Source organism: Pinus tabuliformis, chromosome Q (genome assembly GCF_031772625.1).
Source record: "Pinus tabuliformis cultivar Carrire ecotype Pingquan chromosome Q, CPIR1, whole genome shotgun sequence".
Classification (NCBI taxonomy): Eukaryota; Viridiplantae; Streptophyta; class Pinopsida; order Pinales; family Pinaceae; genus Pinus; species Pinus tabuliformis.
The window spans coordinates 1,104,103,991-1,104,176,079 of record NC_142296.1 but is presented as its reverse complement, the minus strand read 5'-3'; positions in this window follow the sequence as shown (position 1 = coordinate 1,104,176,079).

The following is a 72,089-nucleotide window of genomic DNA, read 5'->3' as shown; positions in this document are numbered from 1 at the left end:
AATTTTCGGATTTGATCAACAGGACATTATATTTTCTATTCATCATGCAAAGGAAGGACAAAACTAGAAGGATGAAGATGAGGTTAAGTATTTATCTTTATTAGCCCTCGCTCTTATGGTTTTAATCTTGTTCTAGGCTCCCGCATATGTAACAAGGAAGGAAGAATATTTGACGTATTATAGATCACAGGCCCAAATTTATGGAAGGTCAAATTTCTATGATATAGCAATGTTGCAGACCAAACTTATGGTTAAAGAAGAGAAGACGAAGTTCTACCCTAGGAAAGCAAACCAAACTTAATTTATTGGGAATACCTATGACTTGACTAGCATGATGCACCTGGTTTGACCTAGTGATTGACTAAGATGTATTTCTATTGAATTGAAGGATTTCTCTATTGAAAATGTTGTTAGGTTTTTCCCCATGTGGGTTTTCCTAGGGTAAACTCTTGCATTCTTTTGTGTCTATCTCTTTATAATCGTACTAGTATATTGATTTCTTATTGAAGTTCTCTATGTAATTATTTTATGATGAACGAAAAATGTAAGAAAAGATCAATTTAAGAAAGAATCATAAGAAACAATTATCAACTTATAGAACTCTTGAAAAATCAACATGGTATCAGAGTTATGGTGAAAGAGAAGACCTAAAAATGAAACCATATAAGTCATCATCTAGGGCTCAATCCATCAACTAGCCATATATCTACTAGCTTAAGAAATTCTCACTCCATTCTATAATCATTAGGCTGAATTTTTTTGTAATTCGTCCCCTTTCAAGGTTTGTCTACGAAATGAAAAGAAACAGAAGTTGTATCTTAAGTATGACCTTGTGCCAAGTACAAGAAGAGGATGATTCTAATCTCAAATGGATAAATATATGTTTTTTTAGAAACCCTAGTCTGTGTCACAAAAATCAAATTCTTTGTAAAAGGTTTGAAGCCCTAGTTCAAGATTGAAATTTATTTTTCTTACATGAAAAGGTCAAGTCCAAAAGCTTGTATTGAAGATGGGTTGGATGGCCTCAAGACATGAATAAGACAATATTGACTTCAATATGTTTGATCTAAATTTTTAAAGGACATCACAACATGTCAAGCCTTAGTCATGGTCTCAAAGGTCAGAAAAATCTCAGAGGAAAAATACAATTGTAGGAGGTCAAACATCTTTACAAGTGAGTAAGAAATTTTAGCATCAAAATTCATCTTATGAATCTCACAACATATTTCAAGAGAACCAAGTAGCATCAAGGATTAAGCTACAGATCAAAAAGGTAATCTTGAAGTCTCTCAAATGAGAATCTAAAGATATTGAGATAATGGATGAGACTGCCTACAATTTTGTTTTGGTTCATAATTTGTTCTTATCTACAATATTAGTGGAAGATTATCTTGTTATAAAATTTATCATGCTAAAGATCCAATTCCCTGTAAATCTAAATCCATTTTAGGACTCAGAATATTAGACTCTACTACACTAAGGCTGAAATAGATACCTTTGTTTGAAGATCTAAAGTCCTCAAGACCAAATCTCAGAAGGTTGAGAATACCTCAATCAAAGTTGAAGGTTGATAGGTCTCATAGTTAATCTCAAAAAATTCAAAGCTTTTCTACACTTTTGTTTTCATTCAAGATCTGTCTTTGTCCTAAGAAGGAAGAATCACTTATAGGGATAAATATTTAAATATTTACTAAGCCAACATTGCCATCAGATCTACTCCCTTTAACCTTTGAATTATGGAAGGAATTGTTCTCAAAAGTAGAGTTTGATCTAATGACAAGTGTGATAATAAGAGTCAGAAATTTGAAGTATAATTCTAAACATGCTACAATGATGAATAAATATAAGGATTGGAAATAGAACACCATTAAGAGATCAACAAAATTCTGAAATTTGACATGTGAGGTATGTATTGTCATGATTATAAAGTCCCAGTGATATTTTAGGAGCTCTCTCAAGGTCAAGTAGACGTTTAACATGACTTGTGTGAAAGTTTGGATCTCTGTCTCTTGAAGATTGAAAGAACTCATCAATGCATGAAATCATATCGTTATGGTTACTACATTGTTTTGAAGAAGCTGAGTTATTTGGTTTGAACAAGGATGATTTTTTACAATAATGGATTTATTCACATGTGAAAATCTATTGTAGGGTTTTGGATATTTGGATATATAGGGCTTGTAAAACCTAAAAAACTAAGAGAGCTTAAATAATAAAACCCTAGGCTTTATGGACAAAACTCTAGGATTTGATTTAGATCAACATTTCCGCTGAAAGAATAAACCCTAGCACAGTGCAAGGAAGGAATGACATCATAATAGTGTGGACGAAGCTGACATAGTTGCAGATGGAAGCAAGAAGACCAAAGATCGAGAGGGAGTTGACATCCTTCTCAAAAGATAAGTATTTTATATATCTCTTCTTTGACTACTACTATTATTATTTTACTATTAGTTAGTCTCTTATCTTTGAATCCTTTTCTTGATTGTGATTTTTCTTCCTTAGCAACTTAGTAAGGATTGCAGGTACATAATGAAGGCTTCCAAGGATTTGGTAGCAGGTGGAATAACAAAGAAAAGTTATGACAAGAGGACTATCCCAGAAATAGGGATTTGTGTTGAGAGATATTTTACTAGATCTGAGCTTAAGAGGGAGAAGTCAAATCAACAAAATTGGAGTTTGTTTTGATATATGATGAAAAGAAGTCAGTGGTGACTTCCAAGATGAAGTATACAATAAATGGTGACTTGAGAGAAGTACAAAGCAAAGGATTACCTCAATAATAGGTAGAAGACTATAAAGGGACATCTTGTTAGGTACACTTCTATTAAAAGTGCATTATCTTTATGATTTCTATTGAAAATTGCATAAAATGGATGCATATATTATCTTCCTCAATGAAAGAATAAGTGTACATAAGAGTTACCTCAAGCTTGTGAGGTACATGAAAAAGTCTTATACCTACAAATAGAAGAAGGCTTTGTACAAGCTCCTCAGATTGATACACTTGGATTGATGGATCAAGGTTGATCCTATATGATTTGTTTTCTAACAAAAGAAGAAGTAACCATGTGTCAAAGGGATTTTCATAACCAAAATATTTTCTTTAGAGGGACCAATCATGACTTCCTCATGAACCATTGTTTTAGCTTAAAAGGGAGTTTACCTATGAATTCAAAGTGAAGGATTTTGACCAGATAGTTGATGCACTTTAATAACATTTGCGGCAGAAGGAGCAACCTACTTTGCCACAATAGAATCTTCTTTAGAAAGATCACCTAGGTAAGGTAAACTGAAAGTAGCCAAGATGATGAATTGAGTAAAGGAAGAAAATCATTTTATGGTTGAGCCAAGGAATATAACTCAAAATTTGTTGAAGTACCAACATGGCACAATTAGTTATGGTTTGAGATATGACTCAAATAGTGATCTACAACTGTTGGGAGTGCAAATTACATGAAGAGTACTTTAGGAGGATGCTTCAGTTTGGGCTCCATTGTGATCTTTTGGATGAGCATGAAGCAGATATTTGTTGCACTCAGAGGCTAAGTATGTTTTAGCTTGAATAAAAAGTTGTGAAGCAATATGGCTTCAACTTTCAGGATTATTTGATTAGGTGCAGATGATAGAATGATGACAGGTCTAGGCACCTTGAGGAGAGAAGTATGACTCTAGTATTATCAAAAAGATTGTCCCAAGGAAAGTTTGGAAGTGATTGAACATGCCTCTCTCATCAAGATGGAGTGATGAGACAACAACATCAAGGATATTCATTCTTATGAAGAATGGTCCTATACCTCTCTCAAAGAGAGTGTTGATATGATAGCATCATGGACACTTGTTCTCCCTATGTCAAAGATTTTGACCAGTTAGGGAGAATTTTCTAGTAGAGGACAATCATTTTCCTTCTGTCAAAGATGTTAACCAATTGGAGACAATGGTCCTATAAACCCATGATCACTTAGTTGAGTGTGTGGCTTTCATCATCAAGCTTAGTCTCTCTAGATAGGATGAGAAGCTCATTTAGCATCGAACCCAATTGCTCATATAGAGTGTGGCCTTTTGAGTTTCACCACTATTGAAAATGTAACTAGGATTTGTCATTATAATTATCATTGTATTTGTATCAATATGTATTTCATGTAAAAGTAAAAAGAAGAAAAAGAATTTTTTTATTATTGTTGTTATTTTCTAGCTAAAGCATGTTCTTCATGCTTCCAAGGTTTATTGAGTCAATAATAATTTTAGTCATGATTCGAAGTCTCAATTGGATTATTTATAAGAAAAGAAAAAAATGAGTCAAAAGAGTCAATTTTGTCACCACAAGACCAATTCATCCCTCCAAATGGACAAGTCGTCCATCCCATAAGTTGTGTCTCTTCATATGGTTGAACAACTATATATTGGCAACTGTGCTCCACATTTTGGCAACCAATTCGATTTTTGTACAAGTAAGAAGAAAATAACTAGTGAAGTCAAAGAACAAAGGGAGATAAGTCAGAGGAGAGAGATATATATGTTTTATACCATAGTTTTCTATTCACACATGCGATTTTTCTGAAATTTCATGGCTTAAGATTTTAAGGAGGCCGAAATTTCAGGGATGGAACCAGAATTCAAATATTTTACCAAGAATGACTTTTGTTGACTATGTTTTGTTGAAGATGGCTTGATGGAGGGCTGACTTGGGTCTATGTGGTGGTCTTGGTCTTCGGTCTTGGACATCTCACTTTGATATGATTCTATAAGAAGAGGAGTTGTTTGGATTTTCCCCCTTATGGGGTTTTTCCCTGGATTGGAGCCTACATATTTATGTTCTTTGTATTTTTTGATCTTCATGTTTTACATTTTGGTAATTGCTTGATGAAAAAAAATATAAATTAATAAGAAGCCAACAAATATTCACAAGTAATTATCATGACAAAGAAATTAACCCTAATCTACAAGCATCTTACTTTCTCAACATAGTATCATAGCTAAGGTGGAAGGAAGGAAGATTGAATATCACATCTTGTTGGCTTATATGAAGATATACATCCCTCTAAAAGAATACTTAAATACAATAGCATTGTTGGTGAAGCCCTAAGAAGTCAAAAAGGATCAGAGACATCAAGAAACAATAATCAAGGATTGATACATCCAAAATTCTCTTTGTGTTATACATTTGAATTCAGTCAAGCCGTAATCAATGTTTGTAGTATTCATTCAAGGAGGTTCGGAACTTATATTATGTGATCAAAATTACTATCATTATATTTTTGTTTCAAATTTCAGCTTAAGAAAAGGAGTGTTCAGTCTTGTTTCTTATGGTTTCGTAAGAAGATTAGTTTTATAAGAAACATGTAGAGAAGCACCTATTGGAGCACATCAACAACACATTTTCTCTAAGGTAATACATGTATGTAGCAAAATATCTTCTATGACATAAAATTTACTATGACAACATGCTTCTGTGGAATTAAACCACCGTGGAATTCAAGCTTTCTGTGGAAATATATTTTGGGCATATGAGTTTAATATGGAACTATAGAGATGTGAGAACCATAAGAGAATTCCATGACATTTAGCTACTAACCCTGAGCATAAGTATAAAAACATCTCTATGAACTTATTTCATGATGAATCTATGAAAGACTATGAAAAATATAAAAGTTCGTATCTCCGAGAAATATTTGTATACAAAGGACCGAAGTATACTCCTCAAAATACTATATCTCTATGGAATCTTGTGAACAAATAAAATAAAATACTTGGAGAAAGCTACAAAAAAGTGAGCCACAAGAAATGATGCAAGCTACAAGAGGACAATTTTTCTATAACAAGAGGTTTGGACCATTCTTGATATTCAAATCCTCTACGTAACAAGTATTACTGAGAATACTACAAATAATGAAGTCTAGGCATATGAATCCAAGAAGAACTAAGTAGAAACGCTTGAACCCTATTACCTATGCAATTGAAATATGAATCATTTACTTCTTTGATAAAGGTCAAGACTACAACTCTATGAAGTTTTGAAAATTCCACAAGTTTGAAGATTATAGTATTGTCCCTTACTTAAGATTCTAGTTGTTGAAGAAAGGTCCTATATAAAGATGACATCCACAAATCTACAACGTACTAAAGCAAGATAGGAAGGCAATCTGAAATCTGAACTTCTACATGGCATTATAATTCTATGGCATTTGACATAATTGTGACTCTACATATCTGAAGTATTCAAGCCATTTGTGACACGATATATCCAAGGCATTTGAAGCTTACACATTTGAGACTACAAAATTTTGAGAAGAAATTCTGAGGTATAAAGAAAGGACTCGAGAAGCGTTAAAATGTTCAAAATAAATGGACAAAGTTTATATATGTGAAGGACAATAGTTTGAGATGACCTCCATACAGATTTTTGATAGACCAATGAAGGACAAGAATAGAACAATTATGAATAGATATCTAAAGGTTTATAAAACTTATCTTTGTAAATATATTGTGTGAAATAGTCACATCGTCAAGACCCCCTTCCTATACGTTGAAGAAGGACTAACTACATCAATAAATATGACCTGTTTGAAAGGAACCAAGACAAAGCAAAGTAGCTCAATGAAATTTCTATGGTTAAAGGAGTTAAGACACCTTTTTTGAAGAAAGTTGGAATGTGACAATTGAAGATAAGACAAAGGATCAGATATTTGAAGAGATAAGGTAAGATTGTAGAGTTATGTATAATTTGTGTATGCATTCCATGATCTATGTTGTTTATACTAAGTTCACTAGGTCAAATAGTGATATATAAGAGATTGTTGATATGTTAGCACACCAAGTAGTTCATTGCATGTGAAGACTAGGTCTTGTGATCAAGAAATGAAATGAATGAAAGGCATGCTAATGGTATCATTAGGGTTTTTCAACTAACAACATCCCTGAAGAGTTTTTCAATTCTTGAATGACAAGTCTTCATGACTATGGAGTATCTAGGGTTTGTAAACCCTAGAAAAAGTTTGAATTAGAAAACCCTAGGAATAGAAAACCTAAATAATTGTTTCCACTATAAAAAGAAAAACTTAGCTTTTGAGTTTGACAGGAATAACATCATGGTGATATGGATACAAGGTTGGTGAACAAGTGTAATATTAATAGGAATATAACCATATTTAAAAATATAAGTACCCTATATTTCCTTGATTATTACTATTGCTATTTTATCTTTGAACGTTTCCCTTTTGTTCTTTCATAGTTTTCTAATAAAGGTTGCAAGTCAAGTCAAGATCTATCTAATCTTGATCAAAAAATGAAAGAATCGAGAGAATGTCACAAAACATCACGATTAAGGAGGAGGAAGGATTAGTCGATTATATGGAAAGAAGTTCACCTACCTTAGCTAGAAAGAGGGAAATCTGATTGGTTCAGTTGACAAATTAGCAGAAAAACCAAAGAAGCTTATGATCAATAAGAGAAAATGACTAAACTAGAACTATATCCTTGAGCAAGAAGATGAAGAGATTTGATAGTGTTGTACCTATAGTTTATTGATTCATTCTAGGAACACATTGATTGACATATTAATAATTGGAAACTGTGAAAGAAGAATTTTGTTACAAAAAAAGAATATGTAAAGATGTGTAATAAAATGTAAAGAAGTTTGGCTCGATAAGATGTTTGATGAACTACTTGATGGCCCATTGAAGCTACCAGGAAGGTTGGTGAGTTGATCTATGGCTACACTCCTACCTTTATGAGGAAAGGTGACCATACAGAAGTAAGTTAAAACGACAGCGGCCTTGGCGTAAACCCTCATACATCCTAATAGAAGATTATAATCGAGATGTCCATCAATAAATTCAACTTCTATGGAAATGGTTTTTCCCTGAGTTATAATTGAAGGGAATTCAGAGTCCCACAAGGGTTGTATGTTCTTCCATTGAAGTATTTCAACGTAGTGGTCAATTGACTCATTTGAGGTGAACTAAACACCTTCCAGCAAGACATGGACACAATGCAGGTTGAGGCTTCCTCATCTACAATAGAGCGATGAATGTTCTTACCATGGATGACGACTTGGATTATACTAACTTACTAGGATGGAAGCTGAAGGGTATAGTTTTAATGAGAGAAAACCACTAGGATGGAATCCGATAGATCCACACATCTGATAGCTGATGAAAAGGCCTTGTTTTGGGTGAGGTAGTTCTACAATACTTCAAGAGTTGACACAGCTGATAGAGACTAAACCAAGTCTTCACTACATTATAGTTTTGGGAAGCTCTTGAATGACGGTTAAAAGAAGACTTATGAATAGTTCCCTTCAGAGGCTTGATAGTCAATTCTGCAGGAATCAGAGGTGGAGTAGGATCAAATGAAGGTGATGTCAAACTGGCAGGTTGATCAGTAACCTGACTGTTGGGTGGATTCAAATTACCATATTCCTTATTCCGAGTGGCCACCATAACATCAGATCTCTACTTCGAGGAGAAAAGCATCAAAACTATGCTAGAGGAAGAAGAATATCAGGAAACCATATGAGTCTCCTGATTGGGAAATGGGTTGGTAAACACAGAGGGAGAAGTGTAATATTTAAGAAATTGATTCACTTCAGTGCGGTGCAGACAATCACATGTAAAGTGATCCTCGTTGCAAATCAAGCATGGGTATCGAGGATTTCGTTTCTCATCGAAGGACTGATTTGTTTGTTTATCTTGCGGTGAGGGATATTTCTCTTTCTTACCTTTTAATTTCTTCTCACTTCCAAGTTGCTCTTGAGACTTGACTTTATTACATGAGACAACATTTATCTCAGAAGCGGAAGCTGCAAGAGAATGGGATTAAGGGTTTTGAGAAAGTGTAGTAAGAGCAATACTAGATAGTTTACTCACCGACTACGAACTAATAGAACCAATCATGCCATCAGTGGCATGATATTCTTTACCAGGTGGAGGAGGAACAATATTCGAAGGTGTCAAAGCATTTGTTATCTTATCATGGAGTGTGCCCAATTGGGTATAAACAAGGTCCAAATATTTTGCATGAGTTATAACTTGCTCTTCAATCACGACTCCAACTTTAGCCACATCTTTTGTTATACGGGCTAATAGATATTTGACAAACCATTCCACTAACAATTGATCAGGAATATATGTATTAACCAACCAACGATGGCGTCTCCACTCAAGAATGTGATCTAATATGTGAGTGGAATCCGATTGTTTGAAGTTGGTCAAGGATTTCATTCCAGTTTCGTATCTGATGGGCAACTGGAAATGTGTAAGGAAAGTGGTGGATAAAGTACTGAAATCATGAAATTAAGCTCTAGGTAATTCAATATACCATTTAGCTGCGGTACCTGTAAGCATTCGTTGGAAAATATGAATTCAAATAGAATCATCATTAAGGGAGTTCGAAGAACACCATAAATGATATGTCATAACGTGCGTCACCGAGTCTTCTCCTGGATTCTCATTGAATTTTTGGATATTAGAGGGAAATTTAGTGGGAATAATTGGCCACCATGGAGAATGAGTAATGGGGTCATTAGTAAGTTGAGTTAAGTGTGGAAATTCAAGAGTAGCCACAAAAGGAAACTGTCGATTAAAGTTTTTAGAAGGATGACCTAAATATGAAGGAATATCTTGAGCAATAGGTACTTGTATCACTGGATAAGGAGGGTTCTAACAATAAGGAATCTAGGTACCAGAATAGGGAGGATTCTGATAACCAGTATACAATTGACCTTGTTTTCCAGCCCCAGGATGACAATAAAGTTGTTGGAATGGTTGGTTTTGGGCTTCCTGGCCTTGAAAAGGTGCTTGAGGAATATCTTGATATGACCCATATTGTTTCTCAATGGGGGTTTGCATTGCCCCATGGTAAGGTGGGGTCAATTGGGACTGCGCCATACTATGAATAATTTGACCTATCAAAACTTGGGGAGTACCTTGTCCAAGCGGTTGAGAATGTAAGGTACCTTATATAGGTTGGGTAAGCGGAACTTGGCAAGTGCCAAATACTGAGGGAAAAGTTTGTGATGGAAAAACAACCTGTAAAGTTTCGCTCACACGTATTTGATCTCGTTGGGACACTGATACATGGATAAGATTTTGAGATGAAGATGGTGCAGGTTGAGGATTCAACAATCAATCCCAAAATGAACTAGGTTGAATGGGTAAAGTAGGTTGCCAAGCACTGGCATCAATTCTAGGATAAGGAGGACTATAATAAGGTTTCTTACCAATTTGAGGTATATCAACAACAAGTTCCCCCCTTCCACAGGGGATGGGATGATGGAGGTAAGTACGATCCAGATGGAGGGTACCCAAGATAAGAAGAGTTAGGTTGTTGAAGGTAGCCTTTCCCACGAGCCAGCCTGCTGCTCCATCGTGGGTGTAGAGGGAGGAAAATAAGTAGGTTGTGAGGCACTCATAGGATAAGTACCAGATATTATTCTTGAATTAGATGACATGGGAGAGGTCCAAGGACTAGAAGATGCACCAGAAAAGGTTCTAGATAAAGATGGATAACCAGGTGGAACAGACGAGCCACCATAATGATGTGTTTCTGCTGATGTCTAAAACATATATGAGGAAGCAACATTCAATGTCTCAACCATAGTAGCAGACACAGGCTCAGAGGTCGTATCAATTCTAGTCATGGTTAACAATCCCAATGAGGATTGTCGCAAGAGATCTGCAAGTAAGTCCAAATAATCAGGCAAAGGAGTTTGTGTTAGAGTTTGAAAAGGCAAAAGAGGATCAATATAATAAAAATGAAGTCCTTCCTAATGAACAAGAGTAGAAGGATGAGGCTCTTCTTGTGGGATCTCTTCAATACTTGCAATTTCGAGTGGAAGAGATTCATCGTCGGGTCCAAGATATATAGGTTCTATCTAAGACAAGGGAAGAGAGTAGGAAGGTCTTGAAGTAACAGGTGAAGATGGCTGAGGCTCCTCAGGTTCAATAACCTCAGGAATCAAAGTGTTTGACTTAGGAAGGTCATGTTCAATGACCCCAAGCAACAAGGTTTCAATGACTTCTATTTTGATTGTGTCAGTGTCACCATCAAGAGTAGATGTAATCTTGAGCTCAGAACTCAAAGGGATAGATGATTCTAGCAGATCAATATCACGAGGAGGGCCAAAAGTAGTTCTTGATTCAGTAGTTTTCATATTCTTATGCTTTTGACAATGACCAAGAGTAGCCTCTGGTGGAAGAGAAGGCTTATTTTGTATTCTACACGAACGACAGGTTGGGGGATTTCATTCTTCCACATTGGATAATATATTTTATTAACTCAAAAATAAATAAATCAAAAGGAGGGTAATCTAGGCATAAAGGATTACCAAGAAACCATGAACTGCAATATACACCTTGGTGAACCAAGGACTTAACGTATGACATCCAATATCCATGAATGTTGTGTTCGGTGTATCACGGTATACAAGGTGATAGACTCAGTTACCTATGGCTAGATATCAACATATAGGGGACTCCCAAAATATACTTGATGGTACGTGGGAGTGCAGTCCATAGTAGTGTTGTCTAATGCATAACCATTTGATGGGAGCATTCCCATATACTTTACGTGCATGGAGCATCATCCAATATACCCAAAGGTATATGGAGAATGATCCTATACACTCACATACGTGGAACGATATTTCACCCATGGGATGCAATGCTGGAAAACAATGAAAACTCCTACATTTAACGACACTAGAACATGTCTCTAACCGAGACCTCTAAGTGTTTAATTAATGTTACAAATGTTCCTTAGGTTGATTCAATAAATTTTACTATTTATCTTTGATTAAGTTTCAATTTTGATCTCACCACGAATGTCACTAAAATATCATAAAATGCAAATCTAGCATGAGAAAATAGAAATATTTCTCTTTCAATGAAAATATGGCTAAGGAAGGGAAGAAACAATCAATATGCAGCACACAACATGCAGCAAACAAGATGCAAGATGAAATTTCCCTTTCAATGCAACTGTTCCTATATCAATGCACATACAAAACCCTAAATGGCAATGCAAAAATTTTATTTTCAACACACTTAATTTTAAAAATGAAGAAAACTAAGATGCAAATGTTTAATCATTGATTCAAATGCACTTTTCAGAATGAGGATTGAAACAAAAATTCATCCAAGTGACCAATGACCAAAAAAATTCAGTTTGCAAGCGACCAAATGATAAGAACAAAGAAAAATCAAAACCAACTCTTACTAAATGAAATCAAACACAAACGCAAACCAAATGGAGGCTTTAGAGAGACCACAAGATGCTCAAGACTCAGGCAAGGTCGGCTAGAAGTAGGTTGATCAAAAAGAGACTCGAAACAAAGGGATTTTTTTGTGCAAAATAGGTACCAATGTTGGTGTAGAAGAGGCACTAGTTCTTTGCAATGCTAGTACAAAGTGGGCTTAGGTGAGGTGAAATGCTCTTTCAGAGGCACTGGGGGTTCGTTGGTCCAAGAATAGAGGATTCTGACACAAAAAATGCAAAAGAGACTCAATGAAACACTTCCTATGTTTTTTCTTGGTTGGGTAAAGCATCAAAGGTCTATCAAGTAGGTAATAAAACATAATGGACAAAGAAACCACCAAGGGAATACACCATTCCCTAGTATGGTCGCCAATTTGTTATACAAGATTTACGATTGCGAACAAAAGTATCTTCCCTAAGTCAGGTGACTAACCTAGAACATCAAAGAAACAAGGAACCCAATGTTTTCCTTAAAGTAAATAGATGATGGTATGAAGCCTATCTAGAAACCATCGGAGGCTTCGCTCCTTCTTTAGCTTGAATAATCCAATTCTAGCTCCGATTGCCAAAATTAGAACCTGCAGAGTCAGATAACACAAGCCAAGAAACTATGAGATCTATGTAATATCATCTATACACTTTATTCAATATATCAACTTGGTATTGAAATATATGAAATAACAACATCACATATAGGAAATCAAATAACTATTTGCATTAATATAAATGGAAGGAGTTTACAACCATAAATAGGTGTTGATCTTGTAGAAGAACTCCTCCAAGGCTGACTTGTCCTTTCCTTGTCACAATGTGAACCTCCAATCACCCTAAATTCATGAAATGAAACCTCTCACCACAACAACATAAGGGTAAAATCACTCTCCAAAATCCAACCCCTTGCATATGGAAGGTTGTAAATATATATAGGATTGGGGTAAGTTGGGAGTTCTTAAGCAATTACCAATCTAAGGTCTTAGATCCACCTTTTATGGGAGGATGGGATCAAAGGATAAGGGATGGAAACTCCAAAGTAGGGTAGGATAAGATTCGGATGTTTTATCTGAGGTAAATGGTTGTAACAAATTATAGAAGCTTCTGGAAGAGGAGGCTTCTGAAATTTATCTCTTTTTCCCAAATTTCTAGAACCAACACAGGTAAAAAGGGGAGAAACTTGTTGCTGATCAACATAGGCCACAGTGGAGCAACCTGTAGGTAAACATTGTCCATCAATAGGCTAGAGTGTGTTGGTCCTAAAATGCAATTTAAGGAAGAAAATTTGGGGAATGAAAGAGGCACACTTAGGGCTTAGTGCAAGATGATGACAAAGGGGAAATATGATTTTGATTGATCCCATTAGGAGGCCTATTGATCGAATATGACAAAATATCCTATAACACCAAGGATTAGTTTGAAACTATGCAGGGTAGTTACTGAAATATTGTGAAGAGTTGTATCCCATACCTTGTTAATAAGGTCTTGGTGTTTCTAGCCTCTTTTGGTTGATGAAGCATACTAAATCCATGCTCCTTTCAGTTCCTTGGTATATAACCTTCAAACTTGGTAAAGAAGGACATTTTTCACTAGGATGTTGTTCCTCACAAAGTGCACATATCTCTATGTTGTTAAGTGGAAACTCATTTCAAGGATGTGTTTTAGTGCACTTGGGATAAAATATAGTGAATTCCCTTTTTGCCTCTTCTTACTTCTTTTTATCCTACAATGTGTTCATTTACAAGACTAGTGAGTGCAAGATTTCTATCTTCATATCCTCTAACATTCCTCCTATTTAAAATATTTTAACTACAGAGGAGGAAGAAGAAGGACATACCATACTTCTACTAGATTTACCTTTCGTTTTCTTTGCTTTGAAATGATTTTTGAATTTTTTCTTGATAGTTTCATAGTATAGCTAGTAGACATCACCATTGGCTAAGAGATTATCTACATCAAATTCTCCAATACTCCTCTCAAGAAGACAAGTTTCATAGAATCTTCATCTACACTACAATTGTGTTCCCTTTTGTAATTTAATTAGAATCACTCTTCAAATTACTCCAAGTATTCATTGTCTCCTTGGATCATCCTAAAGTATCATCCTTTTTATCTTGAGCCTTTCGATAATATGCATACTTGATGTCGAAGGTTTGCTTCATCTAATCCCAACTAGTAATGGTGTTCCCTTTTAGACTCATGAAACGCCTTAAGGTTGTATATTTCAACATAGAATGGAAAATTTTGAGTTTCTACTCATTTATGATATAGTCACGAGTCCTACACACTCCAACAAAATCAAGCAAAAAAGTGTTGAGACATTAAATAGTTATTCAATAAAAGTGAGGAAATACAAATGGATGGATATTATTCATCTTAGCTTTCCCATTGGTTTCTTGGATAGGAAACTCAAAGAGTTCATGTTGATCTCCATCTTCAACCATTATATAGTGAGATCAAAATATACCTCCTTCTTAGAGGGTCTCAAATGCTCTATATTGCTTTTCTAGATAGTCCTCAAAACCTCTTGCTATTGAAGAAAGTGTCTCCAATCAGTTGATTGTTTCTTATTGCTACTTGTAGGTTCAAAGGTGGGGATTTTTTCTAGAAATTTCCCTATCTTATTTCTATGTCTAGGAGGCATCATGCATGATTTATTTTAAGAGGTGATTTCTTTTTTGTTTTTCTCTCTTCCTTTTTATTTTTATTTTCAAATGAAGTTAATGTATGAGAAGAAAGAAAACTTTGCATACTTCTAACACCTCCTCAATAATGGTGCCAAAAAATGATGGCCATTAGTGTTCCAACAAGTTACAATGTAGTGTCCCTAAAGGTCTCAACTTTATTATGTCAACTCGGGGTCCATAAAACTTAAGAGGTATCATGTATTGTATAGGGAAGCCACATTTCTTCTTAATACTCAATACATACTAACTGATGAAATCAAATGTCTTCTTGATCGGGTTAAGGGGGGAATCATACAATGAAGCAATCACTCAATTGATTTAATCTTATCATAAATAGAACTAATTACATAAAATAAAATTGCAGAAAGTAAATGTTATGCTACTTTGCGGGGAATGGAAACTAACTTGCATTTGCAAAGAAATAAATGTTTTGGAAATGAATATCATATTCTATTCTTGAATAAATGTAAATCTAGTCCTATTCATATTGTGAAAAACATAAAAGCAACAAAAAAAGGAACCTACAATGTTGTAATAACAAAAGTGATACTGTATAGATTTTTCCCTCTCCTTAATCTCCCTTATTCACTAGATCATGTCAACAATTGCTATTTAAGGTGCTTTTAGATGAAATATGTATAACCATGAGAAATAATTCTAACTATAAGCTATTGGGATTGTTCCTATAGGAAGTTCTATAATGCTACAAGAAAGTCCTATAGTCCTACATGAACTTCCAAATTTGAACTTAATGTAACAAATCAATGAAAGGAAATCTAAATCTTGTAAAGAAAGTTATTTCTAACATATATGATTCACAAGAACAACCAACAAATGGAAAATATCAAGTTCCTAAGTTTCTACAAGAAAGTACAAAGCGCATCATTCACTAAACTCGTTGCAGTAAAAATGAAAGACATGAACAACAAGAGAAGTAACCATAGAATGAAAAAGAGAAGAGTATGCAGGGGTCTCTAGAGATCCTATGGGTGGGCCTTCCCTAAGGTGCTCATAGACCTAATAAAAATCCAACATTAACTACTCAGTAAGAAAGATTGTTTTTCCATTAACTTAAATCAACAACATATAAGTCTAAATAAAGAAAGTTATAAATATACAATGTAGTAAAAAACAATTTTATTTTCTCTCCCCTAGGTTTAGTCTCAAGTTTCATTCTTATACAAAATGTTCAAGAAATAGCCTCCTCAATAAGAGGGAAATTTTCCCTCCAAAAATCCCTAAATTATTGGTAATTTGTCTCCTTGGATCTACTATGTATACACATCTATCCCTCATTGCTAATAAGGCCTAGATTTAAGTAGTATTGGAGTTCCATACTGGTAGTTGAGGGAACAAGGTCCCTATCTTTATGGTTGGATGGTTGAAAAGGGCTTGCTTCTACCAAAAACCTATCAAATTAATGTGCTAAGGCTGCCAAAGGTAATTAAAATTATTAGTATGATTAAGGCACTTAAGCATTCGCTCAACATAAGGAGTAACATATAAATCATCAAAATGTACATTGAAAAATGTCAAAAATGCATGTTTTAAGGTGGGTAGAGGTTGTAGATGGGATTTAAGAATCCATTTGACGAGCCCATCATTCCTCTAGGCATTTCCATGAAAATTAGATCCTTGATCTAGGCATCTCAAACTAGGAAATAATCTAGAGACACCTATTCTAACAATTTTGATAGATGGTTAATAACTCCAAATCTCCGTTTTGGTGAAAAGGTGGAGGTGCTCTAGGATCCACATTTATTAATTTGTACATGAAGAGAACCCACTCGAAGAAGCACTGGTCAATGTCCCTAATAAAGAGACTGAGACTCAAACATTGGTCACGTCACTATAGTAGAAGAAGAAGAATAAGTTGGCTCTAGTGTTGACCAATAAGATAACAAATTTGTTATTGTTGCTTAAGACATAAGTGAAAAGAAAGCTCAAAATATGATCATTTCTCTAGGTAAAATATTGGCGATGGTTCCATTGGTCAATATTTTTTATAGGATCAAGATCACAAAAGAATATATGTGAAACCAAACTACTAAATTACAAGAGCATATTATTATAGGTATACTTGCAAGGAAAACAATACAACAACTTTTTCTAGTGGGTGTATTCAAGCCATTGGCCACATTGCAAGCTACAGGGTAAGAATTCGAATTTAGATATGGGTCAAGAAAAAAGAATCTATGAAATATTTTGGGATCCCTTGTGAAGGGGAAAAACCTAGATCACTTGAAACACCTTAGTCTCCTTAGTTAACAATAGACTACAAATAAAAATACCAAGTTTAAGTAGAGTATGTAGTGGATCTAACAAAATTTTAATGGCATACATTTGAATCATTAGCGATCTTCATAGGAACATAAATGTATTCATGATTATATATCAAATATTGATACATATAGACCTTTGGGCATAGAATATGCAATTAAAGGACTACGCAAAGAAAGGTCAAATGCTAACCTCATCTATTGTTTGCAATTTTCATCATAATTATCATGAATCTCATCTACAAAAGTATTTATGGTAGCTCCTAACTAATAGTCAATTAAACCCAAATTGCTAATCTACATTCTCATAAGATTTTGACCAAAGCTACCCACATGCTATGGTTTTTCCTCTTCTTTACTATTGAGTAGTGAGGGAAATTGTAATATGAACTAAGGTTCTATGTGCATGGGAAGTGTTTCTTTTGATGTGCTAATATATGTAGAATATAAATGCACTACTTTTGGATGATGACTACCTCCTCATGTGTTTCATGCTTGGCAAGTATGTCTTCCTCAATTATTCTATTATTATTGGAAAGGTCTAAATTCCCAAGCATGAAACTCTTATATCCTTCATATCCAACCAACTGACCACTAATATTAATGGACATTACCTATCACAAATATTAATCCCTAGATTGAGGTTTCCAACAATGGATATTCCCTCTTAGTGAGATATGGATTTGAAAGTTCAACCTTCTCTCCTTCTTGAGAAAAGCATTGATCCTCCCTCTTCCATTTCAAGTGATAGATAGGGTTACATGATGGATAGAAATGAATTTTATGTATTATTTACATGATATTTATGACTTTCCATAATTTCCCCCTTCTTAGTCCCAACAATTTAGCCCAATAGAATGATCAACTTATTGGTGTTGATATTATTTAATCACATCAAGGGAAGGGTGAGGAAATTCATGCGCCATCATAGGTCTTCCATTCTCCTCAACTTATTCTTCATTGTGGAATTTAAGAGTGGTATTATATCACATGATAAAATCAATTAACACAATCATGTTGGTTGTCATTGAAATATGGAACATCATATTTTCTCCTTTATATGGGGAGCATAATGTCTAGGAATTAACTCCTATATCTATTGAACTATATTAGCTAAAGTGTAGTTCACAACATTCCTTAGTTGAGAAGAGTTCTTAGCCAGAGAATTTATGTTCTTTCCAATAAGAGTTTTTTCACCATTAATAAGGTGATAGGCTAGAACTAGAAGTCTCTAATGCTAAAAATGTGCTTCCTATATATGATGTTTTATTGGGATAAATATCTAGTATGATGAGTTACATTTTCTATCCAACATTGATTATTTTCACCTTTTTTCAATTCTTTTACTAAATTTTCCATTGGATTTATACGAGAAGAAGAAGGAAGATAAATACCAAATAAAGTAGGCTTACATAGCACCTATGATTTGACAAGTGGGTGAGACCTTGACAACCTTCACATATATTGTTGTACAATAACTTCATCAAAGTCAAAATTTTTCTTTTGGAAATATGATTTTTATAAAATAGCATCATGAAAGTCATCAAGAAATCAATCTTCTTCAACATCAACACCATCAAACTCAACAATACAATTTTGAAAAAATTATTTTCCATATTCATAATAGGAAACAACTTCATACTAAATATTTTCTTCATTATGACTAGCATTTTCATTGTAAATAAACATTGAAGTATCATCCTACATCCTCTTATAGTCTTTTAGGTATAGATTAAACCAATATGTAGCCTCTATTAGTGCTCTTAACCTCCATGCACTTCTAAACTCTTTGATCTGAGTGCTCATTGAATGAATCTATGGAATGGTCACTTTCACTGAGATTTCTTTCTTTGAAGGACAAAGAGAGGAAGAGTCCACATCATTTGCCATTTTAAGAACCAAACTAATGTGGAGTTTACATGTGACATTTTTTTCCTTAATAGCCACTACTTTCTCACCACAAGTGGTATACAATTAGTAGCAATGGGAAAAGGTTTTTATTCCATATTGGATTCACCAAAAACTTTTCAATGTTCAATAATAAAATATGTTGGCTATCATTATTCACTAGTTAAAAACCTAACAAAAAATGAACAATAGATTTTTTATGTTTGTCATTGTATTCCCAAGCAGAACCCTCCCTCCATCAATGACAACAATTCTTATGTTGTCCCCTAGTTCACCCCCACTCTCACAATAGATAATATCAAGGAGCAATCTACACAAGAAGCTTCCTACACTACTTTAGACCTTTGAGCCAACTCTTGGCCAAAGTTGGGATAACCTTAGAATGTCCTATAGATGTGTATCTACACTCTATTAAAAACAAAATTAAATATTTGAGTTGTAGTTTTGGGAGTGACTAGGAAGACAAAAAACACAAGGATTCAATAGATTTCATTTATGGAGATGATATTTTGATCCAAAAGCATCATATTTTGACTTTGCATGACAATCAACTTGAGGAAAAAACATTTTATGTTGAGAGGGTTATTACAAATTTTTTCCCATGGTTGAAAACTCCAGACAATAGACATATTGGGCATTTAAACTAGATCCATATTTAAATGGATATAGATGAAGTAATTTGACATAATAAATGTAAAAGCAATGGCTTAAATTTTTAATTTCATCAACTAAACATAGTTAGGACCTATCTATTAGAGCTGCAACGTTGACCTATCGATGATAATCATCAACTAAACATAGTTAGGACCTATCTATTAGAGCTGCAACGTTGACCTATCGATGATAAATTTCTCAGCTCTTGCATGTCCCAAATTCAATCACCGTTTTGTTTTTTCTTTGAAATCAGTAAAGTGATGAAGTGAATGTGGAGTTCAAAGCTCAATAGAATCCATCACTCTTGTGCTCAAGAGAATCATTGATTACTTGCAATCTCCTTAAAATTCAAGGATGACGTTAGGCCATGGATGGTTACGTGCCCTCTCACTTTTGCCCTATAATGCATTCGTTGATCCAATGTTAGCCAAGCACTTTCTTATTTGATAAGTTTTAACTAAGCACAAGTATATAGTTTAAAGTTTTTGAAACATATTTTATTAATTTTTCATAAAAGCAATAAAATATCTTATATTCATTGGTGATGTGTAAAGGTGCTTTTGGAAATTCCTATTTCAAACATAAAAGGCTTTATGAGAAAAGGGGAGATATAAGAGTAAATGTAAAAAGGGAGGTATAATGGTGAAGTCTAGAAGTAATTTGAACTTGTTATTTATTCATTAATTTGGGTGTATTTTCAGTATTAGTTGACATTTTAAATTTGTTAAATTGAGTGAGTGAAGTAAAACAAAGTATAACTTTAAGATCAAGTGAGCGCGAAATTCAAGAAAGAAAGTTTAAGAAAACAAGTTCAAGCGAGCGAATTCGACAAATCAAGCAAGTGTTAAAAGCAAACAAGCGTGAATTCAAGCAAGTGAGTTCAAATGGAGTAAAGCATTCAATTGTTAGAATTTCTAAACAATCTGATACTATCCACTGTTGAAGACATGGTGAAAATCAGTAAAGTTATTCTTTCTGATATTAAAAGGCAACTACATTATGCACATGAGACCGTTGAGTTTCTCCAACTTGAATCACAACTACAACATGATGAGCTGCGGCATAAGAGTCATGTTTCTGTGTCATTCAACAATACAACTTCACATGTTGATTCCAAGCCACTCAATGATACAATTTCAAGTGTCGAAGTTGTACATAATCAAGTTCAACTTTCTTGACTGTGGGAGGAAATCTAATGTAACCAAAATCGACGTGGTGTAGGATATGACAAAGATGACAACAATTTGCATATTCCTGATTATTCAAAACTAATCAATTTTATCAGTGGAGGATTTCTTTATCAAGTAACATGAGAAAGCAATGGGAAAGCTAACAAAAAGCCAAAATGCCAACATTGTCAAAGATTAGGCCATATGGAAGATCATAGTTTTGATCTCCATCCCTATCACCATTGTGGAAAGAAAAATCGTTCATCAGAAAGATGTTTCAAACAAAACCAACCAGCTAGATTGAAGATCAATTATGCATGGATTGATCCTTGGGAGTGGTCATCTACAGTCAAATGATTATATAAGTTTTACCACAAAATTCAATCTCAGATATTGCAGCCAACAATCAAATGAAGATGGTACTCTCATGTGTTTAGAAAGGGGAGGTCAAAACAAATGCAGCTGGTTATAGTCTCTCCTTTCAGTTGACAAAGGGGGGAATTAATGGTCTTCATACTGAAAGTTTTCGACAACAATTTTTTTTTACAATGGGCATCGAAATTTTCCAGTGGGAAAGCGATTGGGATGCTGATTGAGAGCATTTGTGGACATTCTTATGTTCACTTGGATGGTCAATTATCCTTTTTACCAAATTTTCATTTAAATTTGAAATTAATTTGGTATAAATGTATTTTTGTGATATTTGATTATAACAACTTTCTTGGCCACCCACCACAATAATTGATTCATTGATTACCTAAATTAGCTACAAATTTAACACTTTTGATGCTAAACACAAAATCCCAATGAAAAAGAAACAAAATGATGAAATAATGAGCTAAGGCTCATGCTAAATAGGTGTCAGTGGATTCAGTTATCATTGAACAATATCAAGTGCTAAATAGGTGCTAAATAAGTGTCAGTAGATGCAGTTATCATTGAACCATATCAAGTGCATATTTATGGTTCTTTATCCTTCAAACATGATTATACTAACACCTTATGTTAAATAAAAAAGAAATCCACAACCTCATTTCAACTCTTATAAAACTTAGTGTGCTTTTTCATTATCATTTAAAACTCACACTACCTTTTATAATGTCATGTCAGGTTATAAAGTGCATTACGAGAATTAACATTAATATTTTGAAATCTCTTGAAGGACCCACCACAACTATTGATATTCTTAGAATCTTGGCTCGCACTTATTCCAAAGTCAAATCTACTGTAAAAGTTCACCCCACATTCACATTTGGTGCATGCATCCACTTTATTTCAAATATATAAATTTGAGCAATCGGGTTCCATCCTCGAAAGATTTCATACTTTATGGTCCACATACTCACTAAAGTTCATGCACCATATATGTTTTAAACGTTGGATTATTTATTTTTTTGCTTTAATTTGATTGATTAATTAATTTGTTTTAGTTCGTAAATATCAAAGAAGTTAGGGGTCTTCCTATTGTTGAGACAATGTTAATAGAGCTCAAAATCATATAAGATGATGTAAAAGACATAATTGTAAATTTTATTTGTTCAGAGCTATCATTAATCTCAGATAGTTAAATTTTAGGCATACCCTAGTCTCATGAAGATTATATTTCCTCTAAAGAATTTCTATAATAGTAGAATGAATATAGAATTAGTGGAATGACACGAGAATTGTTCAGTTGAGTTTGCATAGAATAATGCCCAAAAAAAACCATTAAAAACATGTCTTCTTGTCATTTGAGATTCATAGTATTGTATCTCCTACATATAAAATTGAAATGATTAGTCATCAAAGTCAATGTGTAGTAGACGTAGAGGGATTTCCAACAACTTCTTCTATGATGGATTTTTTTTATGCTTTTTAAAATAAAAAATTAACAATGAATAGGAAACTTAACATTTTAGCAAGATTTTTTAATAGTTAAATGTAGCTTGGAATTGAATTTTTTTAGTTGCATGATGATCAAGGAGCTTAATAAACATTTATGAGCCAGTCATTACTTTTAGATAGGTCATTTCACTTATATGCATAAATTGGCCTAGAGTAGATCTCACCATGTTTTTGTACTTTGAAAATTTAGAATTGGAATTTGTTTGCTCCATTATGATTTGTAAATATAAATACACAATCCAAACCAATCTTAACACCCAAATTCCACATTGGCCAATAAGCATAATTTTACCCAAGATAAAGTTTATAAACAAAATCAATTTTCATATTATTAAAACTTGGAATTTGATTTTGTTAACTTTTTTTATCATCGACAATTTAATAAACTAATCCAATCCACTTTCTATACTCAAATATTATTATTTTTTTCCCAAAGAGATATCTAGGTAAATCCACCCAAATGGGTCACTTCCCACTAACTTAGTAAGTAAAAGAGCCCAAATGGGTCACTTCCCACTAACTTAGTAAGTAAAAGAGCCCTTCATGCTAAGTCGAAAGCAATAAACCACAGAGGTCTTAAATCCAGAACCATGGATATTATTAACATGTAAATATGTTTCGTTACAATACCATCAGCCAATATCATTGCTTATCAATACCACATGCCCAAAAACCATAACTCATGTCACAACCAAAAAAAAAAAATGTAAAATATATTAGACCTTACATTTATCATTTATTACACAGAGTGAATTATTGATCATATGGATGGAGTGGGGGAGAAGGAGAAAGGGAGGGAGATAGTGACAGAGCTAGAGAGAGAGGGGGGGAGGGGAGAGGAGGGAGATAAGGAGAGAGGGAGTTGGAGGGGGAGAGATAGGGAGGGAAGAACAAAGACATAGAGAGATAGAGGGAGATGGAAAGGGAGTAACAAGGGGAATATGGAGAGAGAGTGAGGGAGAGAGGAGAGGAGGGAAGAAAAAGAGAAGGAGAGGAGAGAGAGGGAGACAGAGGGAGAGAAGGGGAAGAGAGAGAGGGAGACATAGAGATGGAGGGAGGAGAGAGGGGGGAGAGAGAAGGAAAGAGGGAATGATATACTGACATAGTTGGAGGGTAGAGAAAGAGAGAGAGGGATAGACAAAGTGATTAGGGGGAGTGACATAGGGACATGGAAGAGAAAGGAAGAGAGTTGAAGGAAGAGAGAGAGAGAACTTGAGAGAGAGAAGGAGAGAGGGAGGGAGAGAGATATGGAGTTGGAAGGGAAGAGAGAGAGAGAGAGAGAGAGAGAGAGGAAAGAAAAAAAAACATAGAGAGATAGAGGTGGAGAGTGAGGGAGTGATAAGGGAGAGATGGAGAGAGAGTGAGTGAGAGAGGAGAGAAGTAGGGAAGAGTGAGAGAAGAAGATGAGAGTGAGAGGGAGAGAATGGGAAGAGAGAGAGGGGGGGATACATAAAGATGGAGGGGGAAAGAGGGGGAGAGACAAAAGGAGATAGGGAGGGATATAGTGATAGAGTTGGAGGGAAAAGAGAGAGATAGATGGGGGTGAGAGACAGAGGGAGGTGGAAGAGAAAGGGACATAGAGGAAGGAAAATAGAGAGTACTTGAAAGAGAGAAGGAGAGAGGGGGGAAGAGAGAGGGAATTGGAGGGGGGGAGAGAGGGAGGGAGAGAGAGAGGGAGTTGGAGGGGGGGGGAGAGGGAGTGAGAGAGAGAGGGATTTATAGGAGGAGAGAGATGCAGGGAAGAAGAAATGCATAAAGAGAAAGGTGGAGAGAGAGAGAGAGAGGGAGTGATAAAGGAGAGATGGAGAGAGTGTGAGTGAGAGAGGAGAGAGAGAGAGAAGGGGAAGAGAGAGAGAGGTGGGGAAGAGAGGGAGAGGGAGAGGAAAATGAGGAGAGAGAGATAGATATGGAGAGAGAGTGTGTAAGTTTGGGGATTCAGATAGAAATACAAAGAAGAAGATACAAAGGGAGATAGAATTATAGATGGAGTAGGGAAACAATGTAAACTTTGAAACGGGAACTGATACTGTTACCCGTTTTGTAGAGGTGGCAAAAAAATGACCCGATTTTCAAAAGTGGTGATGCAGAATACACATGTTTTTTTTAGAACATGGTTTTTGGAACTTTAATTTTTTCATGTGCATTAAGTTTTATAATGGTAGTGAATGGTAGTGATTTTCATCCTGATTTTAAAAAGTGAGTATTCTGCATCACACCCTTTTTTTAAAAGACCTATTTTTTGACTTTAAATTTTCTAGTGTGTGAAATGTAAAAAATTATTTTCTAAATTTCATAGTTTTTGAAGTGGTCATTTTATTCATATTTTCTTGTTCTCTATCTTAATTTTTTTTTTTTGTTTAGTGGGGTTTTTATTGTTTTGCGTTTTTAAATTAGAAAGTCGATAGTTTGAATTTTAGATAATCTACATATTTATACATCCTTAATTAATTTTTCAATCCACATGAAATAATTGTTTCTAAAAAACAACATTTTTTAACAATGGACATAAAAATAACCATTTTTAACATAAATATAACAAAAAAAACTAAACGTTTTGATAATTTTTTGCTAGAATTAACATGTCAAAATCACAATTTTTATACAAAAATTTTAACTAAAAATGGTCAAATAATAGTTTTTTTTATGAATTTCATGTCAAAAAAATAATAATAACAACTTTTTTTTTTCAAAAAATAATAATTAACTTAAAAATCAATGCGAAAATCACATTTGTGCTCTCCCCCGCCCACCCCTCCACCGCCACCGCCCCCGCCCACCCCTCCATCGCCACCGCCCCCTCCCCGCCCACCCATCCCCCGCCACCGCCACTGCGCCCTCGCCCACCCTGCCCACACCTTCCCCGCCCCCCCTCCATCGCCACCCCGCCCACCCCAGTCCCCCCGCCCACCCCGCCCACCCCTCCACTGCCACCGCCCCCTCCCCGCCCACCGCCACCGCCCCCTGCCCGCCCACCCCGCCACCGCCCCCTCCCCGGCCCCCCCCCACCCCGCCCACCCCTCCCCTGCCACCCCTCCCCGCCACGGCCCCTCCCCGCCCACCCATCCCGCACCACTGCCCCCTCCCAGCCCCCCTGCCCACCCCTCCACTGTCACCGCCCCCTCCCCGGCCACCCCTCCCCCTCCCCCTCCCCCGCCCCCTCCGCGGCAGCGGCACCCCCAGGCCGCCTCGCCCCGCCCGACCGGCGGCGGGTCGATTCCGGGAATCGACCCGCCACCGGTCGAGCGGGGCGGGGGGGCCCGGGGGTGGCGCTGCGCGGATCTAGAACACATCTACCCAAATCTTCACGTAATTTCGAATCAAACAATGAATACTTTATTTTCCCACCTTCACATGCAATTGTTTTATTTCTAGACGCACGTTAGGAGGGACAATGTTGAAAATGGATCCACCTTTTTTAAGAGTTGATCTAGTCTATATACTCGTCGCACTTCATTTTATCCCATTCTCTTCTCTTAAACTTTTCTTTTCATTCCTTTTTTTCTAGTTTGTTTCCTCCTATTTGGATTCTCTCATGCATCCCCCTAGCAACTTCCCCTGAATCCTTCTTCTTATTCCAAGAATGGAGGTGAGACACCTCTTTAGTCTTCCTAGTCGTCTTCTTTTCCGCAATGCCTAAGGAATTGATGTATTTGTGACCTACTCCTCCACTTGGGAAAAAAAGAAGTTTATTCTTCAATATATCTCCCACTTCATAATCTCCATTAAGAAGATTGTGATGATCACATGGATTTTTATTAGCGTGGGTTGTTGCAATATTCCTCCTTTTGAAGATTCTACCTGCATCGACTACACCGTCATTCAATACCATTGCTACTGCTAAAAACGAATAAGAAGAGAAACCAACTACGTGTCTTCATGCCCTGTCTTTGACAATAATACTTCAATTATTGATGATGGAGCCTCTCACCACTTCAATCAATAAAACTGTAGTGTAATGAAAAGTGAGGATTATTGATAAAAAGTAATCCTCACCTTTATCAATTGAGGCTAAATGAAATACGAAGGCATATATAATATAAAATGTGGGATGATCTATTAATGGTAACACCAAAGGTAGGGCAAAGATAACTATAAGGAGGTGAATAAGCATATTCAGGTCGAATATGTTACCAAACCAACAATTGTTGAGAAATCAAACCACTCAAAAGGCTGAGAACTTTCATCGCAAGGTTTGTTAGACTTGACTAATTGCTTAAGTTCATCGTTTAGTCACTCAATCTAATTCATTGAATTCATTATTGCAAAGGGAGGTGAATAGGCTTATTGCAAAGGGAGGTGAATGGCTAACCAGACCAACAACTTCTGAGATATAAAACCGCGGAAAAGCATGGAATCTTTGTTCCCAAGTTCAATTAGACTTCACCAATTCCTTAAATACATCCATGGTTCACTTGATTCAATTTCTTAAAGTCACTACGGACTCGACTTTTTATTGATTGATTGTTTCAGGTTGAGGAGGATTGCAAAGGGTGGTGTAATCAAATTTGTATACATTGTCAACTTTGCTATATATATAGTGGGAAGAACATGGATTGCTTGGACCGCTTAAAGTGTGTTTTGATAATAATATATAAACTTGACATTCAAACACAATACCAATACTTCAATTTTTTTACTTTAATCCATAGTGACAACGTTGAATGAAGTAATTGACTAACAAAGATTGAATTGCAGTAGTCAATACTTTGACATTCATCGTAGAATAGAACAATTGACTGACAAACATTATAAATTTCATATTGCATAATTCAAACATCCTATCCCAAGGAACGTACATACATTTTATGATTTTAATGATTTGTATGCAATAAATATGTTGTTTATTGTATGTATTAAAATAAGTGGTGTCAAAGAAAATTGATGTAAACCCAGGGGAATAATCAGTTGGAATTTATTGGAGAAGGTTTTCCTAATTTTTAAAATCATTCAAATACATACATACATACGCGTTGTTAAATTACTTTTATAAATCATGTGCTAAACTTGTGACACAACCATGTTTATCTTGCCCGAAAAAACCGTTAAAGAAAACCATGCATGTTCGATGACCTATTCAACCTCACCCACATGCATGTTCGATGACCTATTCAACCTCACCCACATGTAAGTTTGGTATTAATACCTTCCGTTTCTATTCGTTACCTCCAACTCTTCAATTAAGATATTATATATATATATATGTTTTCTCTACATGCTTTTCCAGGGTGGCAGAAGTGTTTTAATACAACCAGGCAAACAACAATGGGTAAAGCTATCTTGTGCACGATATCATTTCAATATATCATCTTGAGTGAATTCGAATTGAAGATTTTGAAATTTCTAAACATACGAAGAAAGTCTACTCTAATGATTTTCAAACTATTCCAAAAATCTACACTCAACACAAATTCTCAATCTAACTCTGACAAATAAGCATGTGAAAACCTAAAGAACCCATATTGATATTCCACGAAACAGGGACGAGCCAAAGCAATGCCGGAGATGTGAACTTATTCTACCAATTGCAGCGTGAAATGAATTTTGGCTATTATAAACAAGAAGCTCCATGTCTTTCATGAGACGAGGAGATATTCTTTTGACAGCAGTAAGTTTTTGTGCATAACAATAAAATTATCAATTCCCAAGTCTGGGCGAATAATCCGTTTGAATATATAAACTAGAGCTCACAATCTCAGAAGCCGGTACGGGTCGATTCCCAGAATCGACCCGCCGCCGGTCGGGCGGGCGCAGCGCCACCCCGCCCCGCCCCCGCCCGACCGCCGGCGGGTCGATTCCGGGAATCGACCCGTACCGGCTTCGGAGCTTGTGAGCTCTAGTTTAAGTCAAGATAGAGGTAAAGATGTATGGAATGCATGAATTAAGTGGCATTATTTTACAAGGTGAAGAAACCGTAACCCAAGTTGATGCACGTTTTTCTGAAAGAATTACCAAATCCGGCACTGCTTTATTTGGAAAATAAAAGTAACTGCAATTTGATGATGCTAAGCGTTTTCCGCTTCATAGTAATATTGATATTTCTGTCCAATTCAATAGTAACTTTATTTTACCATAATGAGACACCTTGTGCATGGTTCGTTGTGGATTGATTTTAATGATTTGTATGCAATAAGACGGCTCATGCAATACCAATGTCACTTGTGATTTGCACCTGGTTTCAACTGCTTGCAATATCCGCTTTGCGTGGCTGAGACGACTCATGCAGGGGAAATGTGTCTTTAGGGGATTTGAATCTTGGTTTGGGTTATGAAACGCCTCTACTTTGCCATGTTTTATTCTGGTAATGGTTTTGTAATTTGCCATCAAACCAAGCCTTAATGATTTCAAATAGTTTTATTCTGGTAATGTTTTTCAAATGGTTATAGGTATGAAATTCATATAGTTTTTGTATACATGGGAACATTTAAGCCTAGAGGAATAATGTGCTCTAAGGAAGTGTTATATATAAATATATATATATATATTTATCCCTTTTAACCTTGAATATTTTAAACAATAAGAGCTTTATATCTGTTATTTATCCCTCTCAGTGCTTAAATGCATCCAGGGCAAGATGGATCTATGCTGTTCTTATAAAGGGCCCTTTTCAACATTTTTCCTATCAATTTAGACATATTGAAAAACCAGTGTTCCACTGGGATACATTCCCCATATTTTCGCTACATTGGCGGTGGGGTGCTTGGGGAAATATTTTTCTACTATGGGGGACCTGTTTTCCCTTTTTCCCCAAAAGGGAGGTGTCTAGGCAGAATTACCTGCTAAAGAGCATTGTGTTTTATCTTTTCGATATAAGTGGGACTGGCAACCCATACAAACAAGCCATTTTTCTTATGCTGGGGAATCGCATGCACTTGATTATATGCTTTGTCCATGCACTTGAGATGTTTCTGTTATTTGCAAAGCTTTTACTTTTGATAGAAATCCCTGATGTGCTCACGTGATTTGCGACCAGTTGATCATGGTTGCTGTGACTGTAAAACATTCGTTCTTGCATGTATATTTGAACTATTTTCAAAGAATCTGATGACTTTACTTTTCCACAATTTTTTCCATAGTTAGTTGCATACTTTCCAGGAGGCTTTGTGTGAAGCTTTCTATTCAATCTTGTTTGTTGTATGATGTGATAATTTCTCTTGTCAATCTTTCTGCTCTAGATGATCACATGTCATATGAAGTGCCTCGCTTTTTTCTTTCCTAGACAGTCAACAAATCTGCAAATCTGCAGCAACCTTTATTTTTCTTAGATAACTGGTTCAAACCAGACATTAGTCATTCTAATATGCTGTAGTACTGCTTTTACAATGATCAGGTATTTGGCTTACTACTCTTATATTTCTACTATTTAATAATTTATGCCTTTTAGTTATTTCCTACTTGCATGGAACCACATCTCCTCTCATTTTTTTTTGAATTTATGTTGCATGGTCACAATCTGTAAATGAAAACTCAATAGATGTTTCTGACACTATTTATGTTTCTCCAGGTTACTGAGAGTGGAAAGCAGGAGCGGCATCTTGTTGCTAGTGTAGGTAATTTTACTGTCATCTGGAACTTCAAACAAGTAAAAACACAGTAATCACGAGCACTACAAGAGCCAAGAGGGACCGAAAAGCTGCCACTGTTACGAGGTTGTTCCAAAAGATGAATCCATTGTAGATGGCAGACTCATGCATGGCAAGTTTGCTATTACAGATAACCCAACGGCTCCACTGGTTGTTGCAACACCCAAGAAAGTGAGCTCTTTCAGCATAGCAACCGGCAATAATACCAATCTTTTCATTCTTATTTTAGGCGCTTTGCTCCGTTATTTTTCCCATGTCTTCTTCACAATGACAAACAACTTCTTTCTTAGAACATTTGCGCATATTTTCTTGTCACAAACATTGTTAACTGCTAGGTCACTGTCGTGTGCCTAAGATATGTTCTTTGGTTCACGATGACTGGTGAACTAATGTAACATTTGTGCTTGACCATGCGTACTATATTTCAATACCTATTCCGTCTTCCATTCCAGGAAGATGTCATAGTATTATGCTTACTACTGTTGCAAATTGTTTTCTGTTTTAAGAGCTGGTTTGATATTTCCAACCACCTCATTCATTTTTGTTAGACATGCTTGTTGTGAGTTTCGGTAGACGGTATTGCAGTTTTCAAAAGGAGTGCCAAGTAGGACCACACAACAATTAATCTATAATTTTTTTTGTGGATTTGTAAGTTACAACTTGAAGCAACAACTAATAGTAAGAGTGTGGATATTGATATTAATTTATGGCATTTTGTAAAATTTACGTTGTGTTAGAACATGTGTTTTTTCTTAAATTGTCAAAAAAATATTTTGTACACAATCAACTTGTTAATGATAGCAGAATTGATAAAATAAAATAATAATTTTGAGTGGAATATTATTAGAATGTTTATAAGAGAAACATGTAAATTTTTGTTTGTTTGTTTAGTCACAAATACTCGCTGTATGTACACACCAACCACCCTATATATATAAGATTATAAGATCCCCTCTCTTCCCCATAATATTGAGATGAGGACGGCTCAACTGCCAATCACAGCAGAGGCTGGTAAGTCACCAGGACTCTAACTTTAACTTTAAATGTTAGAGGTGGACATATTTCCTTAACTTAAATTATAGTTTAATAATCCATCTGAATATATAAACTAGAGCTCACAAGCTCCAAGCCGGTACGGGTCGATTCCCGGAATCGACCCCCCGCCGGTCGGGCGGGGCGGGGCGGCCTGGGGTGGCGCTGCGCCCACCCGACCGGCGGCGGGTCGATTCCGGGAATCGACCCGTACCGGCTTCGGAGCTTGTGAGCTCTAGTTTATATATTCAAACGGATTATTCGCCCAGACTTGGCAATTGATAATTTTATTGTTATGCACAAAAACTTACTGCTGTCAAATGAATATCTCCTCGTCTCATGAAAGACATGGAGCTTCTTGTTTATAATAGCCAAAATTCATTTCACGCTGCAATTGGTAGAATAAGTTCACATCTCCTGCATTGCTTTGGCTCGTCCCTGTTTCGTGGAATATCAATATGGGTTCTTTAGGTTTTCACATGCTTATTTGTCAGAGTTAGATTGAGAATTTATGTTTCTCCCGCATTTGTATGTTGAGTGTAGATTTTTGAAATAGTTTGAAAATCATTAGAGTAGACTTTCTTCGTATGTTTAGAAATTTCAAAATCTTCAATTCGAATTCACTCAATATGATATATTGAAATGATATCGTGCACAAGATAGCTTTACCCATTGTTGTTTTCCTGGTTGTATTAAAACACTTCTGCCACCCTGGAAAAGCATGTAGAGAAACCATATATATATATATAAATATATATATATATAATATCTTAATTGAAGAGTTGGAGCTAACGAATAGAAACGGAAGGTATTAATACCAAACTTACATGTGGGTGAGGTTGAATAGGTCATCGAACATGCATGGTTTTCTTTAACGGTTTTTTCGGGCAAGATAAACATGGTTGTGTCACAAGTTTAGCACATGATTTATAAAAGTAATTTAACAACGCGTATGTATGTATGTATTTGAATGATTTTAAAAATTAGGAAAACCTTCTCCAATAAATTCCCACTGATTATTCCCCTGGGTTTACATCAATTTTCTTTGACACCACTTATTTTAGTACATACAATAAACAACATATTTATTGCATACAAATCATTAAAATCATAAAATGTATGTACTTTCCTTGGGATAGGATGTTTGAATTATGCAATATGAAATTTATAATGTTTGTCAGTCAATTGTTCTATCCTACGATGAATGTCAAAGTATTGACTACTGCAATTCAATCTTTGTCAGTCAATTACTTCATTCAACGTTGTCACTGTGGATTAAAGTAAAAAAATTGAAGTATTGGTATTGTGTTTGAATGTCAAGTTTATATATTATTATCAAAACACACTTTAAGCGGTCCAAGCAATCCATGTTCTTCCCACTATATATATATAGCAAAGTTGACAATGTATACAAATTTGATTACACCACCCTTTGCAATCCTCCTCAACCTGAAACAATCAATCCTCCTCAACCTGAAACAATCAATCAATAAAAAGTCGAGTCCGTAGTGACTTTAAGAAATTGAATCAAGTGAACCATGGATGTATTTAAGGAATTGGTGAAGTCTAATTGAACTTGGGAACAAAGATTCCATGCTTTTCCGCGGTTTTATATCTCAGAAGTTGTTGATCTGGTTAGCCATTCACCTCCCTTTGCAATAATGAATTCAATGAATTAGATTGAGTGACTAAACGATGAACTTAAGCAATTAGTCAAGTCTAACAAACCTTGCGATGAAAGTTCTCAGCCTTTTGAGTGGTTTGATTTCTCAGCAATTGTTGGTTTGGTAATGTATTCGACCTGAATATGCTTATTCACCTCCTTATAGTTCTCTTTGCCCTACCTTTGGTGTTACCATTAATAGATCATCCCACATTTTATATTATATATGCCTTCGTATTTCATTTAGCCTCAATTGATAAAGGTGAGGATTACTTTTTATCAATAATCCTCACTTTTCATTACACTACAGTTTTATTGATTGAAGTGGTGAGAGGCTCCATCATCAATAATTGAAGTATTATTGTCAAAGACAGGGCATGAAGACACGTAGTTGGTTTCTCTTGTTATTCGTTTTTAGCAGTAGCAATGGTATTGAATGACGGTGTAGTCGATGCAGGTAGAATCTTCAAAAGGAGGAATATTGCAACAACCCACGCTAATAAAAATCCATGTGATCATCAGAATCTTCTTAATGGAGATATATTGAAGAATAAACTTCTTTTTTTCCCAAGTGGAGTAGTAGGTCACAAATACATCAATTCCTTAGGCATTGCGGGAATGAAGACGACTAGGAAGACTAAAGAGGTGTCTCACCTCCATTCTTGGAATAAGAAGAAGGATTCAGGGGAAGTTGCTAGGGGGATGCATGAGAGAATTCAAATAGGAGGATTCTCATAGATATGATTGCGCTTAGTTAAAAAACAACCGTGCATATTCATTGAACCCTTATGCTTTGGAACAATACAAATATTAGGATTGGATAAGTTCTTTAGTGATGCATACGCCCTTTGGTTGGAAGTCCTCACATGTATAGTGTATTTCAAGACCATATTACACTTCATGGACTCTTAAAGACTATTGTAATATATTGTATTTTATTATATGATACTGTGAAGGATGCCTCTTAGGTCAGCAATGGTCCAAGTAGCATGTTTTTGAAAAATTAATTGTATATATTAAATTTGTTATTTATTATGTGAATGTTTGAGCAACGATATCTATATTTGGTCGAGCTCTATTATTTTGTCTGTACTCCAATTATATATAGTTAGCATTATAGTTTTGATGAAAATTTTAAGGTGACGTTGGGTTGCCTTCGCATCCCCGACTACAGGTTTCGAGGGTGGACGTCAGCTTCTATGTGCGATACAGCGGACAGAGAGACAGTACGAGAGACTCGGCAAAGTGAAAAGAAGCAGACATTCTCCATTGATGGGCAGCTTGGGTTTTACCAATTCCACGCATCAAATGACGATCCACATTACCAATTCCACGCAGCGGCACCCCCGGGCCGCCTCGCCCCGCCGGATCGGCGGCGGGTCGATTCCAGTATCAACACTTTCGTTCTGAAGCTATATTTTGCAGGAAAATTTCGTAGAAAATTTCGTAGTCACTGCCATTTTTAAAACAGCCGCAAAATTGACACCTAAAAAAATAAATCATTATTCCAGTATCAACACTTTCGTTCTGAAGCTATATTTTGCAGGAAAATTTCGTAGAAAATTTCGTAGTCACTGCCATTTTTAAAACAGCCGCAAAATTAACACCTAAAAAAAAAAAACATCGTTCCAGTATACACACTTTTCGTTTTGAGCACTGTTTTTGTGGTTTTTTTGGGGTTTTTGGGCCAGAGTTCCCGTTTTGAGTTTATAGTTCCCGTTTCAAAGTTTACATTGTATAAGAGAGAGACAAATAAAAGGAGGGAGGGAGAGATAGATATATATGGAGAGAGATACAATGTGTGTTTTGGGTGTGAGATAGAGACAAAGGATAGATGGAGAGAGATATAAATATAGATAAGGGGGAAGAGAGATGGAAGAAAAGAGAGACGGAGAGAGAGAGGGGGGAAGAGAGAGGAGAGAGGGAGGGAGGTAGACACAAAGGCAAATGCAAATATTATATTGTATTATATAATATTGAATAGTATTAACCATAGAGGAAGAGGAGGTAAGGATTTTACAAAAGGTAAAAGAAGTTGGATTAAAAAAGCCATGAATATTTTAGTTTTTCACTAAAATAGATGCATTGATTTTAGTGTAGATGTTGATTCTTGATCCTATTTTATTTATTGCAATAGATGAATTGATTTCATTGTAGTTGATTTCTAATCCTATTTGGTTGTTTACACTATATGCATTGATTTCAGTGTATATGTTGATTTCTAGTCTTATTTGATTACTTACACTAGATGCATTTATTTCAGTGTATATGTTGATTTCTAATCTTATTTCATTTATTATGGCTAGTGGGGAATTGGAAAAGGAAATGGAAAAGGGTTTAAAAAGGAAAAGAGGCATTATTTGGCATTTATTTATGAAAATAGTGGAAAATAGGAGAAAAGGAAAGTGAAAGGTCACAGGTTGCATGTGAGGAGGCAAATGCAGGGAACTAATGGAAATTGAAGAAAATAGAGGCCTCATTGATAAAATTCCTTATGAGGATCAGTTCACAACCTTTTTTCAGTTCAGTTTTGGAGGTCTCTCTATTCTCTCTACTCCCTCATACTCTTGCACACTTAGAGAATTCTTGGAGAAAGGAAAGCAAAGGAAGGACAAGAAATCAAAAGGGAAGAAAATATGAAGCAAGGAAGATTCAAATCAAGCGACTACTATGGGATTACTAGCAGGTATCGAGTTGCATGTATGATTTCCTTGCCAGTTTTGGCATGCATGGTATATGCATCTATGTATTTGGTTATCTTGTTGTCATTGGCATGGGTTTTTCCAGGTGTGATAGTGGTTTCATCCTTGCCTTTCCATTTCTGGATAACCATGGTGTGATGGGGTTCTTTTACCTCGCTGAGCTAGATTACCATATGGCTTCAAAACTGAGTGAGTTGGTCTCAAGAAAATTCCCAAAGGCCTAGAAATCGTTGGACTCGTAAAGGTGGGATATGCGGTAAAGCGTGAGGGTGGAGATGGGAAAATTCCTCACGGTTTAGGTGGAGAGATCTGGAGGCATCCATGATTGTATAGGCCTAGTGATCCTTGATAGTAATGGAAGTATTGCAGTAAATCTTGGTTGTATATTTGAGGGTTTTGAGCCTAAGAATCCTTGACTCGTAATGGAGGGATATATGGTAAAGCCTAAGGAAGCCCTAGTTGGTTTTCTTGTTAGTACCACATTCATGCTTGGAATATGGCACAGCGGTGATTGACTGAAAGAAATATTTGGTTTAACCAAATCTATGGTCGAGTGGTATGTGGAAGTCCCTGACTTGGTTGTCTTTTGCATATTTTAATGAGAGCTATTTTCCTCTTGTATTTCATGAGTACTTATACTTGTTATTATGTGTCTTTAATGGTTATTCTATCATTAATATTTATTTGGTTATATGCTCATTATAAGCATGGTTTTATGATAGACTTTAGTATGGCTCTCATCATGTTTTGATCAGTAAATGAATGGTTAATGAATGTATGACCTAATAGATGATAATGCAGTTATTATGAGAGGGAATCAATCCTTCTTGACGATTATTAGATAAATATGAAACCCCTATGTTTAGATGTGTATATATGACATGTACATTACAGGTTCATGATGTGTTTGATGGAATGTTTTTCATGGCTAGGCCTTGTTAGGTTAGGTTCTTGTCTACGTTTTGTATGTAAGGCAATGTCCCTATGTCATTTATCATTTATCATTTATGAGACTTTCATTAAATTCTGGGCATAGGTCTTGATCCTAGCCCTGAAAAAGTGGCTTAGATCTCACGGTCATTGGCACAGAACTGAGCAAAAAAGACTACAAACACTCCCTTGCATGCTTTTTCATGCGACTAGAGATTTGTAGTCAAAATAACGCAATGTTATGCCAGTGTTCACGGGTCCATATTAGGGAAAAAGAGGCTTAACTTAGGGTTTGGGCACCTAGAAGGGTGGGTTAACCCTTAGGGGTCCTATAGCACCTAAGGAATGTCAGTAAGATTTGGTGGAGTCAATTCCACCTCCTTAAGGTGATATAGGAGGTCAATTCATATCATAGTAACTCTTCATCACATATTTACCTTGGTGAACTGGTAAGCTTGGGTAAGTGTAAGAGGAGGGTGTTACATATTGGTATCAGAGCTTTCTGGTTCAACACTTGGATTGGATGGGGAGAATGTGTTTTTCATGCATGAAAATAGGTTGTATATGTGTTTGTTATGTATACATGGTGGTGGTCATTGCTATAATTGCGTTTTCATGTGGAAGTTGATGTGTTGTTGTTGGAATGTGGTCATCATGAGTGCATGTTGGTTATGCATTTGTTATGCATGTTAGTGTCTATATGTTGTTATGCATGCATTGGCATGGTTATGGTTGTCGTGCATGAGGTCATGGTATGTAGTTAGTATTTTCATGCATGGTAACTAGATAATGGTTGAGATGATGTTGATATATTGTTATGATTGGGATTATACATGTATCATGCTAATCTGGTTGATCTTGCAGATGAGATATCCTCCCTTGAACTATATTGAGGTATGATTATGTTTATATTTTGATTTAGCTGACATGGTATACTTGTAGGAAGAATATCAAAGATCAATAGCAATATGGTGGATTATAGTTCACGAGACTCTCCCTATAGATCAGAAGAGCAGCATGGTGATGAGTAATCCCCTCACATAGCAAACACATTGAGAATTTTGAAGGCAAAAACTAGAAGTTACAAAGTAGAGAATAACAAAATGATTCAGTCATAGGAGAGACTTTCCAGGGCACATGAGAAACAAGTAGAAGTTAATGCAATTCTCCTTCAGAGCTTTTCAGACCTGTAGAGACATGGACATCCACGAGTCATTTATGGATAGGAGGACGCGACTAATGGGGAATATGGCATTAGGTATCATGTTGGGCACGGGTCGGATAGGGATGACACAATCAGAGATGTGAGTTCTTGGATACGTCAGATAGGAGAGGTGATGGGCATAGGTTATATTCTAGTTTTCGGTCCAACAGGTACCATGGTCATCATCATTATCATCCTTATAGGAGGAATGACAGGGGATATTTGTCGGATGAGTTTAATAAATCCATGCCACCTAAATTTGATGGAGAGTTGAAGAAGATGAAATATGCAAAGGCATGGTTGCCTGGGATGAATAATTTCTTTGAGTTGCATGACTATATAGAGAATATGAAGGCCAAAATAGTTGTCTTCAACCTAGAATGGAAAGAAGGCATTTGGTGGGAAGATTTGAAGTGGGTCAGATACATCAAGACAGAGGCGCTGAGTTGGCATGAATTCTGTTAGTGTCAGTATTTCTAGCCTTCCTACAGTGATCAAACATGCTCTTAAAAAGTGATTATAAGGTGTCAAGGTCAAATTTTGTCATTTCAGTGGGTCTTCAAGCAAAAATTTGGTCATAAGGCATTTGGTCTAGGGTTTGATTTTACCCTTGTCAAAGTTGTCCAAATGTCGATCCATGTCACGGTTCAGCTGAGTGTACCATCATTCAGAGATTTGTCATTATCATGTCAAGTCCCACTGGGTCATTCTACACCTTGTTCATGCTTCAGTTGTGCCTAGGTAAGGTCATTTCCCTCTCCTAGGGTTTTGAAGGAAATTTCTCTTGGGCAGTCAAATCATCAGAAAAATTGGTATCGTGATGTTCATACACCTTCCCCTATCCTTAAAGTACCTTATCAAACACTTCCCATCACTGAGATCCCCCAAATTCCTCATTTTCGCACAAACCCTAGTTTCTTGCTACAACTTGGCAATTTTCTAGGTTGGACCTGTGTTTTGCCTTTTTGGACCCCTTCCCCTGACTCAATTTCAGAGATTCCACTTTCCCCTACTTCCCAACATCCCTCCCTACTTCCCAAAATTTCTTCAGGAATTTAGAAGCTCCCTATCCCCTTCATTTCGCTTCATTTCGACAAATCCCTTGTTCCACACATCGGGGTAGGTTTCACTCAAATGATGTTTCTGAGCCATCAAAGATGAATTTATGAAAACTGAGAGAGGTTTTTGTCCACAACAAGCCAAGGAAGAAAAAAATCCTTCACTTTTTACACAGATGCCATGGTTTTAGAGAAATGTAAAAAATACAATTGCCTCAGGAGAATTGATGCACCTCTGAAGTGACCTTGGGAAAATCAATTTTTCGCCTAGATAAGTTGGCCAAATGACTTTCTTGATGAGTCAAATGATAACTAGACACAAACATATTTCCAATGAGCTATCATGAGCTGAATTTGGAGTTGAGGAAGGCATTCAAAAGTTGATTGTAACAGCACTCTGCCTTGAGGCAACCTCACTGGGCACATTTTGACCAGTCTTGGGAGATTTGATATTTGATAGTACAAATGAACACCAAACTGAAAAATTCTAGTTGGGTTACAAAGTAGACTCAAATACCTCTCCAACGAGCTATCTTGCACCCAATTTGGACACAGGGAAGGCCTCAAAAATTCACCTGGAAAAGAGCGCGATGCACAGAGGGAGCGCGGCGCACTGGGAGAGATTTTCTAGTGTAAAATTTGCACTGGCGCGACGCACACAGAGAGCGCGGCGCACAGGGAAAAAGGGCCTGAAATTGTGCCAAATTGCATCAAATTTCTTGTGAATACCATCAAATTTCAAGGTAGGCTCCATAAACTCACTTGTGCATCAAATTTGATAGAGATATGATGGTTTATTGCCTACGATTGAATGCAAAAAGTTTCATAAAGCAAACACAAGAAGACATCAAAGAAACACTGTTCTGCTAGGGTTTTTGCTACAGTGTTGTTGCTGCCAAGGTTATTCTTCCTACCCTACCCCTGCTCCTTATTCCCCTATGCCATTGTCCCCATAATCATTACCCTAACATTACCAAGATCATACTCCCTTTCCCCTCCTCCTATTGCTCAATAAACACAAACCCTAAAACCCTACCTTGCTAAAAACCCAAAACCTACTCTATCGAAATACCCCAAAAACCCCTGTATATCCCTAAACAAAATTCTCCTATAAACCCCTATTCCCATTATATTATCCCCATCCTAATGCTCCCTATTAAATTTTCCTCTTGGTGGCAGATTGTCAAAGTAACTTCTAGCTTCATTTAAATCAAAGGGCAGCCCAAATTCAACTTTTAAAATAGCAGTCATGGCATTTGAGGTTTCATAAGAATATGAGGAGAAGACCCACAGTGACACAACTTCAGGAGAACAGGCCCACAGGATAAATCAATGAAAATAGGGAGTTTTGGCTTGACAAAGTAAATTTCCATTTAAACAATCTTCTTAAGAAGGCCAAAAGAGATAACAAATTTCAAAGATGCATGGCTACTCATTGCTACACAAGGAATCAGGTCTCCAAAGTCAAAATCAAGCAGTTGAAGAAAATACTCCAGGAAACCCTAATCAGGAAAAAACAGAAGGTTAAATTGGATTTGCTTGCTGATGCTCCCCTCAGAGCAATACAAGACAAGGACAAGAAACCTATGCATGATGAGGGGCCATCAGGTGAACAGGAGGCCGATTTCATCCTCATTCAGGATGAGGATGCAGATGTGGAGAGGGGCAAATGGATCATCAAGTATTTGGAGCAGAGAAAGAAGCAGCCTGAGGACTAGCATGAGATCATGGAGCTGCAAAACATCCGTGAAGACCAACAGGCTGCCCAAAGAAGCCTAAATGAGAAGACACCTATTCAGCAGGAGATAGAGGCTGATTGAGTGATTTGGCTCGAGAGGATCCACATCCACTTAGAGAGGCTATCGACGAAAGTAAAAAAGGACAGGGACATGCTCAGGAACATGAAAAATCATTATTGGGCATGGAACAAGGTTTGCAAGGCACGAATAAGGAATTTGAAGGCAAACCTAAGGAAGGCATCAAAAAGGGAAAAACGGGCAAAGGAGCAAGATAGACTTAGAATCTTGGATGAGGCTTCCTTGGCTCAGCATGGCACCCCATAAGGAACCTCTAGCCCAAATTTCAGCAAATTTGGGGAAGTTTTGGTCAAATTTTGATTTTTTGGACAAAAAACAGGAAATTTCTCCCTGTGCGCCGCGCCACTGGCGCGACGCTAAAATTCTAGGGCTCCAATGGAGAAAACGCTTGCATATTTGGATTTAGCATCAAAAATTACGACTACTGGTGTCCGAGCAAGAAATTTTGACAAGTTTTGGGTCTCCTAAAGGTCAAAAAACACCCAAAAATGGCCTCTCTGCCACTTTTTTGACACACAGAAAGCAGTCTTGGGAGAATGAAGATTTGGAGGGGAAAATGAGCACCAAATTGAGAAATTCCAGTGGGGTTAGAAAGTAGATAGGACAATATTTCCAACAAGCCCACTTGGGCACATTTTGGACACCTACAAGTGCCCCAAAACAGGCTCTAAAGTGGCGCGACACACAGAGAATTTGGCGCGGCGCACAGAGGAAAAAACTACCAAATTGCTCCCATTTCGCGAAATTTCGGGTCGCGACTTCTCCAAGTGGGCCCGGTCATCTACTCTTTGGTTTTTTGGCACCAAAGGTAGCTTTTAAAGAGTTTTCTCTCCAAGTGGGCATCTATCCAAGTGGCAAAAGAATGCAAAGAGTCACCCCAGCCAAATGTCATGCTTGAGAGCGCTACACCTGCAGCTGATGGTTGGCTCTCCATCTCCTGTTCGAAATGATTTGAGTAACTTCCCAACCCCTAGGCATTCTATCTCTTCTCTACACTTTCTATATATTGTATGCAAGTTATTTGCAAAGGGTTGGCTGGCTTGTAACTTCTGGGAGACTGTGGGAAAGAAACTCTGTTTCTGCACTGTGTATTTTTGACAGAGGATTAATGAAAGGCAGCGGCTCTGTTTCATGAGATTCTTGTGGTTGTGAGTGTAGCAAATGTGTTCTTTTGTTCCATAGGTATCTTGTTATGTTTCATATTTCATTTCATGCTTCATTTCAATGAAATTTTCTAAGTGAGATTAGGTAGAATTCAATTTATATTGCTCTGCCTGTGGGAAAATTTCATGTGCAGTGTTATTCTTCTGTTGAAAAGGATTCATGCGACCATGCCCTTTTCACTCTCTTCAGCAATCTTTCCATTCCGCATTACCTTAAGCCGAAATTGCTGCGCTTGCTGCCTACCTTGCCTCACAGAATAATCTGTGCCTTCATTTTCAATTCTCTATTCTTTGTTGAGCGCCAGTCCCATATACATCCCAGAAGCTCGGTCACTTCATAAAATCTTTTCCAAAATCCCTTTTCACTTACTAGCCTAAGGTAAATATCACATTTTAAGTCATCTCAGACCATTTTGCCTATCTATTCACTAAGCATGACTCGGAGAGAGCCCTCTCCTATTCTGGTAAGGCTAGCTACCAGACTGAGCGTGGTTTGTGGTTACCCTAATTTTTGCCTTCCTTTAGCCTAAGGCAGATTTAGGTGCTAACATAGTGGCGACTCCACTGGGGACGAAATGGTTTGCTTGAATATTGTCTTGCCCCAAGACATATCTCAAGTTCAGATCTAATGGTTGATGGTGAACAATGATCAGACATAAGAAGACGGATGAAATCATTCACCTGGCGACTCCATTCACTGAAGAATCCATGCAATCAATCGTTCATGGTGACTCCACTGTAGAGGGATCAGTAGCTTTGAGATTTCTTAAGATGGATCGGATTGCAAGAAGATACGCTCCCATGAGCCGAGATCACATCCTAGGTTTTCCAAATAAAATGCCCAAGGTAGATTGGTCAAAGAATTTTCCTGTGTTCAGAAATGTGGAAGGTAATGACGCTACTCTTCATGTGGTGAAATTTCACATTCATGTGCATAAATTAAAGATCGATTTTCCTAAAGACTGTTTGATGAAAATGTTTATGGCTACTCTGGAAGACAAAGCCCAATCTTGGTATGAAAGTTTGCCACCTACTTCCATTTATTTTCTAAAGGATTTTCATTCAATATTCTTTGAGAAGTATAAAGAATCTTATCCATCATTAAATCTAGTTCATGACTGTTGCAAACATGCTTCTACTTTTATTGAAAGCCTTGAAAAATATTATGAAGATGATAATTTCATGGATGATGAGATCATGGAAGCCCTGTATGAAAATCCCTTTCAGCAGCATAAAGACGATCATGAAAATTTGCAGCATGATCAAGATTGTAGTACGGTGGAAGACGAAAGAATTCTACATCTTGACGGTCAACATGAATTATATGAAATAGATCAGCAGGTTGAAGAGTTCCATATGGCTGAAGTTGATGAAAGAAAAAGTGTCGGTTCAGATCTGTCAATAGAAGAAGACGGCATGCAAGTAAGTTTAGTTCTAATTTCAGAATGTGATAATGTCAGGACAGTTATTTCAGTTCCAGATTCAGACTGTGATGACCAAGAATGCCTAGTATGGAATCCTATGAAAGAGAACTCTGCTGCTGAAATCATCTGGGATGAAGAAGACAAAGTTTTGGATCCAAATGTTCTCAGTTCATTAGAATATAGCCTTCATGAGGAGGTAATCCAGTTAGTGTATGAAAAACAAGATCAGACCTTCATTCAATACATTCACACCACAGAAGATCAAAACATTCAAGATTTCCATTCAGATTCCTCTTCATATGTTTCATGTGTTGAAATGTTTTTCCAAGAAGATATCTGCTCATCTACCTGTTCAGAGTTTTTTGAAGCCCGGGAGCATAGTTTTACTGAAGCACATGATGAAGGAAGATCAGAATTTGAAGCAAAGGACACCTTGTTTCTTCAGTAGGAGGAAAATCTTCATGTTTTTCAGGATCCAATGACAAATCTGTTACAGTCAGCAGTGAAGGTCATTATTGCAGTATTCAGTGATGGAGGAGATCATGGTCAATTATGTTTTTGGAGGCCCAGTTACCAATATTTGTTGTTGACCAGAACATCTGATCCGGAGAATCAATCAAGGAGGCATCTACTTGATTGGTTACATTGGAAGACACATTACACATGATTGTACATATTGCATTAGTATGCAGGTGGTTGTCATCATGATTTGAAACCCTCGAATCTTGATGGACTGCTGCCATTGAATAAGTTTTGTCAGTTCTTGTTTTAGTTAAGTCAGTCATGAGTCATTTCCTTTTGCATAGAGTCAAGTTTTTCAGTCATTTCAGTTCGCATTGAGTCAGTTTGAGTCAAGTTTCAGTCAATAAATTGAGTCATGTTGGTTTGTCGGAATAATGGACTCCATAGCCCAATGGACGAAGGCACTGTCTGCTCACCCAAAGATCTGCAGTTCTTGGCACCTCCAAGGAGTTGCCATCCCTAGTGGAGCCAATGTTAGTGTTAGTCTTTCCAGCCTTCCTCCAGTGATCAAACATGCTCTTACAAAGTGATTTTAAGGTGTCAAGGTCAAATTTTGTCATTTCAGTGGGTCTTCAAGCAAAAATTTGGTCATAAGGCATTCGATCTAGGGTTTGATTTTACCCTTTTCAAAGTTGTCCAAATGTCGGTCCATGTCACCGTTCAGCTGAGTGTACCATCATTCAGAGAGTTTTCATTATCATTTCAAGTCCCACTGGGTCATTCTACACCTTGTTCATGCTTCAGTTGCGCCTAGGTAAGGTCATTTCCCTCTCCTAGGGTTTTGAAGGTAATTTCTCTTGGGCGGTCAAATCATCGTCAAAACTAGTATCCTGATGTTCATACACCTTCCCCTATCCTTAAAGTACCTTATCAAACGCTTCCCATCACTGAGATCCCCCAAATTCCTCATTTTCGCACAAACCCTAGTTTCTTGCTACAACCTGACAATTTTCGCGGTTGGACCAGTGTTTTGCCTTTTTGGACCCCTTCCTCTCACTCAATTTCAGAGATTCCAATTTCCCCTACTTCCTAACATCCCTCCCTACTTCCCAAAATTTCCTGAAGAATTTAGAAGCTCCCTATCCCCTTCATTTCGCTTCATTTCGACAAATCCCTTGTTCCACACATCGGGGTAGGTTTCACTCAAATGATGTTTCTGAGCCATCAAAGATGAATTTATGAAAACTGAGAGAGGTTTTTGTCCAAAAAAAGCCAAGGAAGAAAAAAACCCTTCACTTTTTATACAGGTGTCATGGTTTTAGAGAAATGTCAAAAATACAATTGCCTCAGGAGAATTGATGCACCTCTAAAGTGACCTTGGTAAAATCAATTTTTCTCCTAACTAAGTTGGCCAAATGACTTTTTTGATGAGTCAAATGATAACTAGACACAAAGAGATTTCCAATGAGCTATCATGAGCTCAATTTGGAGTTGAGGAAGGCATTCAAAAGTTGACTGTAACAGCACTCTGCCTTGAGGCAGCCTCACTGGCACATTTTGACCAGTCTTGGGAGATTTAATTTTTGATAGGGAAAATGAACTCCAAATTGAAACATTCTAGTTGGATTGGAAATTAGACTCAAAGACTTTTCCAACGAGCTATCTTGCACCCAATTTTGACACCGAGAAGGCCTCCAAAATTCACCTGGAAAAGAGAGCGACGCACAGAGGGAGCGCGGTGCACTGGGAGAGATTTTCCAGTGTAAAATTTACACTGGCGCGACGCACACAGAGAGCGTGGCGCACAGGAAAAAAAGGGCCTGAAATTGTGCCAAATTGCCTCAAATTTCTTGTGAAGCCCATCAAATTGCAAGGTAGGCTCCATAAACTCACTTGTGCATCAAATTTGATAGAGATATGATGGTTTATTGCCTACGATTGAATGCAAAAAGTTTCATAAAGAAAACACAAGAAGACATCAAAGAAAGAATATTATGCTAGGGTTTTTGCTACAGTGTTGTTTCTGCCAAGGTTATTCTTCCTACCCTACCCCTGATCCTTATTCCCCTATACCATTGTCCCCATAATCATTACCCTAACATTACCAAGATCATACTCCCTTTCCCCTCCTCCTATTGCTCAATAAACACAAACCCTACGTTACAAACCCTAAAACCCTACCTTGCTAAAAACCCAAAACCTACCCTATCAAAATACCCCAAAAACCCCTGTATATCCCTAAACAAAATTCTCCTATAAACCCCTATTCCCATTATATTATCCCCATCCTAATGCTCCCTATTAAATTGTCCCCTTGGTGGCAGATTGTCAAAGCAACTTCTAGCTTCATTTAAATCAAAGGGCAGCCCAAATTCAACTTTTAAAACAGTAGTCATGGCGTCTGAGGTTTCATTAGAATATGAGGAGGAGACCCACAGTGACACAGCTTCAGGAGAACAGGCCCACAAGAGAAATCAATGAAAATAGGGAGTTTTGGCTTGACAAAGTAAATTTCCATTTAAACAATCTTCTTAAGAAGGCCAAAAGAGATAACAAATTTCAAAGACTCATTGCTACACAAGGAATCAGGTCTCCAAAGTCAAAATCAAGCAGTTGAAGAAAATACTCCAAGAAACCCTAATCAGGAAAAAAGAGAAGGTTAAATTGGATTTGCTTGCTGATGCTCCCCTCAAAGCAATACAAGACAAGGACAAGAAACCTATGCATGATGAAGGGCCATCAGGTGAACAAGAGGCCGATTTCATCCTCATTCAGGATGAGGATGCAGATGTGGAGAGGGCCAAATGGATCATCAAGTATTTGGAGCAGAGAAAGAAGCAACCTGAGGACTAGCATGAGATCATGGAGCTGCAAAACATCTGTGAAGACCAGCAGGCTGCCCAAAGAAGCCTAAATGAGAAGACACCTATTCAGCAGGAGATAGAGGTTGATTGAGTGATTTGGCTCTAGAGGATCCACATCCACTTAGAGAGGCTATTGACGAAAGCACACAAGGACAGGGACATGCTTAGGAACATGAAAAACCACTATTGGGCATGGAACAGGGTTTGTAAGGCACGAATAAGGAATTTGAAGGCAAACCTAAGGAAGGCATCAAAAAGGGAAAAACGGGCAAAGGATCAGGATAGACATAGAATATTGGCTGAGGCTTCCTTGGCTCAGCATGGCACCCCATAAGGAACCTCTAGCCCAAATTTCAGCAAATTTCGGGAAGTTTTGGTCAAATTTTGATTTTTTGGACAAAAAACAGGAAATTTCTCCCTCTGCGTCGCGCCACTGGCGCAATGCTAAAATTCTAGGGCTCCAATGGAGAAATCGCTTGCATATTTGGATTCAGCATCAAAAATTACGACTACTAGTGTCCGGGAAAGAAATTTTGATAAGTTTTGGGTCTCCTAAAGGTCAAAAAACACCCAAAAATGGCCTCTCTGCCACTTTTTTGACACACAGAAAGCAGTCTTGGGAGAATGAATATTTGGAGGGGAAAATGAGCACCAAATTGAGAAATTCCAGTGGTGTTAGAAAGTAGACAGGACAGGATTTCCAACAAGCCCACTTGGGCACATTTTGGACACTTGAAGGTGCCCCAAAATAGGCTCTGAAGTGGCGCGACGCACAAAGAATTTGGCGCGGTGCACAGAGGAAAAAACTACCAAATTGCTCTCGTTTCGCGAAATTTCGAGTCGCGACTTCTCCAAGTGGGCCCGGTCATCTACTCTTTGGTTTTTTGGCACCAAAGTTGGCTTTTAAAGAGTTTTCTCTCCATGTGGGCATCTATCCAAGTGGCAAAAGAATGCAAAGGGTCACCCTAGCCAAATGTCATGCTTGAGAGCGCTACACCTGTAGCTGATGGTTGGCTCTCCATCTCCTGTTCGAAATGATTTGAGTAACTTCCAAACCCCTAGGCGTTCTATATCTTCTCTACACTTTCTATATATTGTATGCAAGTTATTTGCAAAGGGTTGGCTGGCTTGTAACTTCTGGGAGACTGTGGGAAAGAAACTCTGTTTCTGCACTGTGTATTTTTGACAAAGGATTAATGAAAGGCAGCGACTCTGTTTCATGAGATTCTTGTGTTCGTGAGTGTAGAAAATGTGTTCTTGTGTTCCATATGTATCTTGTTATGTTTCATATTTCATTTCATGCTTCATTTCAATGAAATTTTCTAAGTGAGATTAGGTAGAATTCAATTTATATTGCTCTGTCTGTGGGAAAATTTCATGTGCAGTGTTATTCTTCTGTTGAAAAGGTTTCATGCGACCATGCCCTTTTCACTCTCTTCAGCAATCTTTCCATTCCGCGTTACCTTAAGCCGAAATTTCTGCGCTTGTTGCCTACCTTGCCTCACGGAATAATCTGTGCCTTCATTTTCAATTCTCTGTTCTTTCTTGAGCACCAGTCCCATATACATCCCAGAAGCTTGGTCACTTCATAAAATATTTTCCAAAATCCCTTTTCACTTACTAGCCTAAGGTAAATATCGCATTGTAAGTCATCTATGACCATTTTTCCTATCTATTCACTGAGTGTGACTCGGAGAGATCCCTCTCTTGTTTTGGTAGGGCTAGCTACCAAACTGAGGGTGGTTTGTGGTTACCCTAATTTTTGCCTTCCTTCAGCCTAAGGCAGATTTAGGTGCTAACAAATTCAAGATACTTTTTAGTAATAAGTATTTGTCAAATAGGTACTATGACAATAAAGACAAGGAATTATGTGAGATAAATATGGGATCGATGACAAATGAGGAGTATATGAATAAGTTCCTAGAGTTGTTGAGGTATGTATCATATCTTAAGGATGAGAAGCCAAAGTTCAGAGATTTTTCAGTGGATTACGATCAACATCTAAAGATGATATTGAGTATGATGAGCTTCAGCCACTTGAATAAGTCATTGGGAAGTTGAATCACTGTTATGAGCAATCAAAGCATAAGACAAAATCTCAGCAAGGTTGGAAAGGGAAAGACAAGACTAAAGGTAAATGGCAGCCGAAAAGAACAAGAGCCCAAGATGCAAGTGAGAAAGAGAATGGTGTACCTTGCAATAAGTTTAATGGACCTCAACCTAGACAACAACATAACATAGGTGATGGTAGGAGACAGTTGCAGTGTTGGACATGTGGCAAGGAGCATCTTAAGAAAGATTTTCTGCAAAATCAAGGTGGCAGACCTCATATTTACAGTGCACAAGAAGCGTAGATAGTTGGGAATATTGGACAGAGTGTTCCATGGATCTATGCAGCATTAGATAACATGCAGGATGATGACTAAGAGGATAACCATTTTAAACTAGGAAAATGGTAAATCACCCATTATACTCTATCCAACCACTAGAAATCACTTCTGAGCATCCCATCCTATAGATCTTCTTGTTCTGGTTCTAACAAGCCAATACACTAAGGTGTTCTGTCAAATTTTCCTCTCAGAGTGCCACCTTGAGCATAACTAATTAAGTTATGACCAATAATAACCCCATTTTATGGGAATTATCAGAAATCCATGGAACTAGAAACAAGTTGTGAGGAACTGCTCATGATGATGAATATGCCAAGTGAATGTCGTCGGATCCCATAAAAACTCCTCAAAACTCCACTGGGACCCATACTGACATAATCCTGCTCTTGTGGCATGGCCATCACATACCCGAGAAACCCATCTTGATTGTACTATAGAGGAAAATAAAAATGGGGACATGACAAACCCTCCCACTATAATATTTCTTGCCCTAAAGCAATCTATATATGTCCACTACAAAGGCATCTATAAACTAATACCAGGATCCCATATGGACCACTGTGTTATGCCATGCATCCATGCTAACCAATCATGAATGGATTCCTAAATACCTAGATCCTAAACCCAACTCTCACTCACCCTACCATTAATGGATCTGCTTGGATCCTAAAGTCACCATGGCCAATCATCATTTCCCATACTCCACAGATTTGGTTGTGCTATGTCTCTAGTCATGGATGTTTCTCCACTAATATAATATCAACTCATAACCTCTCTCCAATCCAACCCTTAGCATAATCCAAGGTCAATTACACTATGTTGATGCTATGCTAAAATGTTGATGAGTGTTCGACCTACATCCTGCGGCCAACGAGAGCATGTAGTATCCCTTATCTCTAAGGGCCCCTGTTGTACTACGCTCCTGACTAAGAATGACACTTCGTCAATAGGATACCAACTCATGATCTCTCGCCAATCCAATGCATGGACACAAGTGTATGGAACAAGTCTACTATGTTGATGTTGGTCCATGCTCAACTCATGTTGTTCTTCCCAGTCAATCAACAAGATATGTCTAACAAATCCTACCCCTCTCTCTATAATGGGAAGAAGTGGGAAAGTTGTGTTGCAAGCCTATATATGTACTCCTGGAGAGGGTTACTACATTGAAATAATGCAACTCTATTGACGACCACTGCACCTATCTACACCTCATCAATGGGTTGGCCCAAAGATGGATGCACCACCGAGTCTCCAAACGATCCTCCCACATATGACCAGAAACTCCACACTCCTCTAGTCTACCAATCTCTTGCCAAACCATCATGTCAAGCTCCAAAACCTCTTGACAACACGTGTTTGTAAGTGTTATAACCGTGTTGGTTATTTGTACATTTGTCTGCTCCTCGCCAATGGCTAGCCCAAAGTATGGTTGTTGATCCTCCTCCCCCAATGTGAACCTCTAACTAGCTCTCCACAAATGGCTCATCATGCACGTTGTTCCTATCATCCTCCTCAGTTGAGCCATGTTCCTCTATGTGCTCTCCATGTTGAATCACCAGTCCCTCTAGTATGTTCCCTTATCGTCTTCCCACATGGGAAAAATCTGATGTTCATCATACTCCTCTATCTCACATAGATGCATATCGGGGCTGCTACCAAAATCTCCATATGATTACTCATGCTCCTCTGAGATATCCTTGTAAAAAACCATGGACTCAACTATAGAAGAAGAATCCTCATCCTAAAATTCAAGAGGAGTATCCTCTTAATATACCATTGTCATCTCCTCAGTGTCACATAAACATGAATGGTTAGGCCCCCAAGGTTCCTTGTAGATGAAGCAAAGATCCTTTCTCCTTAGCTCATTATTGGTGCATGATCCACCAAACTTGAGTAGCTCCTCCCTAGTCAATTGTCTTCTGAATCCCAATATTCTTCTCAACCAACTTTTTAGAAATTTCATAAGAAGCAGGTGAGACCAATTGTTCTCTCCTCCAAATGGTCAACAATGTATACTGCAGCATCCTACAAATGGCATCACGACCTCCCATACATGAAGAAAAAATGGACAACATGTTTGTTTTCACCGTGTCAAGATGATTTTTCCTAATGTTGAATAAGCATTGGAACATTTGGAGAATCAAGTCATCACACTCTAAATAAAACATGAGGTCATAAGATCTAACCATGGACATGACTTCTAGAATCTTAGTATTCTTCCCAAAGGTAGGACCCTCACTGTTATCCAAGTTCTGAAAGGTCTCCACTATCAACCTAAAGACTCCCTCCTCATAATGTCATATTTGTGAGGGGGTATAGGTGCAGTCAACGTCATGATACTATTGAGGCAAGGGACAACTGGAAGTTTGACCCCTTCACAAGGGTGCTCCAAATACTTGTGTTGCATTACGGTCAGCATGGCTAGTTTTAGAGCCCAAATCTAGCTCTTCCCATCTAATTGATCCACCTTGGAGAGGAGTGAAGCAATTTCTTCCAACTTGAGAAGGGATTTTACTGTAACTCCCATAAAACTAAAAATTTTCCCAAGTGCATAGATTTTGGGTCCCATATGATGTTCTTTTTGTGCCTACTCTTGTTGTAGTATAGAACATATCCCATTGGAAAAGGATATGTTGATTGCTACCGCCAGTTTATTAAGGGATTTGATGAAGGTCATATCCATGTTTTATTTCAATGATGACAAGGACATCAAATTGGCATATTGTTAGGTGTGTGTTATATTATTTCCATGACTAGCCCCACATGCGAATTTTGGGGATTAGGGGGGGGCGGGTAGCCCCCTTTTGTTGCGTCGGGGTCACAAGGGGGGCCGAAGACCCCCCTGTCGAGGGGTTTGTAAAGGGGTGGTACTCCCCCTGCATGGGGTCTGGGGCAACACTCCGGGAAAAAAACAATTGGGCCCTATATTAGGTGGGAAAACCTACCTATGGTTTTGTGCATGGATTTCTCACATGGTTTTGGGCATGATGGTTTTCTTCCTATGGTATTTTGTAGATCCGGTTAAGGGAACTACAGTAATGTTCTAATCCACGGTTAACGGATTCGAGTTTATATATATATATATATATATATATATATATATATATATATATATATATATATATATATATATATATATATATATATATATATATATATATATATATATATATATATATATATATATATATATATATATATATATATATATATATATATATATATATATATATATATAGATACATATATACATATATACATATATATATATATATATATAGATATATATATATATATATATATATATATATATATATATATATATATATCTATATATATATATATATATATATATATATATATATATATATATATATATATCTGTGTGTGTGTGTATTGAAACATTGAAAGGAATATAATTGAAAATCAATCTGGTAGTATTGGTTTTGGGATCCAGGGGAAAATTTTTGTGTATATCTATTTTATGTTTTATGCTCTCACCATTGTATATTTTCTATTTTTAAACATTTGTTTGCAGGTAATTCCTGTATAGGATTAAAACCTACCCATACCTTGTTCACTCAATGGGACAACAATAAACTTTTGATTACATGGCCAACTATAACACCCTCCTCCAACACTTACCCAAGCTTACCGATCCACTAGTGTAAATACGTAACGAAGAGTTACTATGATATGACTCAACCTCCTAGATCACCTTAAGGAAGTGGAATCAAAAAATCTAAACCTTACTAACCTCCCTTAGGTGTTACAGGACCCCCAAAGGCTAAACCACCCTTTGAGGTTCCCACCCCCTGAGTTAAGCCTCTTTTTCACTGATATGGACCCCTAGATGTTGGCATAACACTGCCTGATTTGCATTGTTTCCCTCCAGTCACATGCACAATCCTGCAAGGGAGAGATTTCAGTGTTTTTTTCTTAGTTATGTGCTTGTGAATGGGATATCTAAGCCACTTTTTTAGGAATAGGGTTCATACCTCTACTCGGAACTTAATGAAACTCTCAAAAATGATAAATGACATAGGGACAAGGCCTTCCATACAAAACTTAGACAATAACGTAACCTAACAAGGACTAGCCATGACTGACATTTTGTCAAACACATCATGAACATGTAATGTACAAGTTATAAATACACATTTGAACATAGGGGTTTCATACTTATCTGAGAATTTTCAAGAAGGTATGATGCACTCTCATAATAGTTGCATTATCATCTATTAGGACATGCATTCATTATTCATTGATTTACTGATCAAAACATGATGAGAGTTATAAATAAGGTTTGTCATAAAACCATGCTTATAACTAGCATATAACCAGAGACATGTCAATGATATAACAATCATTAAATCCACATAATAACAAGTATAAATACTCATGAAATACAAGAGGAAAATAGCTCTTATTAACATATGCAAAATCCAACCAAGTTAGGGACTTCCACGTACCACTTAACCATAGATTGGGTTGAACCAAATCTTTCTTTCAGCCAATCACCCCCATGCCATGTTCCAAGCATGAATGTGGGACTCACAATAAAACCAATAAGGGCTTCATCAAGTTTTACATGTATCCCGCCATTACCAATCAAGGGATTCCAAGGCCAAACAATAAACACACACTACCAGGCTTTACCAAAATCTTTCCATATACCGGTCAAGGTATCACTGGGCCTTAAAAAAGCATGGATGCCTTGAGATCTCTCCACCTAAACCATGAGGAATTTTCCCGTCTCCACCCTTAGGTTTTTCCCGTCTCCATCTCCTCATCTATTGTTTGGAATTTTCATCATAATTATCATGAATCTCATCTACAAAAGTATTTATGGTAGCTCCTAACTAATAGTCAATTAAACCCAAATTGCTAATCTACATTCTCATAAGATTTTGACCAAAGCTACCCACATGCTATGGTTTTTCCTCTTCTTTACTATTGAGTAGTGAGGGAAATTGTAATCTGAACTAAGGTTCTATGTGCATGGGAAGTGTTTCTTTTGATGTGCTAATATATGTAGAATATAAATGCACTACTTTTGTATGATGACTACCTCCTCATGTGTTTCATGCTTGGCAAATATGTCTTCCTCAATTATTCTATTATTATTGGAAAGGTCTAAATTCCCAAGCATGAAACTCTTCTATTTTTCATATCCAACCAACTGACCACTAATATTAATGGACATTACCTATCACAAATATTAATCCCTAGATTGAGGTTTCCAACAATGGATATTCCCTCTTAGTGAGATATGGATTTGAAAGTTCAACCTTCTCTCCTTCTTGAGAAAAGCATTGATCCTCCCTCTCACATTTCAAGTGATAGATAGGGTTACATGATGGATAGAAATGAATTTTATGTATTATTTACATGATATTTATGACTTTTCATAGTTTCCCCCTTCTTAGTCCCAACAATTTAGCCCAATAGAATGATCAACTTATTGGTGTTGATATTATTTAATCACATCAAGGGAAGGGTGAGGAAATTCATGCGCCATCATAGGTCTTCCATTCTCCTCAACTTATTCTTCATTGTGTAATTTAAGAGTGGTATTATATCACATGATAAAATCAATTAACACAATCATGTTGGTTGTCATTGAAATATGGAACATCATATTTTCTCCTTTACATGGGGAGTATAATGTCTAGGAATTAATTCTTATATCTATTGAACTATATTAGCTGAAGTGTAGTTCACAACATTCGTTAGCTGAGAAGAGTTCTTAGCCAGAGAATTTATGTTCTTTCCAATAAGAGTTTTTTCACCATTAATAAGGTGATAGGCTAGAACTAGAAGTCTCTAATGATAAAAATTTGCTTCCTATATATGATGTTTTCTTGGGATAAATATCTAGTATGATGAGTTACATTTTCTATCCAACATTGATTATTTTCACTTTTTTTCAATTCTTTTACTAAATTTTCCATTTGATTTATACGAGAAGAAGAAGGAAGATAAATACCAAATAAAGTAGGCTTACATAGCACCTATGATTCGACAAGTGGGTGAGACCTTGACAACCTTCACATATATTGTTGTACAATAACTTCATCAAAGTCAAAATTTTTCTTTTGGAAATATGATTTTTATAAAATAGCATCATGAAAGTCACCAAGAAATCAATCTTCTTCAACATCAACACCATCAAACTCAACAATACAATTTTGAAAAAATTATTTTCCATATTCATAATAGGAAACAACTTCATACTAAATATTTTCTTCATTATGACTAGCATTTTCATTGTAAATAAACATTGAAGTATCATCCTACATCTTCTTATAGTCTTTTAGGTATAGATTAAGCCAATATGTAGCCTCTATTAGTGCTCTTAACCTCCATGCACTTCTAAGCTCTTTGATATGAGTGCTCATTGAATGAATCTATGGAATGGTCACTTTCATTTAGATTTGTTTCCTTGAAGGACAAAGAGAGGAAGAGTCCACATCATTTGCCATTTTAAGAACCAAACTAATGTGGAGTTTACATGTGACATTTTTTTCCTTAATAGCCACTACTTTCTCACCACAAGTGGTATACAATTAGTAGCAATGGGAAAAGGTTTTTATTCCATATTGGATTCACCAAAAACTTTTCAATATTCAATAATAAAATATGTTGGCTATCATTATTCATTAGTTAAAAACCTAACAAAAAATGAACAATAGATTTTTTATGTTTGTCATTGTATTCCCAAGGAGAACCCTCCCTCCATCAATGACAACAATTCTTATGTTGTCCCCTAGTTCACCCCCACTCTCAAAATAGATAATATCAAGGCACAATCTGCACAAGAAGCTTCCTACACTACTTTAGACCTTTGAGCCAACTCTTGGCCAAAGTTGGGATAACCTTAGAATGTCCTATAGATGTGTATCTACACTCTATTAAAAACAAAATTAAATATTTGAGTTGTAGTTTTGGGAGTGACTAGGAAGACAAAAAACACAAGGATTCAATAGATTTCATTTATAGATCCAAAAGCATCATATTTTGACTTTGCATGACAATCAACTTGAGGAAAAAACATTTTATGTTGAGAGGGTTATTACAAATTTTTTCCCATGGTTGAAAACTCCAAACAATAGACATATTGGGCATTTAAACTAGATCCATATTTAAATGGATACAGATGAAGTAATTTGGCATAATAAATGTAAAAGCAATGGCTTAAATTTTTTATTTCATCAACTAAACATAGTTAGGACCTATCTATTAGAGCTGCAACGTTGAACTATCGATGATAATTTTCTCAGCTCTTGCATGTCCCAAATTCAATCACCATTTTGTTTTTTCTTTGAAATCAGTAAAGTGATGAAGTGAATGTGGAGTTCAAAGCTCAATAGAATCCTTCACTCTTGTGCTCAAGAAAATCATTGATTACTTGCAATCTCCTTAAAATTCAAGGATGACGTTAGGCCATGGATGGTTACGTGCCCTCTCACTTTTGCCCTATAATGCAGTCATTGATCCAATGTTAGCCAAGCACTTTCTTATTTGATAAGTTTTAACGAAGCACGAGTATATAGTTTAAAGTTTTTGAAACATATTTTATTAATTTTTCATAAAAGTAATAAAAGATCTTATATTCCTTGGTGATGTGTAAAGGTGCTTTTGGAAATTCATATTTCAAACATAAAAGGCTTTATGAGAAAAGGGGAGATATAAGAGTGAATGTAAAAAGGGAGGTATAATGGTGAAGTTGAGAAGTAATTTGAACTTGTTATTTATTCATTAATTTGGGTGTATTTTCGGTATTAGTTGACATTTTAAATTTGTTAAATTGAGTGAGTGAAGTAAAACAAAGTATAACTTTAAGATCAAGTGAGCGTGAAATTCAAGAAAGAAAGTTTAAGCAAACAAGTTCAAGCAAGCGAATTCGACAAATCAAGCAAGTGTTAAAAGCAAACAAGCGTGAATTCAAGCAAGCGAGTTCAAATGGAGTAAAGCATTCAATTGTTAGAATTTCTAAACAATCTGATACTATCCACTGTTGAAGACATGGTGAAAATCAGTAAAGTCATTCTTTCTGATATTAAAAGGCAACTACATTATGCACATGAGACCGTTGAGTTTCTCCAACTTGAATCACAACTACAACATGATGAGCTGCGGCATAAGAGTCATGTTTTTGTGTCATTCAACAATACAACTTCACATGTTGATTCCAAGCCACTCAGTGATACAATTTCAAGTGTCGAAGTTGTACATAATCAAGTTCAACTTTCTTGACCGTGGGAGGAAATCTAATGTAACCAAAATCGACGTGGTTTAGGATATGACAAAGATGACAACAATTTGCATATTCCTGATTATTCAAAACTAATCAATTTTATCAGTGGAGGATTTCTTGATCAAGTAACATGAGAAAGAAATGGGAAAGCTAACAAAAAGCCAAAATGCTAGCATTGTCAAAGATTAGGCCATATGGAAGATCATAGTTTTGATCTCCATCCCTATCACCATTGTGGAAAGAAAAATCTTTCATCAAAAAGATGTTGCAAACAAAACCAACCAGCTAGATTGAAGATCAATTATGCATGGATTGATCCTTGGGAGTGGTCATCTACAGTCAAATGATTATATAAGTTCTACCACAGAATTCAATCTCAGATATTGCAGCCAACAATCAAATGTAGATGGTACTCTCATGTGTTTAGAAAGGGGAGTTCAAAACAAATGCAGCTGGTTATAGTCTCTCCTTTCAGTTGACAAAGGGGGGAATTAATGGTCGTCATACTGAAAGTTTTCGATAACATTTTTTTTTACAATGGGCATCAAAATTTTCCAGTGGGAAAGCAATTGGGACGCTGATTGAGAGCATTTGTGGACATTCTTATGTTCACTTGGATGGTCAATTATCCTTTTTACCAAATTTTCATTTAAATTTGAAATTAATTTGGTATAAATGTATTTTTGTGATATTTGATTATAACGACTTTCTTAACCACCCACCACATAATTGATTCATTGATTACCTAAATTAGCTACAAATTTAACACTTTTGATGCTAAACACAAAATCCCAATGAAAAAGAAACAAAATGATGAAATAATGAGCTAAGGCTCATGCTAAATAGGTGTCAGTAGATGCAGTTACCATTGAACAATATCAAGTGCATATTTCTGGTTCTTTATCCTTCAACATGATTATACTAACACCTTATGTTAAATAAAAAAGAAACCCACAACCTCATTTCAACTCTTGTAAAACTTAGTGTGCTTTTTCATTATCATTTAAAACTCACACTACCTTTTATAGTGTCATGTCAGGTTATAAAGTGCATTACGAGAATTAACATTAATATTTTGAAATCTCTTGAAGTACCCACCACAACTATTGATATTCTTAGAATCTTGGCTCGCACTTATTCTAAAGTCAAATCTACTGTAAAAGTTAAGTTCACCCCCACATTCACATTTGGTGTATGCATCCACTTTATTTCAAATATATAAATTTCATCCTCGAAAGATTTCATACTTTATGGCCCACATACTCACTAAAGTTCATGCACCATATATGTTTTAAACGTTGGATTATTTATTTTTTTGCTTTAATTTGATTGATTAACTAATTTGTTTTAGTTCGTAAATATCAAAGAAGTTAGGGGTCTTCCTATTGTTGAGACAATGTTAATAGAGCTCAAAATCATATAAGATGATGTAAAAGACATAATTGTAAATTTTATTTGTTCAGAGCTATCATTAATCTTAGATAGTTAAATTTTAGGCATACGCTAGTCTCATGAAGATTATATTTCCTCTAAAGAATTTCAATAATAGTAGAATGGAATGACACGAGAATTGTTCAATGGAGTTTGCATAGAATAATGCCCAAAAAAAACCATTAAAAACATGTCTTCTTGTCATTTGAGATTCATAGTACTATATCTCCTACATATAAAATTGAAATGATTAGTCATCAAAGTCAATGTGTAGTAGACATAGAGGGATTTCCAAATTGAAATGATTAGTCATCAAAGTCAATGTGTAGTAGACATAGAGGGATTTCCAACAACTTCTTCTATGATGGATTTTTTTTATGCTTTTTAAAAATAAAAAATTAACAATGGATAGGAAACTTAACATTTTAGCAAGATTTTTTAATAGTTAAATGTAGCTTGGAATTGAATTTTCTTAGTTGCATGATGATCAAGGAGTTTAATAAACATTTATGAACCAATCATTGCTTTTAGATAGGTCATTTCACCTATATGCATAAATTTGCCTAGAGTAGTTCTCACCATGTTTTTGTACTTTGAAAATTTAGAATTGGAATTTGTTTGCTACATTATGATTTGTAAATATAAAAACACAATCCAAACCAATCTTAACACCCAAATTCCACATTGCCCAATAAGCATAATTTTACCCAAGATAAAGTTTATAAACAAAATCAATTTTCATATTATTAAAACTTGGAATTTGATTTTGTTAACTTTTTTTATCATCGACAATTTAATAAACTAGTCCAATCCACTTTCTATACTCAAATATTATTATTTTTTTCCCAAAGAGATATCCAGGTAAATCCACCCAAATGGGTCACTTCCCACTAACTTAGTAAGTAAAAGAGCCCTTCATGCTAACTTAGTAAAAGAGCCTAATCCACCCAAATGGGTCACTTCTCGCTAACTTAGTAAAAGAGCCCTTCACACTAACTTAGTAAAAGAGCCTAACCCCGATAACATTGACAAGAATTGACCTCGTGACCTTGAATAATGAGGTGTTTTTAGTGATGAGACCTCAACCAATTGAGCTAACTCTCGAGATTAAATATACTCAAATATATTATTTGGTAATATATATAATTTGATCCAAAATAGCTCCTTGAAAAAAGAAACTAATGTGGAGTAGTAAGCTTGTTTTGAATTACAAAAGAAAAAATGCATTAATACTTAACTACACAAGAAACTAATGTGGAGTAATAAGCTTGTTTTGAATTACAAAAGAAAAAATACATTAGTACTTATTATTATTATTTTCCCAAACAGGATGTATTATATTTTTTCATAATTAATATTTACTATAAGCCATATTCATTTTGAAATTATTGCTGATGCCGTATGTAACTACAAAATTTTACAAATTTAATTTTTTATTTGTTAGATAAATATTATTATTTTTTAATTTATTGTTGCATTGAGAGGTGTTCTCTAGCCCAGCATGGTAGATATGTTGTAATGCAATGTAATGTATATATTTTAACTTCGTCAAAATAAAATAAAAAATAAATTATTAATTTTATTAATTTTTATAAATAATTACCAGTGATTTTGAACTCTAGATTTATGAGAACCCATGGTATTTAGGTGGGATATAACCTATTTAAAAGGGGGAATTAAATGAACCTAGATCTTAATCATGGATCTACGAGGGATGAAATCTCTTAAGATTTAAACCTATTTTAATTTAATTTTGCAGTTTCCATTGATTTATTTTTTAAATAAGTACTATTATTTTTGCGCTTTGAGACGCTCTACAACCTAGTATAAGTATAAGTATGTGCAGGCATAAATGCTTGTAAACATAAATATTTAACATTTATATGTTGTCTCAATTAAAAAATTATAAAACGTTAAAAGTATTGTAGACCTTCAAGTTATGGTCCAATCAAATGTTTGACAATTATTTTTTTAATAATATTGAAAAATAAATATTTATTTTCCAAAGTTAAGCATTTTAATTTGCATTAGCCAATGCTAAACTAATAGTGATCAACAAATAAATCGATTGTTAGAGTTTTGTCTTGGTAAGAACTAATAATGATTCCATAAACATATTTAAATTTAATTAATAAGCATATAAAAACTTAATACTTATAGTACATTTATAGTATAACAAGATTTTTAACCATAGATATTCACCCTCACTTTACCATGGATATTATTAACATGTAAATATGTTTCTTTACAATACCATCAACCAATATCATTGCTTATCAATACCACATGCCCAAAAACCATAACTCATGTCACAACAAAAAAAAAATGTAAAATATATTAGACCTTACATTTATCATTGATTACACAGAGTGAATTATTGATCATATGGATGGAGTGGGGGAGAAGGAGAAAGGGAGGGAGATAGTGACAGAGCTAGAGAGAGAGGGGGGAGGGAGAGAGGAGGGAGATAAGGAGAGAGGGAGTTGGAGGAGGAGAGATAGGGAGGGAAGAACAAAGACATAGAGAGATAGAGGGAGACAGAAAGGGAGTGACAAGGGGAATATGGAGAGAGAGTGAGGGAGAGAGGAGAGGAGGGAAGAAAAGGAGAAGGAGAGGAGAGAGAGGGAGAGAAGGGGAAGAGAGAGAGGGAGACATAGAGATGGAGGGAGGAGAGAGGGGGGAGAGAGAAGGAGAGAGGGAACGATATACTGATAGAGTTGGAGGGTAGAGAAAGAGAGAGAGGGATAAACAAAGTGATTAGGGGGAGTGACATAGGGACGTGGGAGAGAAAGGAAGAGAGTTGAAGGAAGAGAGAGAGAGAACTTGAGAGAGAGAAGGAGAGAGGGAGGGAGAGAGATATGGAGTTGGAGGGGAAGAGAGAGAGAGAGAGGAAAGAAAAAAAACATAGAGAGATAGAGGTGGAGAGTGAGGGAGTGATAAGGGAGAGATGGAGAGAGAGTGAGTGAGAGAGGAGAGAAGTAGGGAAGAGGGAGAGAAGAAGATGAGAGTGAGATGGAGAGAAGGGAAGAGGGAAGGGGGGGATACATAAAGATAGAGGGGGAAAGAGGGGGAGAGAAAGAAGGAGATAGGGAGGGATATAGTGATAGAGTTGGAGGGAAAAGAGAGAGAAAGAGAGAGATAGATGGGGGGGAGAGACAGAGGGAGGTGGAAGAGAAAGGGACATAGAGGAAGGAAAATAGAGAGTACTTGAGAGAGAGCAGGAGAGAGGGGGGGGAGAGAGAGAGGGAGTTGGAGGGGGGGAGAGAGGGGGGAGAGAGAGAGGGAGTTGGAGGGGGGGAGAGAGGGGGGGAGAGAGAGAGGGAGTTGGAGGGGGGGGAGAGGGAGTGTGAGAGAGAGGGAGTTAGAAGGGGAGAGAGATGGAGAGAAGAAGAAATGCATAAAGAGAGAAAGGTGGAGAGAGAGAGAGGGAGTGATAAAGGATAGATGGAGAGAGTGTGAGTGATAGAGGAGAGAGAGAGAGAAGGGGAGAGAGAGAGAGAGAGAGAGAGAGAGAGAGAGAGAGAGAGAGAAGGGGAAGAGAGAGAGAGGTGGGGAAGAGAGGGAGAGGGAGAGGAAAATGAGGAGAGAGAGATAGATATGGAGAGAGAGTGTGTAAGTTTGGGGATTGAGATAGAAATACAAAGAAGAAGATACAAAGGGAGATAGAATTATAGATGGAGTGGGGAGACAAGGAAGAAGAGAGAGACAAATAAAAGGAGGGAGGGAGAGATAGATATATATGGAGAGAGATACAATTTGTGTTTTGGGTGTGAGATAGAGACAAAGGATAGATGGAGAGAGATATAAATATAGATAACGGGGGAAGAGAGATGGAAGAAGAGAGAGACGGAGAGAGAGAGAGAGAGGGAGAGAGAGGAGAGAGGAAGGGAGATAGACACAAAGATAAATGCAAATATTATATTGTATAATATAATATTGAATAGTATTAAACATAGAGGAAGAGGAAGTAAGGATTTTACAAAAGGTAAAAGAAGTTGGATTAAAAAAACCATGAATATTTTAGTTTTTCACTAAAATAGATGCATTTATTTTAGTGTAGATGTTGATTCTTGATCCTATTTCATTGATTGCAATAGATGCATTGATTTCATTGTAGTTGATTTCTAATCCTATTTGGTTGTTTACACTAGATGCATTGATTTCAGTGTATATGTTGATTTCTAATCTTATTTGATTACTTACACTAGATGCATTGATTTCAGTGTATATGTTGATTTCTAATCCTATTTCGTTTATTATGGCTAGTGGGGAATTGGAAAAGGAAATGGAAAAGGGTTTGAAAAGGAAAAGAGGCATTATTTGGCATTTATTTATGAAAATAGTGGAAAATAGGAGAAAAGGAAGGTGAAAGGTCACAGGTTGCATGTGAGGAGGAAAATGCAGGGAACTAATGGAAATTGAAGAAAATAGAGGCCTCATTGATAAAAATCCTTATGAGGATCACTTCAAAACCTTTTTTCGGTTCAGTTTTGGAGGTCTCTCTATTCTCTCTACTCCCTCATACTCTTGCACACTTAGAGAATTCTTGGAGAAAGGAAAGCAAAGGAAGGACAAGAAATCAAAAGGGAAGAAAATATGAAGCAAGGAAGATTCAAATCAAGCGACTACTATGGGTTTACTAGCAGGTATCGAGTTGCATGTATGATTTCCTTGCCAGTTTTGGCATGCATGGTATATGCATCTATGCATTTGGTTATCTTGTTGTCATTGGCATGGGGTTTTCCAGGTGTGATAGTGGTTTCATCCTTGCCTTTCCATTTCTGGATAACCATGGTGTGATGGGGTTCTTTTACCTCGTTGAGCTAGATTGCCATATGGCTTCAAAACTGAGTGAGTTGGTCTCAAGAAAATTCCCAAAGGCCTAGAAATCGTTAGACCGGTAAAGGTGGGATATGCGGTAAAGCGTGAGGGTGGAGATGGGAAAATTCCTCACGATTTAGGTGGAGAGATCTGGAGGCATCCATGATTGTATAGGCCTAGTGATCCTTGATAGTAATGGAAGTATTGCGGTAAAGCCTGGTTGTATATTTAAGGGTTTTGTGCCTAAGAATCCTTGATTGGTAATGGAGGGATATACGGTAAAGCCTAAGGAAGCCCTAGTTGGTTTTCTTATTAGTACCACATTCATGCTTGGAATATGGCACGGGGGTGATTGACTGAAAGAAATATTTGGTTTAACCAAATCTATGGTCGAGTGATATGTGGAAGTCCCTGACTTGTTTGTCTTTTGCATATTTTAATGAGAGCTATTTTCCTCTTGTATTTCATGAGTATTTATACTTTTTATTATGTGTCTTTCATGGTTATTCTATCATTGATATTTATATGGTTATATGCTCATTATAAGCATGGTTTTATGATAGAATTTAGTATGGCTCTCATCATGTTTTGATTAGTAAATGAATGGTTAATGAATGTATGACCTAATAGATGATAATGCAGTTATTATGAGAGGGAATCAGTCCTTCTTGACGATTATCAGATAAACATGAAACCCCTATGTTTAGATGTGTATATATGACATGTACATTACAGGTTCATGATGTGTTTGATGGAATGCTTTTCATGGCTAGGCCTTGTTAGGTTAGGTTCTTGTCTACATTTTGTATGTAAGGCAATGTCCCTATGTCATTTATCATTTATGAGAGTTTCATTAAATTTTGGGCATAGGTCTTGATCCTAGCCTTGAAAAAGTGGCTTAGATCTCATGGTCGTTGGCACATAATTGAGCAAAAAAGACTGCAAACACTCCCTTACATGCTTTTTCATGCGACTAGAGAGTTGTAGTCAAAATAATGCAATGTTATGCCAGTGTTCATGGGTCCAGATTAAGGAAAAAGAGGCTTAACTTAGGATTTGGGCACCTAGAAGGTTGGGTTAGCCCTTGGGGGTCCTATAGCACCTAAGGAATGTCAGTAAGATTTGGTGGAGTCAATTCCACCTCGTTAAGGTGATATAGGAGGTCAATTCATATCATAGTAACTCTTCATCACATATTTACCTTGGTGAATGGGTAAGCTTGGGTAAGTGTAAGAGGAGGGTGTTACATATTGGTATCAGAGCTTTCGGGTTCAACACTTGGATTGGATGGGCAAAATGTGTTTTTCATGCATGAAAATAGGTTGTATATGTGTTTGTTATGTATACATGGTGGTGGTCATTGCTATAATTGCGTTTTCATGTGGAAGTTGATGGTATTGTTGTTGGAATGTGGTCATCATAAGTGCATGTTGGTTATGCATTTGTTATGCATGTTAGTGTCTATATGTTGTTATGCATGCATTGGCATGGTTATGGTTGTCGTGCATGAGGTCATGGTATGTAGTTGGTATTTTCATGCATGGTAACTAGATAATGGTTGAGATGATGTTGATATATTGTTATGATTGGGATTATACATGTATCATGCTAATCTAGTTGATCTTGTAGATGAGATATCCTCCTTTGAACTATATTGAGGTATGTTGATTATGTTTATATTTTGATTTAGCTAACATGGTATACTTGTAGGAAGAAGATCAAAGATCACTAGCAATATGGTGGATTATAGTTCACGAGACTCTCCCTATAGATCAGAAGAGCAGTATGGTGATGAGTAATCCCCTCACATAGCAAACACATTGAGAAGTTTGAAGGCAAAAACTAGAAGTTACAAAGTAGAGAATAACAAAATGATTCAGTCATAGGAGAGACTTTCCAGGGCACATGAGAAACAAGTAGAAGTCAATGCAATTCTCCTTCAGAGTTTTTCAGACTTGTAGAGACATGGACATCCACAAGTCATTTATGGATAGGAGGACGCAACTAATGGGGCATATGGCATTAGGTATCATGTTGGGCATGGGTTGGAAAGGGATGACACAATCAGAGATGCGGGTTCTTGGATACGCCAGATAGGAGAGGTGATGGGCACAAGTTATATTCTAGTTTTCGGTTCAACAGGTAACATGGTCATCATCATTATCATCCTTATAGGAGGAATGACAGGGGATATTTGTCGGATGAGTTTAATAAATCCATGCCACCTAAATTTGATGGAGAGTTGAAGAAGATGAAAGATGCAAAGGCATGGTTGCTTGGGATGAATAATTTCCTTGAGTTGCATGACTATATAGAGAATATAAAGGCCATAATAGTTGTCTTCAACCTAGAATGGAAAGAAGGCATTTGGTGGGAAGATTTGAAGTGGGTTAGAGACATCAGGACAGAGGAGCTGAGTTGGCATGAATTCAAGATACTTTTTAGTAAGAAGTATTTGTCAAATAGGTACTATGACAATAAAGACAAGGAATTATGTGAGCTAAAGATGGGATCGATCACAAATGAGGAGTATATGAATAAGTTCCTAGAGTTTTTGAGGTATGTATCGTATCTTAAGGATAGAAGCCAAAGTTCAGAGATTTTTTAGTGGATTACGATCAACATCTAAAGATCATATTGAGTATGATGAGCTTCAGCCACTTGAATAAGTCATTGGGAAGTTGAATCACTGCTATGAGCAACCAAAGCATAAGACAAAATCTCAGCAAGGTTGGAAAGGGAAAGACAAGACTAAAGGTAAATGGCAGCCGAAAAGAACAAGAGCCCAGGATGCAAGTGAGAAAGAGAATGTTGTACCTTGCAATAAGTTTAATGTACCTCAACCTAGACAACAACATAGCATAGGTGATGGTAGGAGACAGTTGCAGTGTTGGACATGTGGCAAGGAGCATCTTAAGAAAGATTGTCTGCAAAATCAAGGTGGAAAACCTCATATTTACAGTGCACAAGAAGCGTATATAGTTGGGAATATTGGACAGAGTGTTCCATGGATCTATTCAGCATTAGATAACATGCAGGAGGATCACTTAGAGGATCACCATTTTAAACTAAGAAAATGGTAAATCACCCATTATACTCTATCCAACCAATAGAAATCACTTCTGAGCATCCCATCCTATAGATCTTCTTGTTCTGGTTCTAAAAAGCCAGTACACTAAGGTGTTCTGTCAAATTTTCCTCTCAGAGTGCCACCTTGAGCATAACTAATTAAGTTATGACCAATAATAACCCCATTTTATGGGAATTATCAGAAATCCATGGAACTAGAAACAAGTTGTGAGGAACTGCTCATGATGATGAATATGCCAAGTGAATGTCATCGGATCCCATAAAAAATCTTCAAAACTCCACTGGGACCCTTGCTGACATAATCCTACTCTTGTGGCATGGCCATCACATACCCGGGAAACCCATCTTGATTGTACTATATAGGAAAATAAAAATGGGGACATGACAAACCCTCCCACTATAATATTGCTTGCCCTAAAGCAATCTATATATGTCCACTACAAAGGCATCTATAAACTGATACCAGGATCCCATATGGACCATTGTGTTATGCCATGCATCAATGCTAACCAATCATGAATGGATTCCTAAATACCTAGATCCCAAACCGAATTCTAACTCACCCTACCATTAATGGATCTGCTTGGATCCGAAAGCCACCATGTCCAATCATCATTTCGCATACTCCACAGATTTGGTTGTGCTATGTCTCTAGTCATGGATGTTTCTCCACTAATATAATACCAACTCATAACCTCTCTCCAATCCAACCCCTGTCATAATCCAAGGTCAATTACATTATGTTGATGCTATGCTAAAATGTTGATGAGTGATCAACCTACATCCTGTGGCGAACGGGAGCTTGTAGTATCCCTTATATCTAAGGGCTCCTATTGTACTACGCTCTTGACTAAGAATGACACTTGGTCAATAGGATACCAACTCATGATATTGCACCAATCCAATGCATGGACACAAGTGTATGGAACAAGTCTACTATTTTGATGTTGGTCCATGCTCAACTAATGTTGTTCTACCCAGTCAATCAACAAGATATGTCTAATAAATCCTGCCCCTCTCTCTATAATGGGAAAAAGTGGGAAAGTTGTGTTGCAAACCCTATATATGTACTCCTGGAGAGGGTTACTGCATTGAAATAATGCAGCTCTGTTGACGGCCACTACACCTCTCTACACCTCATCAATGGGTTGGCCCAAAGATGGATGCACCATCGAGTCTCCAAATGACCCTCCCACATTTGACCAGAAACTCCACACTCCTCTAGTCTACTAATCTCTTGCCAAACCATCATGTCAAGCTCCAAAACCTCCTGACAACACGTGTTTGTAAGTGTTATAACCGTGTTGGTTATTTATACATTTGTCTGCTCTTCGCCAATGGCTAGTCCAAAGTATGGTTGTTGATCCTTCTCCAACATGGGCTCAATGTGAACCTCTAACTAGCTCTTCACAAATGGCTCATCATGCACGTTATTCCTATCATCCTCCTCAGTTGAGTCATGTTCCTCTATGTGCTATCCATGTTGAATCATCAATCCCTCTAGTTTGTTCCCTTATTGTCTTCCCACATGGGAAAAATATGATGTTCATCATACTCCTCTATCTCACATAGATGCATATTAGGGCTGCTACCAAAATCTCCATATGATTACTCATGCTCCTCTAAGATATCCTTGTAAAAAACCATGGACTCAACTATAGAAGAAGAATCCTCATCCTAAAATTCAAGAGGAGTAACCTCTTAATATACCATTGTCATCTCCTCAGTGTCACATAAACATGAATGGTTAGGCCCCCAAGGTTCCTTGTAGATGAAGCAAAGATCCTTTCTCCTTAGCTCATTCTTGGTGCATGATCCACCAAACCTGAGTAGCTCCTCCCTAGTCAATTTTCTTCTGAATCCCAATATTCTTCTCAACCAACTTTTTAGAAATTTCATAAGAATCAGGTGAGACCAATTTTTCTCTCCTCCAAATGGTCAACAATGTAGACGACAGCATCCTGCAAATGGCATCATGACCTCCTGTACATGAAGAAAAATGGACAACATGTTTGTTTTCACCATGTCAAGATGATTTTTCCTAATGTTGAATAAGCATTGGAACATTTGGAGAATCAAGTCATAACACTCTAAATAAAACATGAGGTGATAAGATCTAACCATGGACATGACTTCTAGAATCTTAGTATTCTTCCCAAAGGTAGGACCCTCACTGTTATCCAAGTTCTGAAAGGTCTCCACTATCAACCTAAAGACTCTCCTCATAATGTCATATTTGTGATGGGGTATAGGTGTAGTCAACATCATGATACTATTGAGACAAGGGACAACTGGAAGTTTGACCCCTTCACAAGGGTGCTCCAAATACTTGCGTTGCATTATGGTCAGCATGGCTAGTTTTAGAGCCCAAATCTAGCTCTTCCCATCTAATTGATCCACCTTGGAGAGGAGTGAAGCAATTTCTTCCAACTTGAGAAGGGATTTTACTGTAACTCCCATGAAACTAAAATTTTTCCCAAGTGCATAGATTTTGGGTCCCATATGATGTTCCTTTTGTGCCTACTCTTGTTGTAGTATAGAACATATCCCATTGGAAAAGGATATGTTGATTGCTACCGCTAGTTTATTAAGGGAGTTGATGAAGGTCATATCCATGTTTTAGTTCAATGATGACAAGGACATCAAGTTGGCATATTGTTAGGTGTGTGTTATATTATTTCCATGACTAGTCCCACATGCGAATTTGGGGGATTAGAGGGGGGGCGAGTAGCCCCCCTTTTGTTGCATCAGGGTCACAAGGGGGGGCTGAAGACCCCCCTGTCAAGGGGTTTGCAAGGGGGTGGTAGTCCCCTTGCATGGGGTCTGGGGCAAAACTCCAAGAAAAAAACAATTGGGCCCTATATTAGGTGGGCAGACCTACCTATGGTTTTGTGCATGGATTTCGTACATGGTTTTGGGCATGATGGTTTTCTTCCCATGGTATTTTGTAGATCCGGTTAAGGGAACTACAGTTATGTTCTAATCCACAGTTAACGGATTCGGGTTTATATATATATATATATATATATATATATATATATATATATATATATATATATATATGTTTGTGTGTGTGTATTGAAACATTGAAAGGAATATAATTAAAAATCAATCTGGTAGTATTGGTTTTTGGATCTAGGGGAAAATCTTTGTGTATATCTATTTTATGTTTTATTCTCTCACCATTGTATATTTTCTATTTTAAGAATTTATTTGCAGGTAATTCCTGTATAGGATTAAAACCTACCCATACCTTGTTCACTCAATGGGACAACAATAAACTTTTGATTACATGGCCAACTATAACACCCTCCTCCAACACTTACCCAAGCTTACCGATCCACTAGGATAAATACGTAACGAAGAGTTACTATGATATGACTCAACCTCCTAGATCACCTTAAGGAAGTGGAATCAAAAAAACTAAACCTTACTAACCTCCCTTAGGTGTTATAGGACCCCCAAAGGTTAAACCACCATTTGAGGTTCCCTAACCCTGAGTTAAGCCTCTTTTTCACTGATATGAACCCCTAGATGTTGGAATAACACTGCCTGATTTGCATTGTTTCCCTCCAGTCACATGCACAATCCTGCAAGGGAGAGATTTCAGTCTTTTTTTCTCAGTTATGTGCCTGTGAACGGGATATCTAAGCCACTTTTTTAGGGATAGGGTTCATACCTCTACCCGGAACTTAATGAAACTCTCAAAAATGATAAATGATATAGGGACAAGGCCTTCCATACAAAACTTAGACAATAACCTAACCTAACAAGGACTAGCCATGACTGACATTTTGTCAAACACATCATGAACATGTAATGTACAGGTTATAAATACACATTTGAACATAAGGGTTTCATACTTATCTGAGAATTGTCAAGAAGGTATGATGCACTCTCATAATAGTTGCATTATCATCTATTAGGACATGCATTCATTATTCATTGATTTACTGATCAAAACATGATGAGAGTTATAAATAAGATTTGTCATAAAACCATGCTTATAACTAGCATATAACCAGAGACATGTCGATGATATAACAATCATTAAATCCACATAATAACAAGTATAAATACTCATGAAATACAAGAGGAAAATAGCTCTTATTAACATATGCAAAATCCAACCAAGTTAGGGACTTCCATGTACCACTTGACCGTAGATTGGGCTGAACCAAATCTTTCTTTCAGCCAATCACCCCCATTCCATGTTCCAAGCATGAATGTGGGACTCACAATAAAACCAATCAGGGCTTCATCAGGTTTTACATGTATCCTGCCATTACCAATCAAGGGATTCCAAGGCCAAACAATAAACACACACTACCAGGCTTTACCACAATCTTTCCATATACCGGTCAAGGTATCACTAGGCCTTAAAAAAGCATGGATTCCTTGAGATCTCTCCACCTAAACCATGAGGAATTTTCCCATCTCCACCCTTAGGATTTTCCGTGTATCCTGCTATTACCAATCAAGGTATTCTTAGGCCTTTGGAACTTTTCCTAAGAACACCCCACTCAATTTCGAAACCATCCAATGATCCATCTCAACCAAGTAAAAAAACCTTATCACACCATGGCTATCTAGAAATGGAAAGGCAAGGCTGTAAACTACTATCACACTTGGAAAAACCCATGCCAATGACATCAATTAAACCCAATACATACATACATATGCCATGCATGCCAAAACTAGCAAGGAAATCATACATGCAACATGATACCTGCAAGTAATCTTGTTGTAGTTGCTTGATCTAGCTCTTCCCTTTTCAACCTTTGCTTCTCCTTTCCTTCCTTTTCCTTCCTTTGCTTTCCTTTCTCCAATGCTAGAGTGCTCCAAGGAATGCTAAAGTGTGCAAGATTATGAGAGAGTAAAGAGAATACAAAGAGCTCCAAAACTAAATTGACAAAAGTTTGTGAACTGATCTGTAAAAGCCTTTTATCAGCAAGGTCTCTATTTTCTTCATTTTCTATTATGTTTCCTTCACTTTCCTCCTCACATGAAACATGTGACCTTTCACCTTCCTTTTCTCCTATTTTCCATTACTTTCATAAATAAATGCCAAACAATGTCGCTTGCCTTTTCAAATTCCTTTGCCATTGCCTTTGCCAATTTCATTTAGCCATAATAACCAAATGAACACCCACACTAGGAACTTTTGCCCAACATTTAGCCTGGAATACATGTCCCATGACCTTGGTCTTATTTTTCCTTTATTAACTTTATTACATGGATTTTTAACCCGGGGTTGTTACAGATCCCTCCCCTTAGGGGAACATAGTCCTCGATGTTCAATGACACTTACAACCAACAAAAATGTTGAAACCAAAACATACTTCCCATGGAGCTTTATAACTTAGCT